This window comes from Mytilus trossulus, chromosome 3, assembly GCF_036588685.1.
Source record: "Mytilus trossulus isolate FHL-02 chromosome 3, PNRI_Mtr1.1.1.hap1, whole genome shotgun sequence".
Taxonomy (NCBI): domain Eukaryota; kingdom Metazoa; phylum Mollusca; class Bivalvia; order Mytilida; family Mytilidae; genus Mytilus; species Mytilus trossulus.
This window is the reverse complement of record NC_086375.1, coordinates 35,131,528-35,186,165: the sequence shown is the minus strand read 5'-3', so window position 1 is coordinate 35,186,165 and position 54,638 is coordinate 35,131,528. Positions and strand designations below refer to the sequence as shown.

The window sequence follows — 54,638 nt, the reverse complement described above, 5'->3', positions numbered from 1 at the left end:
TACCTGTAATACATTGTAGGATTACAGTGAAATCAACATATAAAGATCACCCAAAACTGATCTTATGCAAGTGGTGCCCTTGAAATTGAAGTTCAGAATGCGTAGATTTTACAAAAGTGGCACCGGATAAAACTACTCTGAGGATATTTAAATTTTCAAATTTAAAGTTTTTTTCAAACAACGCTCATCTCCCCTTAACAATGATTGAATATGAAAAGAATGTGCAAAGAAAAAACATACATATACTGCGTTATATCTGTATAATAAAATCATATATGAATAAAAACTGAACACTTTAGGTATGAAATGAAAAAAAATTGACACTGCAAGAGCATTATGTATTCACAACCAAAAATAAAAGATTGTCAAAAAAATCATTGGAATATAAACAAAACAAGTCAATATTATGCCCTGGGTAAAAAGGTAAGAGAAAAAAAAATATATATATAATGTCAGATACAGGTATAACAAAAGAAGTCAATATTATGCACTGGGTAAAAAGGTAAGAGAAAAAAAAATAAAATATAATGTCAGATACAGGTATAACAAAAGAAGTCAATATTATGCATTAAGTAGAAAAAAAGACGAAAAAAACCAATTGTATAATGTCAGATACAGGTACAATGTATAACAAAACAAGTCAATATTATGCACTAAGTAAAATAAGAAGTAGAAAACAATTGTATAATGTAAGATATTGGTAACAAAAATATGTAAATAAACTATATATCATGAGACTAACATTTTAATCATATTAATATTCTATAACCTTATCATTTTAATAATATTTTATAACAACCAACCCATAACTAGTTATAAACATATTTATTGAGTATATGTGCTTATTTTGAGTAAAGAAACATAAAAATATTTCATTGGGACTATAACAATGGATTATTAATAACAACATATTGCAAAAAATGTGAGTATAGGTGGTAATATTTCAGTCAAACAATATTATTTAAGCATGAAAGTTACTGGACCTGTTTTTTTAGTCAATAATACTGAGGAGAAAGCCAAAAAAATGTCTTTAAAAAACAATGATCAAAAATATATATCTAATTCAATAGATTAAAAACAATTGAGTTTTTCAAATTACTTATGAGGAAAATTGTCAACATTATGAAAGGTGTAAAATCTTTCAAAGAAATTTGTATGTTCTAAGGGAAATAATTCTTTCAGCATTTATGCAATCTGATAACAACAAAAAAATTGAAAAAAGAGAATAAAAACAACATAATTTTTGTGGATCAATAATTTGTAGACATATATGCCACAAATAGCATGTCTTTACATTCACTGTTTCATTCAAGACTCCAATAGTACATGCCAGCGACAAACTTGATCCCCTTTATTTTCCCTCATATCTGTCCAATGAGAGAGTTCCTCTTCTCCACTGCTGTTCAATCCTGTCCAAAAAATAAGAATTCATAAATTGTGATAAAAGCAGAAGCAACACACTCTCTTCATACATAATATTACATCAAAGTCCTGTTTGTGTGTGTATGTGTGTGTGTATTCTTTCATAGTTAAGACTAACATGTAAACTTTGTTCATTTGACTTAGGGTGCTATTTGAGACCAATCGTTTTTGGCACAACTTTTTGGAAATTTGGTTCCTCAATGCTCTTGAACTTTGTACTTGTTTGGCTTTATTACTATTTTGATCTGAGCGTCACTGATGAGTCTTATGTAAACGAAACGCGCTTCTGGCGTATTAAATTATAATCCTGGTACCTAATAAGGCCAGGGTTTTTTAATTTGTTGTCATATTTTAATCTCATTCGTTTTTATATGTATAGGAAAACAAATAATCTGTTGAGAGAATTACTGTCTTGAGGCCACTTGATCTTGTGATTTAAATATTGCTGACTTTTTTGAATATCCAAATGTTAGTTATTTTTAACTTGATAATTTTGGAAATTTTTAAATTATATAGAATCAACTCCATCTGGCACAGTTGGTCTTAAATGGATTTGGATTATTTTTAGGGCCTTTTTTATTTATAACTCTTCAAAATTTTCCGGCCTTATACATCCTTTGCTTTCAAATATTTGGCTTTTAGGGTTTATGATAACATAAACCCATCATAAACCTGAGAAATGAGCTTCATACACATGAAATAAATTTATGTCCTGTTTTCTTTTCTTATTTTTTGTAAAACAAACCTAATGAAAACCATCCAATCATCTCTTTTTTCTTCATACTACGTTTGTTATACACAGAAACCATCAAGGTCACCTCAGCCAACTGAAACAATGCCACCTGGAACATAAATGTCTCCTTAAACAATGGATTGGGCTGTCCTCTTCTAACAGATGTCTTACTTCTTGTGATTTCCTGACCAGTGGGGGACATTAAGGTTAGTTTGGCATAAGTATCTGAAATTAGAAATCATGTATTATTTAAACTATTGTGAATATTTTTACTGGAAAAATATGATTCTTTGTTGTTCACTGCAATAAAGATATTTGTTTTATTAACGTTTTATCTAAAGTACTGTCTTGAAATTATGCTTTTAAACTTGTTGTTTATTGGTGTTTTTTTTTTTTGTCATGATAAAAAATTGTCTCAAATCTAATTCACCAGCATCTTCCCTAGCCAGTTCCCTTCTCTCTACACTTGGCAGATTTAGCCAACATTTGTGAGTATAATGCTGTGCCATCTATAAGTAGAATAAAGTCACACCCATTCTGACTACGGGTACATCATTCTTTACCAGTGGCAGCACTAGAACTCTCTTCGGTGTGGAGGTGTCAAGATAGTTGCATCTTACAAATTTCGTATAGCAGGAATAAAAAAATTACATTTGTATTCCAACAAATGTACAAGAAACATAACCCAGAACTTCAATTAGTTGATTAAGAACTTTAAAATTGTCCCTAAACATTGTTCAATGTTTTAGGGATAAAGATGTGTTGCTCAATAGAATGTGACCATTGTTACTTTCAATTTCTAAATTTACATGTGCTCATCTTGAAGGAGCGTTTTGATTGGATGTAACCAGTTATGACTTCTTCCAATAGAAATCATTACCTTGTGTCTATGAAATTCTAGCTTAATTCACCAGGGGTGGAGAGGAGGGACTAGATTGTAACCCTTGGCTAGCAAAAATGAATCACCAGGTGGAACTGATCTTTAAGAAAGGTATGATCAAAAACTCACTACCCCATGCAAGTGTTTCATTAATTAACTGAACTTACAAGAGGACAAAAACCTTTCTTTATATGAAACTCTAAAACAACATGCAAAGATATAAAAAAATATTTAAAAATTAATGCAATATCTTCATATAAACAAAATTTATAAGCACTACTTGTAATTTTCCATGATTTTTACATGTGTGCTGACTTTTACAACCGGAATGAATGCATTAATTTTTAAAAATCTACAAGAAACTAACAAAAAAAGGATTAAATAAAATATAACAAGGTGTTTTTTTATAAGTTAGAGGAGGAAAAAATCCCCAACATCACCAAGAATCATTTACTTAACCTTTTATTTTTATGATAGCTGGAATATCAACAAATAGAATACATTTATATAACTATGACAACAATATTGAACTCAATGTCATTCATATTCATTAATGTATCTGTTGAGGAAGAATCAAAGCCATTATTTAAAACTGGTAAAATAAATAGCTGCAAGCCTATGGTAAATATGATATCTAGTAGACTCACTTAAAGGGAGATAATTCATATTTGACAATTAACCTAATACCTTTTAACATTACTAATCAACAGAAACTTATCTGAAGGTTATTAAAGCCCTACAATAAAAGCTTCTATCTGACCAAAGACATATTGTAGCATTAAATTAATGATAAGAAATGTTACAGGTTTCAGAAGTTTCTGAAAAAATGCTTCAAATACCAATACATACTTTCTTTTGATAGTACATTACATATTAGCTATGAATTTTTAATAAAAGTTATGTACATATTAGCTATGAATTTTTAATAAAAGTTAAGTGTATAGAAAGTTTACCTGGAGCTCTGTTCATGGCCATGTTTCTGAAGTTACTTCCTTTGATGACTTCAACAGTCAATCGACCAGTTGTTCCATTATAACCAAGACCCAACAACAATTCTGGCATACCGCCATGTTGCATGGACTGGGTAGAAGAAGCACTGTCACTCCTCGAAAGACTGGATACATCAAATTGGGACTCTCCACCCTAAAAAATACATTAAGGTTTTTATATTTTACAGATATATTCACAAATAATTTAGTCAGACTGAAGTTTTCAGCAAAAATTATTAAAATGGTGATACATGGATGTTTAACGTTCAGCAGGAAATTAATATGCATATTCAGGAGGAGACCATTTAAATGTGACATGAATATATAACCCTGCTTTGTACTAGACTAACATCCTGAGCCAGATTTTTAACATGCTAGTTTACAAGGTAACAGGAAGACATATCACCTTATCCAGAAAAATAATTTGGAGTCGGAGCCAGCAAGCTTTTGCTATCACTCCTTAATGCTGCATGCTTTAGGGTATCTTATATTTTTGATAATTGGATTTTTTTTATACCACTGTACAGGTCAACTAGCAACTATCAACTTGTCTAAATGTTACAATTCCTAACGCTATGCTAAGAAAATCTTGAAATTAACCTACAGTAGATTTCTGTATCTCAAGGTGTTAAAAAACAACATTTACATTATTTTTGGCTGAAACTGTCAACATCTTGACTAAGCACCTTACTTATGATTTGTAACTAAAATATAAACTTCGAAGTTTAAAATCTAATACCTACATAAATGTAATATGTAGTGCAAAAATTCTACTTATCAAGCTCTAACTTACACTAAGGTTACTCCTTGGTTCAAGAATGACAAAATGAGTGGAAGCACTATCAAGATTCAATGAGGCAAATCCTATAATACTTTCTCCTATCATTCTCTCTCTCCTCATCCTCTCTACACCATATAGACGAATACGTATTCCCATGCTATGGACTTCCTCTGAAATACAATGATAAGAAGGTTAAACATTTTAAAACTTCTTATTTCAAGAGTCTATGTATATAAGGATCTTCAAGATTTATATGATGTCACGATTTGGTGTGCTGATGTGAGAAACATGTACTAGAAACCACCAACCACACTTTTTTACAATTTTTAAACAATTTTAGGGACTAAAAAAATATATCTTTGTAAAATTTTATAGTTACAACATCAGGGTTGTTCCCCTTTATATATTTGAATATATTAAGGTTTCGCGATATAAAAATTAAGTACCTGGTACTGTTGACCAATAATAAATGTGATACAAAATTCTGGCAATAAAACAAATAATAAAAACATCAATAAGATTGTTGTTGTTGATTTTTTTAAGTAATAAAATAAATTAATGACCATAAATAGAAAGTGGACAAGTTTTTGTCAGTTTTGACATTTATCTTTCAAGAATTAGTTCCTTCAACATCAGGAACCTTTTATTATTTTCTTTAGATTTGAAGGAAAAGAATAGATACTCATTGTCCAACATTTTCGAAACAATTTAAAGGCATGATTAAATCTTTACATTTTTGTTAAAGTACATATACGTATTCAACATTTTAAAGAACATTTTACTATTAACAATAACCACAATAAACCTATTTCTCGTATCAAACATAAACTAAAAGAACTAGCCAAGGAATTTGTTTTTGTCCCGGCCGAAAAAGCTGCTAATAATATTATTATTGTTTGACGTAAATTTTACATTGATGTTCTGAAAAAGGAAATCACAAATTCACCAACATTCCAACTGACTCCATTTTCAGAAAACGAAATCTGTAACAAACATAAACTTTTAGCCACCGCTTTACAAGCAGAGCCAAATACAATGAAAGTCCCAACTATGTATTGGCTTCCAAAGCTACACAAAAACCCTTACAAATATAGATTTATTTCGTCTTCAAGCCATTGTTCAACTACTAAATTGTCTATTCTTCTTACCAGCACACTTGGTACAATTAAAAACCTTATAATAAATTGTTCAAATAAGGCCTTTGAAAATAGTGGAATAAATTACTTTTGAAGTGTCAAGAACTCGTTGGAAGTACTAGATAAATTGCATGCTTATATTGGTGATTTTGAATCTGTTCAAAGTTTTGATTTTTCTACCCTGTAATCTCTTTTAGGTCATTTTTTAGTAGCAATAAACAAAAAAACTATGTTAATTGGACATGCTTTGATACTATATATGGCCTTGAATTTTTACTAGATAACATTTTTGTTCGCTTCTCTTTTTGTATTGTTATGAGTTACAATTTATGACAAAAATAAGCAAAGACCCATCAAAACAACATCTGATAAACAAATTTAATAATACTTTTAGATATTTGGATGATATTTTGGCTCTCAATAATGACGACTTCAGTATGTATATTAATGAAATTTATCCTGCTGAACTTACTTTAAATAAAGCTAATACTATCAATGACCACTGCCCTTTCCTCGATCTTGATATCTATATCACTAACGGAAAGCTAAATACTAAAATTTATGATAAAAGGGATGATTTTTCATTTCCTATCGTTAATTATCCCTTTTTAGATGGTGACGTTCCCTTGTCACCATCTTACAGTGTTTATATATCTCAACTTGTACGATTCGCTCGTGTATGTAACAATGTTTTAGATTTTAACGAGAGAAATTTATGTATTACTGAAAAATTATTACACCAGGGTTTTCGATATCACAAACTAGTCAAAACATTTACTAAATTTTATCATCGGTATAAAGACATCATTCGTAAATATAGCTCAACTTGCAGACTTTTTATACGTTCAGGTATTTCACATCCAATTTTTTATGGAAATATTCTTTATAAAGCTCAAAGGTGTCAGTATTCACCTCAGAAACTTACAAAACCTTTGAATAGACTTATTAAGAAGGGATATAATTACGATACTGTTGTCAAGTCATTAAAGATTGCATATTTTGGCGTTAATATTGAGTCACTGATAAGGTCTTTGCGTTGGAACTAAACACATTTATTCTAAAAACAGTTGTTGGCATGACACGGGTTATGTTCTTCTCATATATGTTATGATGGTATGATACTAAACCCCTAACGGGAAGGATTGTGCCTGATGTTCATATGATGAAATCATAATCTTTCAGTCAATTTAATTGAAGTCTGGAGCTGGCATGTCAGTTAACTGCTAGTAGTCTGTTGTTATTTATGTATTATTGTCATTTTGTTTATTTTCTTTGGTTACATCTTCTGACATCAGACTCAGACTTCTCTTGAACTGAATTTTAATGTGCATATTGTTATGAGTTTACTTTTCTACATTGGTTAGAGGTATAGGGGGAGGGTTAAGATATCACAAACATGTTTAACCCCGCCGCATTTTTGCGCCTGTCCCAAGTCAGAAGCCTCTGGCCTTTGTTAGTCTTGTATTATTTTAATTTTAGTTTCTTGTGTACAATTTGGAAATTAGTATGGCGTTCATTATCACTGAACTAGTATATATTTGTTTAGGGGCCAGCTGAAGGACGCCTCCGGGTGCGGGAATTTCTCGCTACATTGAAGACCTGTTGGTGACCTTCTGCTGTTGTTTTTTTATTTGGTCGGGTTGTTGTCTCTTTGACACATTCCTCATTTCCATTCTCAATTTTACTGTATAAATTTGTTTTTTGTTCATTAATTTGTACATAATCCAGACCTTTAGTTTTCTTTTTTTAACTGTTTTACATTTGTCATTTCAGGGCCTTTAGCTGACTATGCAGTAAGGTTGGTTTTACTCATTGTTTAAGCCTTATAGTACCCTATAGCTGTTATTTCTGTGTATTGTCTCTTTTGGAGAGGAATCTCATTGGCAATCATACCACATCTTCTTATTTTATTTACTAGTGGACCAAAAATCACAGGCTTAGGAACTAAACAATACATATCATTTAGAAAGACATCTAGAGCTTAACATATGCCCCTTAACATCTAACCACCACCCAAACTGTATGTTCTTAGTTTAAGAATTATAAATCTAATAATGTTACTTGAAAGAATAAAACAATGTCATCACATTACCTTGTGGTATTTTACTGAAGACAAAACTCTCTTGGTATACAGGATTCTGGCCAGATTTGACTTTGGTTTTAAACTTCTGTTTCTTGGTAGGCAGTAATACAATCCTAACTTGAGCATGGCTTGCACCACCACGTTCAACACTAGGAATTTCCTGAGCTTGGTGAACAGTTATTGCCATTCTGCCACGTTTGGGGTCGTAAGAAAAGGTCATCTCTATACTGCCACATTTTGATATTAGAGGTGGTTCCTTCTGAAGGTCACTGACATCAAATAAATGTTCCTGGAATTGTAAAAAAAATATGGTGAATTAAAATAGATACATGTTAAATGTCATAAGACAGCAACCAAACAACATAAAATATCAAAAGACATTTAGAGGTCTCCATCAATACACAAAGTATTTAAAGAATATTTCAAGCTTTACATCAAAGGATCTAGCACTAACAACTAAATTGGCCTACTATTTAAAGGATAAAAGAATATGGTGAATTAAAAAAGATGAGAGAGCAACCTAACAACACGAAACATCAAACAACATTTTGAGGTCTCCATAAATAGACCATTCTACCATATGTAAAGCTTGAAATCAAGAGTCTTAGTCTATCATCAAAACCAATATGGAAAAATAAAATGCTGAATTCAAATAGATATGTGTTCTTCGTCAAGGACATGGACACAAAGAACTAAAGGAGATCTATTAACAGACAAGTTTCCATATGATATGTCAACCTCTTAATAGGAATAACAGCCTGGAGTCCAGTATCAACAAGCAAAATGAATGACTGGTGAAAGAAATAATTACTTTAACAACAGAACTTTTATAGATTTTTTTTTTCCTACAGGGAATTCCAAAGTGTTAATCTCTGCAAAAAAAGCTATATGATAAGTAAAGCATTAATTAAAACTTCAATTCTTTATTTGATGTCTTTATTTGTATACTGCATTTTATGAAATTACATTAATTGACATACATGTTGGTAAACAGTAGCAGAAATAAATACATGCAATAATTTCTGAAAGTGTTGTTTTCGTTCAAATTTTTTTTTTATGAATTCTTATAATCAGATCACTTTTATTGTAAACTGCATTATATGAAATTACATTAATTGACATACATGTTGGTAAACAGAAGCAGAAATGAATGCATGCAATGATTTCTGAACATTTTGTTTTTGTTAAAATAAAACTGGAGCATAGCATAAATGCAAAGAAGACTTCCTGTATCATTTGAACACAATGTGTAACATATTAGTCATCTAAATGCTAGTTCCTGTGATTAAAAAAATTAAAAAATTCTTTCGCCATTAACCAATTAATTAACTTACATAGCTAACTGCCATATGGATTTGATATTTTCCAACAGCAATTTTATATTCCTATGATTAGTATTGCTTTTTTTCCATGTTTTGTCCTAAATTCCATTATAGTGCATATAAATGTTTATAAATCCTTCACAATGCTATTCCAGACTGTAATATTGACATTTAACAATTTGTTGATTGACCTCACCGTACAGATCACTAATTAATTAATCAATACCAATTAGTGTAATTATTGTGACACATACTCTAACAGCTAGCTGTTGCACATATGTATTACAACAAGAATTACAAATTTCACTAGATAAAAGTACAACTAAACTGCCTTTTGAGACACTGAAAGATATTTATTCCGATGTATAAAAAGATGAGATGTGATGTGAATGAAAATGAGACAACTGTCCACCTAAAGACTTCATGACAGGAATGTAATGGCTTGCGGTCATTGTACATCCTTCAATGACGAGAATGTAATATTATATTGGAAGCGTAAATAATTCTAATAATATCATGTGTATGTTTGTTGGTGTTTTATTCGAGAGGAGCTGACAAATACAATATTTCAAAAAAGTAAAAATAATCAACTGTACATCACAGAAGATAAGTAAGCAAAACTTGTTGCTTAAAGGGAAGAAAAGCTGATGAAATATTACAGTATTTAGCCTATAAGTTTTTATTAATTATGCAAAAACAATAAGACCATTAATTTTTCATAGAAAATCTGAGAAATGTCCTGTTTCATTGGCAGTTCTCCTATAAGCAGTTAATTACATCTATGATTTGTTTACTACTAGTGTTTAGCGGTGAAGATACTTTAGAATTCATGCTGCAATAGCAGAAAAAAGATAATATTAGCAACAAAGCAATTTTGAGAATGCCTTAGACCACATATACCAACCTTCTAGGCAAGATGCATAATAAGTTTGAATTCAATAACAAAACATTTATCACAAGGACAGTTCATAAATAATTTGTTCTAATCACAATTTCAATGACTTTTAAATTGTTGCTTTGTGTTCTGACAAGAAACTTTTAATGCATACTGGTAATTTGAATATTTTTCTACAGTCATTTCTCAATTAATGATGCTGAAGGGAAATAAAAATAATGGTAATGTAAAGAATAACCAAGGTTATCTTTTATTCATATCATGTTTTCAATATTTTACACAGAACTTTCACTAACTAACAAATACATTTTAAAGTTTGTTTTCAGAACACATATTAATAGTTTCATAACCATCAAAGCAATATAAAACAAGAGGCTGTCAGAGTGACAAGAAAACCTGATTTTCCTGCATGAGAATAATGTTTGCAAATCTGGACCCCAAACAGGATTACGTAAAAAAAAATCAGATTCAGCGTTTCAAAGAACTCCATATATTCAATTTTTGTTGAAATCAAACAGTTTAATTTTTTACTACCATCTGAACCAACTTCATGAATTTGAAACCTGAATAAAAATCTAAAATCTAAATACATGTTATTAATGAACAATAGAAGTTTTAGTTTTTAAAGGAGTTGTCGCCATACTGGAATATTATTTTCAGTCATAAGAATTAAGGCTACAACAAATCTTTTAAATGTCAAAGTAGAGTAGTACTTTTAAGTATTCCTTTTTCTAGAGACCTTTTTGTTTAAAAAATTATGAACTATAGTGGGTTTAAATTTGCATGTAGCAAATCAAAAATTTATTGTATGTCATATTTATTGCCTATATATCAGAGTTCTCAGAATCTTTTTCCCCCCCTTGTGGTCCTTGAACAAATTTGCTGTTTCTCACAATTATTTCTATTGCAAAATACAAAAGTGTGGTGGTCCTAAGGACATGTTCGTAGTTAAAACCTTTGAATCACCACTTTTCCAAAAATCTTTCCAAATTAATAATAATAGATAATTTGTTTAAATCTTGCTTTAAGTCATGTGGATATTATTCTGCCAATACTCAAGATGACCTATAAATACAAATACTTTCTCCAGTATAATAATACCTACATCAGCATCCTGTGATGTGGTGTCCTGTAAATCGGTAGTAAATTCACTTCCAGATAATGATGGAGTTGGCTCTGTCTGGTATGCTTTATTGTCAAATATTAACTGTTGTTGTGAGCTTGTATCATCTGCCACAGCATTCCCAGTGGCATCCTTTCTTTTGTCTATAACCTCTGCATCACTAGAGTCTAACTGAGGATCAGCTAATGAGTCCTGGCTACTGACAAGAGTCTGGACTGTGATATAAAACAAAATTAAGTTGAACTACAAATTGGTCTGTTTTGACCACTAGCTGGCATTTATGCATCAAACGAAACAATCTTTTACGTACCAATAATGTATAATTATAGTGAACAACTTAGTCAGGAATCTGATGTTGAGTGGTTGATGTTTGTTGATGTGGTTCATAAGTGCTTGTCTTTTTTTAAAATAGATTATATTGATTAGACTGTTGGTTTTCCTTCTTGAGTGGTTTTTGGAGCTGTACTGGCTTGCTGTTCAGTGTGAGCCATGATTATTGTGATTTTACAGTTTAGTTTCCCTCTTACTTTTTTTCACAGAGTAGAACTATTTAAAAGGTTTATGCTGGACAATGTACAATAAATGCCAAGTGGTGAGAAAAAGCTCACACTGGTCCATTAAGCCAGTTTGTCTCTGACTTTACTTTGTTTATTTCTTTAAACTACAATTTCTAAGTATTTTAAACCTAAAAGTAAGAGAATTTTACTACAGTATTTGTATGATGTATGTTATATATCTCAAGATTCCCAAGAGCTGAAATCTAAATTCTATTAATATTTCTCTAAGGATTCACTGCCAATACAATTCTATTAAAACAGAAGAAATGGATTTTGTTCATTATAGTTTACTACCATTTTTGACATTTCATCAAATTCTGTTATTTCTAAGGCTTTCTGTAAAGGTGTTAAGAGTTGTGAAAGATTCAAAGATGATTGCTTTTATGATATCTGCGACTTCAAAATATTAGAAATTTAATACTACTCTTTAAGTCCTGCATTATTTATCAGCACTTAAATTCTAATCAGAATGCCTACACATATATATTAATCTAATATTCTACTAATAAAACAGTTGTAAAAGAATGAAATCTTCTGCCCTTTAGCAGGAAGTTTATAAATCTTAATCTTCAAATTGATGACACCCACAGACAGCTGTCAGAAAGCAGCTTTCAATAAACAACAATTTGAAACTCTAATTAGATCTTGAACTATTTTTGGTGTAAGATCTTATTCTTTATTTGACGCAGTTTCAATCATTTTAATTTCTGAACATTTGTAAATTTTTATGTTGGTCATGAGTAGGACAAATGTATGATCAGGACCTTGTTTGGATTTTTTTTTTAAATCGGGACCTCAGGATTTCATGATTTTAAGCCTGAGATTTCGGGGTCAGGACCCCTCCAACCCACCATTTATAAGAGGCAATTCAAGAGTGTGTGGAATGCCATTTTTCTTCAAACTAGTTCAATGTGTCTTTACAGGGAACCAAATAGATTTTAAAAATACAGAAACTGATAAAACTATCAGTCGTGAGGTAGACTAGTATATATAAAATGTCTTTATATAACAGGGAACCTGACTGATTAAAAAAACATGAATAGATATAACTATGAATCATGTGGTAGTATAAAATGTCTTAATATAAGGGAACCAGACTGCTTTTAAAAATACATGAACTGATAGAACTATGAATCAGGAAGTACAATGCAGTATAAAGTGTCTTTATAAAACAGGCAGCTTATACTATAGACTGCTTTTAAAAATACTGATGAACTGAGAGAACTATGAATCAGGAAATTATGTAATATTGTCTGCCATTTTCCTAAAATTCATCACTTCAAATCAATTTCGATTGTTGTTGGGCATTTCTCTATGTTAAATAAGATTATATTAACTCAGATTCACTACTCACTGATATTAGTTATTACAAAGTACATCTTATAATACATTGTACATATATATGTTAATGTAATTATATGACTTCTAATCAACCCAATAATTTTGACATTTTAAGTCCTATTCTTTCACTTTTCTAATGGATTTATCCCTATGGAAATAAAATTGCTATGCTGTAGCCAAATTCCTCCTGCCTTGAGGTATTAAATTGTGTGTCATTATGAGTCATTGTGGTACAATAGTCAAAATATGGTAAAAGTACCATTACTCCTATATTAGAGTCTTGTGTCTCCACCTAGGTCTTTGAGCATTTACAATGGACTATCTCCAACATTGTGGAGTTGAAGTGAAATCATGGCATAGATTACCTCAGCTATATTTGGCTAAACTTTTAGGAATTTTGGTTCTCAATGCCCTTCAACTTCATACTTTGTTTGGCCTTTTTAACTTTTTGGGATTCTAGCGTCACTGATGAGTCTTTTGAAGACAAAACGTGCGTCTGGCGTATATACTAAATTTATTCCTGGTATCTATGATGAGTTTATAGACCTTGCTTTTGTTGACCTTCAATCGCAAAATTTATTATGTTTCTCTCTACCTTCCTTAGTTTTTGCTCAAAACAAAAAAAAATCGGTAAAAAAGAAATGATCTTTCAATGATATTACTCTACTTAAGTCTTGGACAACACAACTTTTTTGGAGTGTGTTCCTTACTAAGCATTTTTGATATCTTAAGTGTTTTAAAGGAGTACACAGGTGATTTCAGCCATTAAGACTTATTTTGTAGATCTCATCTCTCTGATAATTTTCACTCTTCAAAATGACCATTCATCAATTATAATTTAAATGATGTTAAACAAAAACGCAAAAATTGGTAAAAACTGTTATTAATAGCAATAACTATATTGACATATTTAGACAGTAGCTAGATCTGAGCATTCTAAAAAATGTCTGTCTTTGTCAGACAAAAGACAACAATGGACCAAGACCAGCCCTTTTGATACAGTGAGCTATTAAGCAAGATGTATATCGTGCACTCTAGCTGACTCTATTTCAGGTAATCATTCAGTCAACAAAATGGCTATGAAACAATGCGAATAGAAGGTACCTGACAATTTTAAAATGGCATGTGCACTTAACCATTAAAATGGTAGAACACAAAAGTAAGGGTTAATATTACTACCAACCTTTACGACTACTACGTCGCCTGCCACTTTTACCACTTTTGCCACTCTTAATACTGTGTAGTGTGTCTGACCGTTTTATACTGTGTGCCTTATGAAACTTGTTTTGCATCTCATCATCGCTGTCACTTGACGATTCTTCATCCTCATAGGCAAAAGCACTTCCTGTAATATAAGTAAATAAATGTAATGACCACAAATAATATATTTTTTATGTATACAATGTACATCCAAACTATGCTGTTGTTGACAGTCCTATAACTACCTATATTCTTGATGTGAATTAGTATCAATATCATATTATTCAATAGAAAACAAAGGATATAGGGTATCCATCTAGGACACAACATCAGTTGATACACAGCAAAAAATGACAACACACAAAAAGCAAAGGAACAATGCCTTTATTGCTGTTCTTCATCTCAAAGTCACTATGAAGCCTAAAGTCTACTTGTACATGTTATATGTTTAAAACTTCTATATAAATTTTATCCAGTGTTTCAAACAGCTGAATAAATGAATACTGGATATTTCTCTAGGCAACTGTGTGTTACAGGCGATTTTACCCTAGATTTACCTGAATCAATCTAAAAAAAGTGGATCACACAAGTATGATTGCAATTGAAAGATTAATTCATAAGAGCAAAAGGAAATTTTGGGTACAAAATTATACATGTTAGCAAGAAAAGCAACATAAATATACACAAAGTGACAAAACAATAAATTTTCTCTTAATGTTGTCTATGTCTCTTTAAGATATGTTGGCTATGCCTTTTTATAGCAGACTTAACAACATGTCTTTTCCTTTCTCATTGTTGAAGGCTGTATTGTGACCTATAACTGATTGTATCTTTGTCTTCTGAACTCTGGTGAATAGTTGTCTCATTGGCAATCACATCAGATCTCTTTATTTTTATATTTATATAACTTAAAGGACAGATGTGGCCAAAAGGTCAATTGCAAAAGTTAAGGTAAAATTACAGGCTTATATAAATCTATTCTTCTAATTATTCCCAACAGATGGAATAATTCATTCAACTGAAAGCAATTTCAGGACAGATATTCCATATCCTTAGCAATCAAATAAAAGCTGATTGACTTTATTTGCTTATGCTTTTAATTACAACATGTTTTAAACAGAATTTTTTATTTCTCTTGAAACCAACCATGTTCATAACAATATAACATGCCATAATCATAGTTACCTGATTTTTCATTTTATTTTTTATCAATATTGAAGTCATTTTATAAAACATTAATTAAGAGTTTACATGGGACCACTGAAAACTTCATTTTAATGGTCCCTAAGGAAAAGTGTATTGATTTTAAAGTGTACAAGGCTTGACAATCTTTCACAAACATTGTTTTTTGCCGTAAACCTTTTAACCTTCAGATGGCTTGTGTAAATATAGTTTTCTGTAATTCTAGTATGGGTATTAAATAGTAAGCAGTATTAGAAGATCAATATACATTTATTTCTTTTTCAGATAGAAGAAAAGACAAACATTTTTATTTTATTTTCATCTGTTAAGTCCTTTTCAGCATTCTACTCTAAGCTTAAAATATATAATATAAGATTATAATATGTAAACAAATTAGAAAATAGTTTTCGCTTTTTCTGTTTTTCTGTCTGAATTCATGGGTTTCAGCTATTTTGTTTGGCATAAGGACCAATCTGCTTTCCTAAGTATGCTAAGACTTGGACCAACAGCAGAGGTTCAAGGACAATCTCATTAAAATGCAAGTCCTGTGTCCATCTTTTCCTTTCAAAATCTGAAACTAGGTCCTACTTTCTGTTTTGCAAATGATTACATCAGTCATTAAACTGTTTGCCCACTAAATGTTTAAGGTATGTACCATTACAACAAAACAAAATAATTTCAAAAGTTATAAAACAAGAAGTAGAACATAGCTTTTTCAGATCCTTATACTAAGTATTTAAGTATGGACACATACATTCATATCATGAGGAACATGTGTACTAAGTTTAAAGTTGATTGGACTTTGACTTCATCAAAAACTACCTTGATCAAAAACTTAAACCTGAAGCAGGACTGACGGACAAACAAAATTACGGAAGGTAGAACTGACAGACAAATTAAAGGACAGATGCAAAGGCTGGAAAACAAAATGCCCCTTGTTGGGGTAAACAAATCTTTCTTAGCTAACAAGTAATAGTGGGTCTCATTGGGGTCTAAGCGTGACGCGGGATTGCCGATTTTTCGTAAGCGTGAAACGTGAAAGTCAAATTATTTTGTTGTGAAAACAGGAAATGAGGTCTTGCGGGACCCGGGAAATGACAAAAAAATGAGAATTGGTTACGTACATAGTGTTAGCGGGATACGGGAATCTGACAAAACAGTAAGCGGGATCCGGGATAGGAACCCCCCAATGAGACCCCCGTAATATATTGAGTGACCATTTAATAATTTCAACTTTTTTAGAATCATGATCACAGTTTCAAACTTCAGCACAATGACATAAATGTCTCTCATAGAAAATTATCAACAGTAAGTGATTCTTTATCATTCTTGCATTATAGACCATTATGTGGTAAGAAGTAAACAAAGAAGTTATGAAAAAATCACACAAATCACATGCGTTAAAATGCATAAATTAAGTGTAAGAAAAAAACTTCTGATTTCTGAATAATTACACAATTTTTGGAATTATCCCCTATTTAGAAAATATTACCAATAACCCAATTCAAAATGTATAAAATTCATCCAATTTTCCAAAGGAAGAAAATTTACTTCAGGCTATCAATCTCTAAATACTGATTAATGAGATTAAATTTGGATTTCTTGGAATCTAATCTTATAACACCTGCTTTTCTCACATATCAGATTCAAAACTGTACATGTATGTATAATACCTATATATAACCATTTTGATTCTTTACCTAGAAGTAATGAATTATCCTTTCTTTTCCATTTATACATAATATGTTGTGTAACATTCCTATATGGCTGGTCAGTAAATATAGCTAATGAATAATTAATAAAATCAATTGGAATTAACTCTTACCGTTCTTGTCCGTAGAATCTTCCTTTTTTACTTCCTCGTATTTCAAATTTTTATTATTTTTAGGTGTTTTATGTTTGTCCACTTTTTTTTTAAATAATCCACAACAAGAAAATAGTTGTGACGTTCTTTCACCAGTATCAAAGCTTACTATCTTTCTAAACATCTCAATAATAGCATTTTTATTATCATTGATTATTCCAAGTACTTTTAAGACGATAATTCGAATTTATGTGCACCATGGGAATCATTATTCCAAAAAGGTATTATATTAACCCTGAATATCATACAGTTGTAACTAATAAACTGACAAAACCCGAAGGATATCAACAATCCACAGCCTTTTAACCTCGCTTATTCAGAAATCAAATTTATTTTCAAGATACTTGAACACATTAAGCTTTCATTTGTGACACTAGATAATATCTTTTTCCATTCACCTATTGCGTAAGATGCACATAATAAGGCTTTTGAATGTGATGCTAAAATGTTGTTTTTTTCCCACCTATAGTCATGCAAGATGCAGATAAAAAGGCTTACGAATGTGAAACTATAATGTCTTTCGTCGATCACCTTTAGCAATGCAAGATGCAGGTAATTCAACTTTCGAATGTGAAACTATTTTGTCTTTTTCCTTTCACCTAAAGCAATGCAAGATGCAGGTTCTTAGGCTTTCAAATGTAACGCTATAATGTCTTTTTCCTTTCACTTATAGATATGCAATATATAGATAATTAGGCTTTCGAATGTGACACTATAAAATTCTTTTTCCATTCACCTTTAGCAATACAAGATGCAGATAATTACAACTGTAACAAAACATAAGAAACTTTCTAACAATATCAATTATTAATACGATTCCGTTTGTCAATATATATGTCAAAAAACTATCATTTGTCGATTCATAATGTGATTCATAACTGTTTTACTCCAATGAGTTAAAATGATTCTTGAATAAAGATCATGTTTGTTCTATTGTAGCGACAGACATTAATTTTCATCAACTGAAGATCACAAATATTGTCAACCAATCAGAGACAAACAATTCAAAAGCTTTTGAAAAATTAGTCTCTCTGGAATCTCTTTTACTTACCTAGTACATTACTATAAATTTATTTAGTTCCATTTTTTATATTGAATGGAGGGCTGGGATTGGAGAAAGACTTTTAATGTTATTTGATTAGCATCCAGGGCTGATAAATATTTCATGCATATTCTGACCATAACTAGAAAGAGGGTGAGTGGTAAAGAGACCTGGAGATTTAATGGTAGAAAGAAGAATTTGATTGTTATTTTCATAACATCCAGGAGAATAATTTTCATGCATTTTCTGACCATAACTGGCTAGAACAAAGAGCGCGGGTGGTAATTTAACGAGTTTGATGGTTTAATCAAAAAGGAGAAGGTAATTGAATGTGATATACTCCACATCCAGGTGAATAATTTTCATACATATTCTGACCATGACTGGGAGAAATAGGGTGGGTGCATGTGGTAAAGGAGTTTGATGGTTTAATAGAAGAAAGGATTTGATTGACTGCAATTTACTTAAAATCCAGGAGAATTATTTATATATTCTGACCATGACTAGAAAAAGGGTGGGAGGAAAATGAGCTTGATCAGGTTTATTTGAAGAAAGGAGGAAGTAATTTACATGCATTGAAAGGATAATTTTCATGCAAATTCTGATCATGACTGGGAGAAATGGAATTAAAGATGGACTTTGGTGAGGAAAAGAATTTGTGTCAGATGTTCAGACTTTTTCTATTCATATAAGACTTCAACAGCTCATTTAAGGTCATTTTACATTTAAGGGGGCTCGCAGGTCTAAATTGAATTTTTTATTTAATATAGGATTTCGATATATTTTTCTATAAATGAACTTTATCTTATACTTAATAGAAAAATGAAATAAAAAAATGGGGTCACCGTTCTTTTACGCTCACAATCTGCCTCCAAAAGAAGCATGCATTTTTGTTAATGTCCTTTTTTTCTGTTGAACTAATAGGAGAAATATGGGTAATATCGAAATTAAAAAAGAACTAAATTACAGAAATCGCTAAAATTTTACGATTACCTAGTTTGTGTACAGCTTGTTCGAAAACAACTAAAAGAAATATAGGTCACCGATGAGTTAAAAAAGATATTTCAAATGTAATGCCAAAAAATAGCATTTTTGCAACAAAGGGAGATAATTTGGAGCTTTTTCAATGATATCTACATTTTCAAAGTCACTTGGGGCCAACACGAATTGACTTTTTGGAATGATTTTTGTGCAATATGATAAAGTAACAACTAGTTAAGGTAATTGATAAAATTTGTAATGAAAAAATAAATGTTTATTTTTTTTCTGAAAATCTTATACCCGCAGATTTTAGATTTCTTTTCTTTTAATTTGAGACCCAAATAATACCAATGCAAGTATAAGGTAAAAGTATGAGTCAGCCTTTTCCTGCTGGTTAGTCTGTAGTTCTCTATGTTGTGTTTCATTTTTTTGGCATGGCATTGTCAGATTGTTTTTTTTATTTATGAGTTTAAATATTGCTTTTGGTATTATTGTCTCTCTTCTGGTCAGGACTTGGGGGGGGGTCAACGAAGTAAATTGGGAATGTGTCCATAAGATACAGATGATGTGTATGCTTGCATATAACGTTACAAAGGAACATAACAGAAGAACTGTAAAAGTGACACTTTCCAAATTTGTACTTGATCTGTGTTTTGTGGTATATGTAATAAGCATTGCGTATACATTTCATAACATTAAGTTGAGGCAAACTAAAATAAGAGAACGCCACGGAAACTTATTTTGGGATGAACAGATAGACAAGGGTCAACCTTTCTGCCTCCTCCACTAAGACGGGGCACAAAATTACTACTAAATGGTACAAGAAAAGACAAACAACAATTTAGTTAGCCTTACTTGAAGAAGGCTTTCATGTCTGTTGTGCATTATTAACACTTTCGTAAACTTCATTACTAGTATCCATCAAATATTTATATTGTATTCTCACTAACACTTTAGTACCCCGTAACATTTTCCTTTTTATTTGCCATTCATGTATCAATCACAGATTGATCGTCACGTCTAATCTTATTGGTGAAGAAAGAGTGATATTTCAATGTATATTTACAGCCTTGAATTTAAAATAATCAAAACTGACAAGAAAATAATGAACACAGAAAGTTCAATAAAACATTCATTCGGCTGAAAGATAATCTTAAATTTGTAACAATCAATATCCTATCAAATTCAATCGGATGAGAATATTGCTGCAGGTATTTTGTATTGTTCCAGAGATAATGACATTTAAATAACAGAATAGATGTCATAGATCCTATAATTGTGTGTTGGATTGTTTATTGTTATTTGTTACATGTTTTCATCAATAGATTATGTACTTTTAATAGAAATAGAATACTTGATACACTAGCTAGTGGAATATTGACAATAAATGAATACATAAATTACATAATTATTATCTCCTACAGTGGTATTTATCCTTTAATAAACAAGATTTGACCTTTTAACCTTATTCTTATAAAAGAAAGTTGTTACAATAGGAGGATTCTAATGAACAATGCATAAATTTACATTTCTTTGTTTATTATATGATATAAATTATAAAAAAAATGTATTACTAATGTCTATCAAATAACTGTTAATTCAGAAACTTATGCAGATGGTTACTGATTAAATTGAGAGATCTAATAAAATTATACATTTGCAAAAATTTGAGAAGGAATAAAATTGAGAATGGAATTGAGGAATGTGTCAAAGTGACAACAACCTGACCATAGAGCAGACAACAGCCAAAGGCAACCAATGACAATGGGTCTTCACTACTGAAATTATAATGATGCCAGTTTTTTATTATTGCAAACTTAAAACATTTCCCCATCTATTAAAACTAGGCCATTATTTCTGAATTTACAGTTTATAATTATGCCTTAAAGACGAAACCCTGGATTTTAAAATGACCAAACACAGATCCCTTACTGGAATGATGGACTAGTAAAGAATAGCAGATGTGCAATATTGCTTTTAAATAAAAATGAAAAAAAAATAAAATTCTTTAGTATAATTGATTGGCTTGTCTTGTCTTAATCAATAAGACCTTGACCATCTACAAGTACAGCTGTTACTACATTGTATCTATTCCCACTGCTACAACTCCAACTCTTGACCTTATCCAAGCTTAACTTTAATAGTAGATTTTATCAAACACTAACATGACTAACAGTTATTCTAACATTATATATACATAATGTTAGAATAACTGTTATTCATATATATTATGCCTTTAATATTCATGCAAAAAAACAACATTACATCACAATCCATTTGTAAATTCAGAGAGTGATTTACAAGTTTATTATTTTATTTTATTGATTAAATGATTGGCATTTAATATCCATCACTACCATCAGCATAAATTTGATGCATATTGAAGACAATAACACGTAATTTCACTTCTTATAGTGTGTGCTCTAAAGAAGTGTGACATAACTGAACATGCCAAATATACATGTAGTACAAAAGACAACAGTCTAGATACTGCATGAAATGTCACCCTACCAGGAAATTCTATTTGGCTGCCTATGGTCACCCTTTATATGGTCACCCAACTTAGTGGATAAGTGGCAAGAACATTCTTAGTTTAAATTATGTTGGTTTGAACTAGTATTTGATGATCAAACCTGCATCCTATCACTTTTAAAGTAAGCATGTTTATTGCTCAATGACTGATGCAGCTCTGTTATTCATTTAGTTTGTTATTTATTCATACTACAAAATGTTCAGTGTGAGCATGAAGTAAAATCACTTAAATTCAATCTGTAATTATCAAGTCCATATGCCAACTTTAAGTGGAAATCTCTTTTACAGAATGCATATCATCGTTCACAATTTATCAATTCTCCTTGTAAATAAATTAAAGCATACATATTCAAAGATTTCAGTGTTTGGTTCATTAAATTCAAGTCTACTTATCACTTATGGTAATCCTTATAATAATGTGAAATCTTATCAAGATTTTCTATATTTGAAGCACCAGTCAGTTGTCGGCTTTTGTACAGAAGACAATCTTAGAATTTTCACTACAGACAACCACTTTGTAAGAAACCTCCAAACTTATTGATAAACAACTTAATCAAAATTCAGTACGGATTAGCTACATCTTTAGTTCTAATAAAAATTGCGTGAAACATACCTAGTTTGTCTTTACTTGATTTGTTTTTCTTTGGAGGCTGATCAATACATGGAAACCCTCCACACGTATGGAAGCATAACAGTTTGTTCAGGTACATAAAAAAGACGATCAAAACAAACAGAAATGCTCCTACGGCACCCAGGAAAGCTACTGCTTCTGTTGGTACTGAAATATAGAAAGGATTTATAATTATAAATCAATCCGAGTTCGTTTGCTTTAAGATTTTTTTAAATATTGGGGATAAAAATTTTACATCACAAAACTTGAAAATGTATTTCATTATATTATCGATATCATGATTATAGAAATACAATTCTTCCAAATTGGAAATATAGACAAACTGATACATGTATATATGTAAGTAAAAACAATTATTTCTTGATCAAGATTAATCTTTTTCTAAGAAATATCAGGAAATCTGATATAATATGATGTATTTCTGATAAAATGTTTCTTCTGGGTTGCAATTAGAGTCCTGTCAGTGTCTCTTTGATTTAATTTAAACTTCATGATTCAATATATAAAAGTCAGTTCATTTTTAATGTTTTACAAATGTTTTAAATAACAAGCATGCTAACAAATTGTTTTCTTTGAAAACATAAATCAATTAAAACATGTGAAATGACAGCAAATACAATAACAAAATAAATAACAAACACAATCTAAAGTCCAGTTACAAATGAAACAAATAAATTATGGGATATGGTTGGGTATTTTTTTTTTTGCTACATTTAATTTGCATAATTTGATTTGACTTTTTACTTTAACAGACCATAAAATATTTACAATGAAATTGAGAATGGAAATGGGGAATATATGTCAAAGAGACAACAACCCAACATAAAAAAAAACAACAGCAGAAGGTCACCAAATGTCTCAAATTCATTGTCATTATAAAGAGAACACATAGTTTTTGCTAAATAATCAATGATAATCATGATAAATATTTTCTACTAAGAAAATACATGTACTTTTATTTTTGCTTTCTTTCTGACATGTAAAAACATCTTGTGTACATACATACACATGATATAGTGTATATATTGTTAAGGTATTGGCAAGCACATCCAGATATGAGTCCAGAGAAAATCAACCATTGATTTTTAAATGTATGCACATTCTATCTTAAAACTAACAGTTTCCAAATAACGTTAGAAAGAACATTTTACCTAATAAATGCAAAACAGCTGAAAAAAAAATCTGCTAAAATTTCAACTGAACAACATATTACATTTTGTAGTTAACATACATGTGTTAAAAAAAAAAGATTTGGAGTATTTGATAACCATTCACCCAAATTTTCTAAATCTTTTAACAACAGTAAAAATGGTGTCATTCAAAGGAATATTACACCATAAAATAAAGTATGTTTGTTTGCCCTAACCCTATTCACTCAGAAAATATCTGCCTACTCAATTTTTTTTAATAACCATGTTTACCTAATGTGGAAAAGTGTGTTTATTTAATCAATTAGGCATGAAGACTAAAATCATTTGGAATTTCAATTTTTCTTTGTGAAAAAAAGAAAATGCCTTCCTACATTTTGTACCTTTCCACTGTACGTATCTACCTTTGTGTAGTGTTTGGGCAAACTGAAATATTTTAAGTGTTGTCTTGCCTCTTAAATCAATTCTACTGCAAAAAAGTTTTCAGAGACAAAATTTCATGATTACATGTACATGTATCTAGTACAATGTACTGTCATTCATGACTGTTATATTTTTTTCAATATGAATTTTTGCCTGTGAAAAGACTCTTTGATTCTACATGTTAAGGAAGACAATGTTCCATAGATTGATGAAATTTAGTCTGGATTTTTGTGAGATTAAACACTGAACAGGTTTTTTTAATGTAGTGGTTGGTTTTACTTAAGTTCATGTATTTTTCATGGAGATGATTTCATCACAAAATAAATTGTTTCACTGAGCGCAGCTGGATACAACCACAGAGGTTCAACCCTAAACAGTTGGGGCAAAAATGGACACAATATTCTTTTTTTTGTTTTTAGTTTTGAAAGTTATTTATATCATCATGTAATGTGTTTTCGTACTAATAACAATTTTCACTGCTTACAGTTTTCACTGTTGAGTTTTTATTCCGGTGTTTACTCAAATTTAAAAAGCATGTCCTGTAGATTGATTTAAGGTTTCTAGATTTTTTTTCAATGCTTACTACGATTTTTTACTGTTTCCGATTACTTTGCGATTTTTGTATGTCAAAAAAACGGCGTCATATGTTTTCGTATGAAATAAAAATTGGATCAGTACACGGACAGGAAATGACTACAAAATCCGGAAATTAATATTTTCTAAAGTCGTGGTTCTATTGATCGCTTGAATCATAAAAAAAGTAAATAAATACTTTTCAGTACTAAAAATTACTAGTAAATAGTTTTAGGTTGGTAAATTGTGTGCTGAAATTTTAAGATTTTGATTAATTTCAGATTGGCACCTGGTTTGTACAAAATACATTATTTTTTCTAAAATAAAATGCAGTTTTCAAAATTTAGGATTAAATATAAAAAGTCAAGACTGTTTCATCTTCATGAATCAAGGATGTATACAAAAAATTATAAATGAAATATTGAATAATTAGATTTTGAACAACCATTTTATATAAAAACCCTACTAATTTTAACTCGCTGGTTTGTAATTAAAACGGCCCAAAAAACACATGACAGTCATATGTCTTGAAGATCTGGTATCTGACTTGCAAAAACATATCTGGACTTTATTTTAACCCTTCAGAATTTTTTTCTATAGCTATTCTAGTGATGCATATTTTTGACATTAAATAAAAATGGCTAAATAGGTCAGTTTTATTTAATTTGTTTTAACGTCTTTAAAAAGCGACGTTGAATATGTTTTAAATATGTCAAGTTGTAGTGGTGTTGTTGTTCTAAATATAGAAACCGAAAAACACGCCACAATGTACGCGTATGCAGCCGAAACCGACGAAATGTGGTTGATACGAAAACATATGACATACGAAAACATATGACACGACGATATGTCTGGTGAACTCATCAATTTAATTCTTTTCTGTCCCTTCTGAATATAAAAAAAAATAACAAGGACTAGTCTACAACCCCTCAGACAATGGGGACATTACTGTATATCTGTATTTTTATTCCTTATAAATATTGTTAAATTGGGGTTGGATCCGCTTTAAATATGGGCCCAGATCGACTGGGGAAGGAATGACTTGGTACAGATCAACTTTAACGTCTTCTTGTCAGATTTACATGAAAGCTTAGCTGCGGAACCGTAGCTCTTAGGTCCTTATGTTATTTTTTGACTATTTGCGGACCTGAAAGCGTTGTGCATGGGCCCTCAAGCCTGTGGGCCAGGGTTATGATAGTGGGTCTTATTAATCGTTGATTTTTTTTTTTAATATGACAATACCATACAAATGTTTAACAGATTTAAGACCAGTAACTTAAATGTGTTATGATAAAATTAAAATTCATAAAACAGACATTTCTGAATTGCAGTACAAAACTACATGTTTATTCTGAAATTTTGGTACTGTGATGTTTACATTTTTTTGTATTACATGTAACTATTGCATGTTTTAATTACTTACGCGTCACCATGTTTTCGTCAATTTGTGATGTTAACGATATTCAACGGATTTGTCAACAATTGACTGTTGCTTGCATGCTTTTGGTTCGCACAAATCAAGAACACTTTTTTTGCCAAAATTGTAAATTCTCAGTGCAACTTAGAAAGTGGTCTTCCTGTTCTGTGGAAGGGATCGGATTCGGATTTCTTAATTCTGAAAATGACAGTGATCCCTAGCACATTTTGTTTATTGCTGTGTGAAAAGTCTTAAGAAATAATGAATTTTCAATCCCCACCAATATTTTGTAACAAAATTAGTAACTTTTGTCTGAAATGTGGAAAATCAAATCCTCTTTAAATTCCGTACTTGTTTCCCAATTACTTTTTAATGAAAACTTCCGGTTGATCCATGCAGACGAAGTCATGTTGCCGATAGTAAAATTGGCCACTTTACTCATCAAACAGTTTACAAGACCTGTTGTAAATAGCCTCAGTGAATCGGCAAAAAATTACCCTAAATTCCGTTCAATTATCGTACGCTTAGCACAAAGTAAGATTAATATAATAACTATATAAATTCAGTCTTTCAACAATGTCAATGACAACATACACAGGCACATTGCATCATGTGTTCACACAATGACACAGTGACTTGTAACTGATATATTTTATTTATATACCAGGGATCTCAAAGACCTGTTTTTTAACACATGCCCTACCATAATTTGTTAAATAATCTTCCGTCAACGGTCATCTTCAAATTAGACAAATGATCCACACGATTGTGAAATTATCTTCCGCCAAATCTTCCAGCTTACGAATGCTAATCACTTCTACAGGTAGTATGAGACACCTGACAGGACCATTCTTGTTTATGGCAGACGATTAATTGTATTAATTCATTACCTTTCTTTGAATGCTTAATCTCTAGCTTATTACTATTAGCTTAAAATGCCTGAGAGTAGTCATTACAATATGGTCTCAGGTCCGTTCGCACCCAATACACTTTTGCACCCTACACGTTCGTGCATCGCACGTTCGCACCCAAGGTATGTTCGCACCCAATTTAAAATAAATTCCAGTTGAATAATTAGAAAATCAAGATTGTTGTTTTTAATTGATTTTATGTAAATACTTCATGTATTTAGCTTGGTATGAGTAAAAACATTAAAGATTTTAAATAAAAAACACATTCAAATAATATAGTCCATCTGAAATCACAGTAATACTGTGATTTTCGATGGACTATATTATTTGGAATACCCCTTAGTCAATCTTGGACTAGAATAATTATGAGGTTTAAGGAAGGCGTCACAGAAAAAAAATAGAATAGCCTTAAGAAGTCATGGGTTAATTTGAAGAATACCGATGTAATGAGTCAAATTATTCACTTATTAGTGAATATGTAATGAAGCCAATCCTCAGTCTTATAAAGTCTGGATCTGGTGACAATTAAAATAACCATTCAACATAAACTAGCAGTATATAATACACATGAAACACAGAAGATGAATTCCACTTACAAAATGTTGTATATACATGTATACAATTTATTTCCAAGACTGGAGCTTGTCACCGAGCCTGTGACTTCCAAACTAATGCCTTTCTCAGCTGTGTTCAAACAGCATTAAAAACCTAAGCACAGCTGAAAGTCATTTTAACTTGTCATGAATAATTATTTTGAAAAAATTGAACCATTTCAACCAACTTTTCCATTTCTTCTGGTAGTCTATAAGATTTTTCAAAGCATGCTTTAAGTGTGAGACTCACAACATAATCAAAATATGAAATGTTATGAGTGATGAGACTCTGAGGTATTGAAAAAGGCTAAAAAAAAACACCTTGCATACAATGTATATATACAGATTATAACCACGAAAGGACGAAATGGAGTATATTTATTACCTGATTACTGTAAATTCAAAAATTATTGCATTTATTATTACGATTTTGACATATTAGACTAAACTTGCTAAAAGGGGATTTTAATGTTTGTGATATTGAAAAACTTATCCTGTTTAATTCATATAAAAAAATTCCAAAATATGATTTAAAATTATTACCATTACATGTATAATCTTGTCACATTTTTCACAATAATAAAAAATTATCAATAATTTTTTAATTTAATTTAACTATTTTAGGTTTTCTGTAAATGATCATTGATAAACAGGTCATATATATTAACTTGAAAATGTTGTTCGCCCAAAATATCCCCCATAGTTGTCAAACATGTCATGGGGATCTCCCTCTTTGAAGGTTTCAAAGGTTGGAAGGTACATGTATGTGCTCATCTGGTCCGTAACATATATTAACTCTTTAATCATTATTTCGAAGAAGATAAACTTATTTTCCATTCTATATTGACTGTAAAGCTCTAAGGTAATGTTTTTAATTGCATTTAATCTATTTTTTCAGAGTATCATTTAAGTGATTTTACCTCACAAAGTAAACTATTTGGTTTTGGTAAACCAATACGAGTGAAACCATTGTCTGAAGATGAAGCTATAAATTTAGGTACTAGACTACTTGGAGAAACATTAGTCTATGGAGTCTCTGCAGGAATTCTGTTTTTTGAATACAACAGGTCATCTAAAAATGACCAGATCAAGGAAGAAAATAGGAAGTTTGAAATAACTACACTTCAAAGAAAAATACATGATTATGGAATGACAACAGAACAGCAGGAAACTGAAATTAAAGAACTTAAAAGAAAAATGTTTGATTTAGAGGAAAAAAATAGGAGTTTAGCAAGCAAATTATTTTCGTCTCTGAAATCAAGTTAATATATGATGTAAAATACTGCTTTTATACGAAGATAATACTAAATGTGTCTACAATTTTTTATAGTATGAGTGTCTATACAAAATGGAATAAAATATCAACATCACATTTCTAAATAAGTTATGGAATCTCTGTATGCATTTCATTATTTGAATATATAGCAAAATATAATATGGTTACGGAAGAAGAGAGAGAAGTTTTGAAATAGCACCGCTTCAAAGACAAATTTTATGCAAGAATATGGAACTATAACAGAACGGCAAGAAACAGAAATTAAAGAAATGAGAATAAAACTATTTGATTAAGATGAAAGTAATCTGAGTTTAGAAAGTACAATGTCAATGTGTGATACAATAAAACTTAATGATGTAGTAGTTGGGGGTCTTTATTAATTGATAATAATTATTGAATAAAATATTTGAAAATTAGCATCACATGACTGTGAGAATTGATACTTAGAAAATATATTTTTTGTAATCAGATCACATTTTTGTTGAATTCAGATGGTATTTTTGTATAAGGGGAATGAGTGATGTAAATTTGACATTTGTTTTATGAGACTAGAAAGTTATATTGATGGCTGCAATTTTGGGAGAATATAACATTTTGTTAATCAGAATCTATAACATACACATTCAATATAATTAAAATTAAATTTCCTCACTCACTCATTTTTTATGCTTGCTCGCTGCGAGTGAGAAGATTTAATTTTAATTAGATTGTACTCATATTATAAAAGACTTAGACATAAAGAAGTATTTTTAACAGAGGGTTTTAAGAGTACATGTCATATAAAAGTGCTTTTTATGTGATTAAAAAAAAATATATGTCTAGAAATGCTTGTTGAACAAAATTATGCAAGTCCTTGGTAGTTTATACAGCTCTTCATACATGTTATATATGTGTTTCATCATGTTCATGCTAATATAACTTTTCATCATTCCTGGTAGCACATTTTTGTTAGATACATCCAATTTTTTTTATTTAATTCATGGCTTTTAAACTGTTTGATTACTTTAATGTCACTTTTTAATGTATGTATGTATGTATTGAAATCTTTCTGCATTTTCTGTCAAATTGTTAGTCTGACATAAAGTATTAAGCTTTGAACCTCAATATTTTTTTCTTCATCAAGAGATAATTCGAATTGTATGAAATGTGGAGTATTAATTTGTATGAAATGTAGAGTCTGAAATTGTATGAAATGTTGAGTTTGAACTTGTATAAAGTCCTGGTGACTTCTTTTTATACTTATGAAGGAGCATCAATGAGTTATCAGTCACTAATCACCTTCTATCTAGTATTGGAAGGGGAGATAACTCTGAGCTCATATTCTTTAATAAGTGATACTGAAATATTTATACAAATGCATTGATCATATATCTTGATGTCATGTATGTGGGGTTAAAACTTTTGTATTATCACTTGTTATGATTGCTATTTACTAAGTTTAATATGTAATTTTTAGAACTGATATTGAAACAAATATTTAGTCTTTATTACCTATTTACCATCTTTTTTACATAATCATCACTGTGAATCCACTTACACTGACTGACAGTGTAATGCAGATTGTAATCAGTGTCCTGCAATTGCAAACAATAATTACAGCAAGTGACATTAAGATGTACCTGAAAAACTTGAAAAAATATGCCATATTTGTTCTGTAATTAAAGTGCTATAAGCCTATAACTGCAGATTTTTTTTTGTAACTTGTTCTATCTTTAATATTATCATCACACAAATATGTAGGCACAATTTGTTTGAAAAAAAATCATCTTCAAAGATTTAAAGGGGCCACTTGTGAAAAATTTGGTACAGTATTGCAAATAGAAATTGTACATTAACCAATTGAAATAGAAACATTAGACGTAAAGAGTCCATGAACACCCTTGTCACTTCTTTTGAATCTGTGTTTCTTTCAATTAAGTTTGCATTTCTGGAACAGCAAGGAGGTGTCAGACCACCAATTACTCCCTCTAATTTAGAACGTATGTAAAAGTAGGCCTACTCGGACAAAAAATGTGCATTTTATATCATTGTTTATTTAAACTAACCAACAAATCTGCAGAACTGAAACTTTTGGTAAAAGAGAAATATATTTAGACCATTTTGAGCCAAAATTCACTTGTCTATGACTTTGCATGAACAATGCAGGATTAATGCACTACATAGTACACTTATTTAAGATTTCCAAAAAACAGGAAGTTATTTTGGTAGTACCTGTGTTTTCAAGATCAGAAATTTCTTATAAGACTTAAACATTGGTTGAAAATTGGCATGTAGCAAGGTGATACATGTACAATTCAGGATATATCTGGTTTCCATGAAGTTAAACTTAAGCTAAAATATTTAGAAAGCTGTGAAAATTGCAAAATTTGGTTGAACAGATCTTTAAGTGGTGGTCTTACACCTAAGGAATACATTTTATCATCAAAATACTGTACCAATCTCAATAATGTGTCCACACTCACATTTGATGTGCATTCATTTATACAACTTTCCAATATTGATATACAATCATGATTCATATTCATAATCTTTATTCAGGGTACACAATTATTGTTTTATAAGAAACATTACAATTCTTATTGAACTTTTACATATTAAGCTATTTCAAACGTAAATGGGCATTTTATATGTTTCTAATTTGTTTGTTTTTGTAAATTATGTTTTGGATGAATCTGTTCACTGTATGCAACAATTTATGTCGTGTGCACAATATGTAATATTTTAAAAACTGATTTTTGGAAAATGTAAGTAAATTAGTCTCATTGTGTACCCAACATTCACTGCTATTACAAGGGGTAATTGATAATTAACACATAATAATAAAACTTAATCAAAGTTGAAGCCTGTAGAAATATATAAAATATATGTTAAAGGTTAAGATGCTTCAGATATCAACCTTTTCAAGCTTTCCAATAACAAAAGTCTGTTTTGTACCAGCTGTGTTTTTATAATAAGAACCTTCTGAAATGTTTTGTGTGCTTTGTGTAAAAACTGCATATTTTAATAAAAAGAATTTATAAATTGTCATTTTTTTAGCATATTTACATTTTGTCATGTTTGTTATCAAAATGAATTAGAGTATAATTAGCCTTTCGACTAAAGGAAGTAATGAACACAGATATCAACAATATTTTAACAAAAAATATGGATCTTAAATGGATTTTTTACCTATTTCAAAGCTGTTATGTTAACTTGATCACATTTTCATCATATAGTTATCAAAGGTACCAGGATTGCAATTTAGTACGCCAGATGCGTGTTTCATCTACATAAGACTCATCAGTGACGCTATATATTTAAAATGCTAAACAAGTACAAAGTTGAAGAGCATTGAGGATCCAAAATTCCAAAAAGTTGTGCCAAATACGGCTTAGGTAATCTATGTCTGGGATAAGAAAATCCTTAGTTTTTCGAAAAATTCAAAGTTTTGTAAACAGGAAATTAATAAAAAAAAATCAAATGGCCACTAGCTTTATTTATGTAATTTACATATCCACATAACTGGTGGATTGCTTGGCCCTTATGATATTACCAGCATGGTACTAGTAGTTAGTTAATGACATAAAAAATACTGATATTTGTTGTAAAGATTTGATGTTTTATAATTTTGGAAATGTCTCCCTCACACAAAGCCCTAACTCCTTGCCTGACTTGGACTATTTTTTAGCTCACCTGGCCTTAAAGGCTAAGAAAGCTTTTCCCATCAGTTTGCATCCGTCGTCATCTGTCGTTGTCCATTGTTGTTAACTTTTACAAAAATCTTCTCCTCTGTAACTACTGGGCCAAATTAAGCCAAACTTGGCTACAAACATCATTGATAATCTAGTTTAAAAATTGTGTTTTTTGACGCGGCCAACCACCCAAGATGGCCGCCATGGCTAAAAATAGAACACAGGGGTAAAATGCAGTTTTTGGCTTATACTCAAAAACCAAAGCATTTAGAGCAAGTCTGACAGCGGTAAAATTGTTTATCAGGTCAAGATCTATCTGCCCTGAAATTTTCAGATGAATCAGACAACCCTTTGTTGGGTTGCTGCCCCTAAATTGGTAATTTTAAGGAAATGTTACTGTTTTTGGTTATTATCTTGAATATTATTATAGATGGAGATAAACTTTAAACAGCAATAATGTTCAGCAAAGTAAGATTTACAAATAAGTCAACATGACCAAAATGGTCAGTTGACCCCTTTAGGAGTTATTGCCCTTTATAGTAAATTTTTAACCATTTTACGTAAATCTCCATGATCTTTTACATAAATCTTCTCCTCTGAAACTATTGGGCCAAATTAATCCAAACTTTGCCACAAACATCATTGATAATCTAGTTTAAAAATTGTTTTTTGACCCGGCCAACCAACCAAGATGGCCGCCATGGCTAAAAATAGAACATGGAGGTTAAATGCAGTTTTTGGTTATTACTCAAAAACCAAAGCATTTAGAGCAAATCTGACAAGAGGTAAAATTGTTTATCTGGTCAAGATCTAGCTGCCCTGAAATTTTAAGATGAATGGGACAACCCGTTATTGGTTTGCTGCCCCTGAATTGGTAATTTTAAGGAAATTTTGCTGTTTTGGATATTATCTTGAATATTATTATGGATAGAGATAAACTGTAAACAGCAAAAATGTTCAGCAAAGTAAGATTTACAAATAAGTCAATAAGACCAAAATGGTCAGATGACCCCTTTAGGAGTTATTGCCCTTTATAGTCAATTTTTAACCATTTTTCATAAATCTCCATGATCTTTTTCAAAAATCTTCTCCTCTGAAACTACCAGGCCAAATTAATCCAAGCTTGGCCACAATCATCATTGATGTATCTTGTTAAAAAATTGTGTTTTTTGACCCGGCCAACTAACCAAGATGGCAGCCATGGCTAAAAATAGAACATGGAGGTTAAATGCAGTTTTTGGTTATTACTCAAAAACCAAAGCATTCAGAGCAAATCTGACAAGGGGTAAAATTGTTTATCTGGTCAAGATCTGTCTGCCCTGAAATTTAAGGATGAACGGGACAACCCGTTGTTGGGTTGCTGCCCCTGAATTGGTAATTTTAAGGAAATTTTGCTGTTTTTATACGACCGCAAATTTTGAAAAATTTTTCGTCGTATATTGCTATCACGTTGGCGTCGTCGTCTGCGTCGTTGTCATCGTTGTCATCGTCGTTGTCGTCGTCGTCGTCCGAATACTTTTAGTTTTCGCACTCTAACTTTAGTAAAAGTGAATAGAAATCTATGAAATTTAAACACAAGGTATATGACCATAAAAGGAAGGCTGGTATTGATTTTGGGAGTTTTGGTCCCAACATTTTAGGAAATAGGGGCCAAAAAGGGCCCAAATAAGCATTTTCTTGGTTTTCGCACTATAACTTTAGTTTAAGTTAATAGAAATCTATGAAATTTTGACACAAGGTTTATGACCACAAAAGAAAGGTTGGGATTGATTTTGGGAGTTTTGGTTTCAACAGTTTAGGAATTAGGGGCCAAAAAAGGGCCCAAATAAGCATTATTCTTGGTTTTCGCACAATAACTTTAGTTTAAGTAAATTGAAATCAATGAAATTTGAACACAATGTTTATGACCACAAAAGGAAGATTGGTATTGATTTTGGGAGTTTAGGTCCCAATTGTTTAGGAATTAGGGGCCAAAAAGGGACCCAAATAAGCATTTTTCTTGGTTTTCGCAACATAACTTTAGTTTAAGTAAATAGAAATCTATGAAATTTAAACACAAGGTTTATGACCATAAAAGGAAGGTTGGTATTGATTTTGGGAGTTTTGGTCCCAACAGTTTAGGAAAAAGGGGCCCAAAGGGTCCAAAATTAAACTTTGTTTGATTTCATCAAAATTGAATAATTGGGGTTCTATGATATGCCGAATCTAAATGTGTATGTAGATTCTTAACTTTTGGTCATGTTTTCAAATTGGACTACATTAAGGTCCAAAGGGTCCAAAATTAAACTTAGTTTGATTTTGACAAAAAATGAATCGGTTGGGTTCTTTGATATGTTGAATCTAAAAATGTACTTAGATTCTTGAATATTGGCCCAGTTTTCAAGTTGGTCCAAATCTGGGTCCAAAATTAAACTTTATTTGATTTCATCAAAAATTGAATAAATGGGGTTCTTTGATATGCCAAATCTAACTGTGTATGTAGATTCTTCATTTTTGGTCCCGTTTTCAAATTGGCCTACATTAAGGTCTAAAGGGTCCATAATTAAACTAAGTTTGATTTTAACAAAAATTAAATTCTTGGGCCTCTTCGATATGCTGAATCTAAACATGTACTTAGATTTTTGATTATGGGCCCAGTTTTCAAGTTGGTCCAAATCAGGATCTAAAATTATTATATTAAGTATTGTGCAATAACAAGTCTTTTCAATTGCACAGTATTGTGCAATGGCAAGAAATATCTAATTTCACAATATTGTGAAAAATGCATTTTTTTTTTTAATTAGAGTTATCTTTCTTTGTCCAGAATAGTAAGCAAGAAATATCTTATTGCAAGATTTTTTTTTAATTAGAGTTATCTTTCTTTGTCCAGAATCAACTTAAATCTTTGTTATATACAATATACAATGTATATTCACTTTTTACTACCAACTGATAAATTTAAATAATCTTTACCATTCAGTGATAACAAGCAGTTTTTTTACATCTTAATATTTTATGATGTATTTAAATGAGTAGTTATTGTTGCAAACTCCATTAGAAAATTTTAATTGAGATTAGTTTTAGAATAAGGGAAAGGGGGATGTGATTAAAAAATTGGGTTCAATTTTTCTCATTTGAAATTTCATAAATAAAAAGAAAATTTCTTCAAACATTTTTTTGAGAGGATTAATATTCAACAGCATAGTGAATTGCTCTAAGAGAAAACAAAAATTTTAAGTTCATTAGAACACATTCATTCTGTGTCAGAAACCTATGCTGTGTCAACTTTTTAATCACAATCCAAATTTAGAGCTGAATCCAGCTTGAATGTTGTGTCCATACTTGCCCCAACTGTTCAGGGTTCAACCTCTGCGGTCGTATAAAGCTACGCCCTGCGGAGCATCTGGTTGGATATTATCTTGAATATTATTATGGATAGAGATAAACTGTAAACAGCAAAAATGTTCAGCAAAGTAAAATCTACAAATAAGTCAACAAGACAAAAATGGTCAGTTGACCCCTTTAGGAGTTATTGCCCTATATAGTCAATTTTTAACCATTTTTCGTAAATCTTAGTTAACTTTTACAAAAATCTTCTCCTCTGAAACAACTGGGCCAAATTGTACCAAACATAGCCAGAATAATTATTAGGCTTTCTAGTTTAAAAATTGTGTTTTGTGACCGGGCAAACAAACCAAGATGGCGGCTACGGCTAAAAATAGAACATAGGGGTAAAATGCAGTTTTTGGCTTATAACTCAAAAACCAAAGCATTTAGAGCAAATCTGACAAGAAGTAAAATTGTTCATCTGGTCAAGATCTATCTGCCCTGAAATATTTAGATAAATCGGACAACTCGTTGTTAGGTTGCTGCCCCTAAATTGGTTATTTTAAGGAAATTTTGCTGTTTTGGGTTATTATCTTGAATATTATTATAGATAGAGATAAACTGTAAACAGCAATAATGTACAGCAATTTAAGACTCAAAAATAAGTCAAAATGCCCAAAATGGTCAATTGAGCCCCTAAGAAGTTATTGTCCTTTATAATCAATTTTAAACAATTTTCATAAAATTTGTAAATTTTTACTAACATTTTCCACTGAAACTACACGGACAAGTTCATTATAGATAGAGATAATTGTAAGCAGCAAGAATGTTAGTCCCCAAAGGCATCACCAGCCAAATAGCCAGTGATTTGGTACTAGCCGACTAGCATGAAAGTGAAAGTGAAAGAAAGGAAATTGTGTTATTGAAATTGATTGACAAAATGCGCATCTGGTGCTTCCAGTTCAATTGATGTAATTGCAATGTACAAAATACTTTATATGGCAACCAACTTTTGCATAGAATAGAACTACAGCCTAGTTTAAGCTGTCCAAATCTATTTCAAAAGTATCATGATAAAAAGTAATTATCTATATAAAATTACAAATGAGATTTTTGCATGCAATCAAAATGAAGACAAGGAAGTGTCAATATTTTCAAGAATTCATACATAAAATGGGTTATGTCTGTCCGTGTATATTCAAAGAAATTTGCCCTGAAAGAAAGAAGATGATGTTTACTTATGGATTTGTTTTCTTTCAACTGATGATTATGGCTACAGCTAACTGCAGTCCAAAACTTGGTATGTTGGTTGTTTAACTTTTAAGGTGTTGTATTTTAAGACCGTATCAGTTGTTCGAATATTTGATATATATATATAGTCAAAATGTCTATATTTTAGCTGATACATCAATCACTTCACGCTTAGGAACACAGTTTTCTTAAACCAAAGGCTGAAAGGGAACTTGTTGACTTGTTGAAAAGAAAATTTCTGTCCTTGTTTACCAGTTGCAGTCAAAATGTGTGTCCTTCATGGCAGTAACATAACCTGTTGTTCATGTTACTTATCTTAATTACTGCCCTACAGACACCATGTATATGTGTTCTCTTCTTAATTATGCATTAAAACTGACTGTATGCAATCAAAAACCAATAGTCAATTTATGTATTTGAGTGTTTTATATAAACTATACATTGAATAATAGCATTACTTCAAGTTGTTCAGTCTTTTGTTTCCTATGTTGTCATTTGTGATCTTTTTTTTTCTGTTTGTCTTTTTGACCAAGTTGTTGTCAGTTTATTGTATCAATAAATTCAGAACTTTATTGTAAACATGACTGATGAGTTTGAATGTCCCTTAGATATCTTTCGCCTGTCTTTTCCAAATGATTGTCAATAAATTCAGAACTTTATTGTAAACATTTTTTATGCAGATAATGCAGTAGTTGAAGACCTTTTGACAATGCTTGTTAAATATAAAGGATCAGGTAAGTTTTTTAAACGATTTTTGTTTTTAAAATGAGATGACTTTCAATAAAGAGGGGGATGCACATTAATTGGTAAATTTTATGCATTTAAGGAATAAAAAACATACGTCTAACGCTTTTCTGCTATTTAATCACATTTCATATCCTATTCAATATTTTAAATATTATACAACACGATTTAAACGATAAATTTTATCTTAATAAAAAGCCTTTAGTTCCACAAGGCTAAGAAGGAAAGTGAAATTAATACACAGACGGGATCTAGATTGCTGTTGTTGGTCTTTTCAAACAATTATACCATACTTTTCATAGATTTTTAGGAAATATTTGGCGTTAATGCTCTTGAGCTTTTTTTTTTATCACAACAGTCTGGTTTATTGGTTAGCCTTATTCATTCATACCGTAGACATATAATTTGCTTATTACATGTGTTTTGTTTATATAGATTAGACCGTTGGTTTTCCCGTTTGAATGGTTTTACACTAGTAATTTTGGGGCCCTTTATAGCTTGTTGTTCGGTGTGAGCCAAGGCTCCGTGTTGAAGGCCGTACTTTAACCTATAATGGTTTAATTTTTAAATTGTTATTTGGATGGAGAGTTGTCTCATTGGCACTCACACCACATCTTCCTATATCTAATTAGGAAAAAAACTCGCCTATCTTCTTATTTCAAATATTTTGGCCACGAGCATCAATGAAGAGACATGTATTGTCGAAATGCGCATCTGGTGCAAGAAATTAATACATCAATCTGTATACATGATAATAGTCTCCGAAGATATCAAAAATGTTATTTCACAAAACCAGTGTTAAAGAACTCTGGTGTTCAATCTTGATTTCTATATTCCAGTAGAATATAGAAACACCAGAAATTGGAGAGATATTCCTGCATTTACTGCATCCTTATCAAATGAAAAGAATATTAATGCCAACGAAATTGTAAAGTTTGACAAAGTTTGGACTAACAATGGAAATCACTATGATCCTAACACGGGAATTTTCAAAGCTCCAAGAGAAGGGTTGTACCATGTATCCACTACACTCATGTCAGTGTCTGGGAAAACTGTTTATGCTCACATTCGGCAGAATGAGACAAGGACAGTTGGTCTGTTTCCTGGTACCGGATATAGTGAAGCTACTGCTAACATTGTGTTACATCTAAAGAAAGGCGACAAAGTTACAGTGAGAGGTTCTGGTAACCATCCCTATCTATACAGCAGTTCTGCCCACTACAGTATGCTCTCAGCCTATCTTATAGCGTAGTGAATGCACACAAAAATATTCAATTTTACTTTTCATTAAACAAAAAACAAAAACAAAATATTTTAGTTTGCTTCAAAATCATTTGAAATGATATTTTTTGGCCTATCCACAGTAGTAACAACTTCGAAACTGACATGGTTTATTGTGTTGTCCGTTTTCAGCGGTCCTGATGGAAATTAATCTTTAAAAAATCCTACTCGCGCTCAAATATACAAGCGTTCATGTCATACAGCATAGCAGCGATACCTTTGCTTGTGGACTATTATTTTCTGGAGGTATCATCAAGTCAGTAGTTAGTACTTTTGTAGTAGCAGTGTTTATAGCAAACCTTTCTTAAATTGTGACATTTATAAAGTGTTGTTTTCATTTTTTGCACAGAAACATGTATATTGTTGAATAAAAAGTAAAATAAAAAAAATACTTAACTCAGAGGAGAATTCAACGCGTAAAGTCCCTAATCAAATGGCAAAATTAAACGCATAAAAACGAATAGAAATCAACTGTCATATTCCTGACTTGGTACAGACAATATCTGATGATAGAAAATGGTGGATTTAACCTGGTTTTATAGCTAGCTAAACCTCTCACTTGAATGATAGTCGCATCAAATTGCATTATATTGACAACGATGCTTTAACAAAATAAACAGACATAGTAGGTTAAAATGTCGAAATTAGGGTAGCAATAAGATAATGAAATGAAGTCTAATTGCTAGTTAGACAACTGTGAAAAAGAGTGCAAATGAACCACTATATCAATTAATATTTGGTAATTCTTATAAATTTACTGTTTACAAAAGTATGAATTATTCATCATAAATACCACAGGCGAAATTTTGCATTTGCATCAAACGCGCGTTTCGTCTACAAAAGACTCATCATTGACGCTTGAATAAAAAAAGCAAAAAAGGCAAACAAAAAGTACGAAATTGAAGGGCAATGAGGACCAAAGATCCCTAAAAGTTTTGACGAATACAGCTAATGTTATCTTTTCCTAAGATAGAAAAGCCTTAGTATTTAAAAATTCAAAGCGTATAGATCACCGCACTGTTTTCAACACTGAGAATCAAAAATACCTTTTTACTGTTGATTCTTTGTCATTTGATGGATACAAATTATGATGCCTAGTGTTGTTTTACCTATTTAATTTTATTCTGTGGTTAGTCACTACTTCGGTGTTGACATGTATATCAATTAATATTTGGTAATTCTTATAAATTTACTGTTTACAAAAGTATGAATTATTCTAAATACTAAGAATGTTCTTATTCCAGGCAGATAACTTTAACCGTATTTGGCAGAATTGTTTGGAATTTTGGGTCATCAATGCTAGTCAACTTTGTTTGGTTTTCTTTACTATATATATATATATTGATCTGAGCGTCACTGATGAGTCTCATCATTATCTAGACAAAACGTATTGAATTATTAGCCTGGTACCTCAAATAACTATTAGCATGTCGTAATGCTCTATTGTCAGTATTGTTAATTTGTGTACTTCTCTGTTCTTAATGTTCTTCCATTTATTTGTATTTACGTCATGTTATGTTATCATTTTAATGTTATATTCAACATTGCCATTAAAGCGGGAGGGTGGCTAGCCACAAAACCAGGTTCAACCCACCATTGTTCTTAAAATGACCTGTATTAAGTCAGGAAAAATGACAATTGTTTTCTCATAGCTCGTTTCTCTGTGTATTGCATTGTCGTTCGTATTTTTGTTGCACGTAAACGTTTCTGTCGTTTCCTTGTTTTTCATCTTATATTTGACTTGTTTCCCTCAGTTTTAATTTGTAACCCGGATTTGTCTTCTCTCAATTGATTGACGAATTTCAAACAGGGTATACTACTGTTGCCTTTATTTGCCTTTATTTAGCAGCACAAATCACGAATCTAAACGATCTTACAGACACAAATTCCCGTCTCGTAATAACGTGAGTATAAACAAGTTTGTAAAATAAATTGCCCTCTCTGATTGGTATTATATTGTTTCGTGTATAACCTAATATAATTTTCTTCAATATTGTAAAGTTACCAATATCTGGTTTACTGTTTACGAAAATTTGCTTTGACAATTATCTTGACTTACATCTAGAAATCTACAGTGAGGGTTAGTTGAAAACAAAACTTGACGACCAAAGAGATGATTTCACCTTTGGAACTTTCCATTTCTATGTAGCAACATTTCAGCAGTACCTGCATACTGAGTATGCATGCACAACAAATGGAAGTTTTCAACTACCTTGGCTGGCTCTACAGCCATTGCACGGTCGGTTTGCATGTATGCGTGTTATATACTTAATGATTTCGTTGATAGAAGGGCTTTTGCTCACAAGGAAGCTAGTGAAACCAAGTGTTCTTAGTGGTGAAGATGAAATCATCCCTTCGTAAGTTTTACGGACGCCATCAAGAGTTGGTTTATCGTTATTGAACAAACATTTCTCAGATGATAGCGGTTATGTTTTGAACTACCCTATTTTTCCAATATGAGAAATCATATGACATGACGAATTAGACTTATTACGGGTTATACTAACATGAAAAACACGACAGGTACGCAGTAGCAGGAACAGGAGCAGGAGCAGCCTAGCCTTTCAGATAACCACAGATCACTTTCAGTTTTTAGTGGGGTTCGCATTTCTCAGTCTTAAGTTTTCTACGGGTTTCGGGTTTTTTTTGTGTGTACTACTAGTATCGTTTGTTTGTTGGTATTTTTCTGTTTTAGCCATGGCGTTGTCTGTTTATTTTCAACAGAGTTTAAATGTGCCTCTGTTATCTTTTGACTCTCTATTAGGAAACAAAGACACCCTGAAATTTCATTACATATCTTTAAAAGTGTCTCTAAAGTAAGTGTTTTCAAATTTCATAAATTTATTCAGAAGAATAATAAACACAGCACATATGAACTTACGGAATCTCATAAACTCCAAAGGAGTGATCCCGGTCGGGTCGACTGGGTACTTTAGCATCTACTGTTATCCACACATCATCCGCAATGCCACTCATAATCATAATGTTACATGATTATTAATATTATCCGATGAAACACAGCTGTTGACTGTTACTTCCTTCAAAAATGTATCCCTAAATTACCAAAACATTATCTAAAACTATATCTTTGAATATATTTCAAATTGAAACTTTTATAAACAATCTACGATATTTCTTATAATTTTATGCTATTGCTTTTGGTTTCATGTTTTTTATTCAGACCTTTATACAGTGTACGTTTTCACAAGTAAAAACACTGATAAATTAGTTTTGGATCGAACATTGTCTTGAATTGTTTTCTAAAATCCAATTTTTTACCTGTAATTTAAACATTTGTCCTTTTAGGTCTTCTGTTATCAATCCGTACTCCTGTACTTCTTTTTGAAGTTTTCCTATTTCATCCTTTCTCTTTTCTTCCTTTAACTTTTCATTTTTTAAAGACCGGTTGTATTCATAAGACAGAAATAATATAGATACTCCATAAACTAGAAATTCCCCAAGCAGTGTGGTTCCTAAATTCATTGCTTCATCTGTAGACAATGGTTCTATTGGTGTTTGTCTACCAAAGCCAAGTAATTTCCTTTGTGATGTGAAATCCATTGAATGATACTCTGAAAATGATCCAATAGAATTATGAAGAAAACTCTCAAATAATTAAGTGCAAGATTTTAAGGATCCTTTGTTGTTTACTTGGAAAAAAGATTCTTATGACATCTATCAAAAATAATATTTCAGTCTAAAATTGTTTTTCATATATTTTAAATATCAATTGAATATATTTCCTGTCAATACAAATTTTCACTACAACAGCCATTTTATTGGATAGCTATTTAGTTCTCTGCAAAACATAAAAACATTTACTCTTGCTTATTGTTTTCAGAGAGATAATTGAATCATATAAAACAAAAGAAGATTGGTATGATAGCCAATGAGACCATTCTCCACAAGAGACCAAATGGCACAAAAATTTACAAATTAACAACTATGTTACTCATTTAAAAAAAATATGTTGATTGGATGGAGCAGGGGATTATTTTTTTATAAGAATTGTATGTTCATAAAACTTTGTTATGCTTTTTCCACTTTAATGCATTAGAGTATTGAAAATTCATATTTTAATTACACTTTATAAGAACTGATATATGATTTTTTCTTATTATCTTTTGACTATTTTTTTTTATCAAAAGATGTGGTCTCTATTGTGTGTTTCTAAACAATACAGCTGCAAAATTACAACAATACAATATTTGATAGTTTTAATTTTTTGAAGTACAGAAATTTATCACTATTTTGTGCATTTTTCCTCTGAATTTTTTTTGTGATAACTTTTCATATCATGCTACTCGCTTGAGATGGAAAGTTATCGCTAAAAACTAAGCAGGCATGTGGCGTTGCTAACGAAATTGACAAGGTCGTCATAGGTAAAATAGCGATAAACAGATTATCATAGGTCATCTCAACTCGATTGCCTTTCTCGCTATCGCCGTCCCAGCTCAACTGAGAAAATTAATCTCGTTGAGATGATCAACGATAATCTATAAGTATATACGGTACATATTGTCCGTGTTTGATAATATTCATATCTGTTTTAACAGCTTTCTAACGTAAGTATTTTTGTTGTATTCTAAGATATATTATCTCTGCAGAGACATATACATGTATTGTCAAAATTCCTTTTTTTGTACGAACAAATTTGCTAAATAATGTAATTGCATTTTTTTCAACATAACTGTCTGTTATGAATGATAGCATAATCAGTGTAACCTATGTTATCCGACATACATTTGTGGACCAGGAAAAAAATGTTGGATTAAGCAGGGTCACGGAGTAGTCAGGTTTTTTTTTCTGCAAGGATACGCATTTGGGACCATAGAAAATGTGTCGGTTAAAGCAGGATGCTGGAATACCTACGACAGGTTTCGGATTAGGCAAGTTACACTGTACCACAAATCTAAGTCAACTGTCACTTTTTGTTTCATTTTTGCTCCAATCATTTCTAAAAAGTGTGGATGCAAAAAGTTGATATCAATAACGACAAAAATCAGTTAATGCCACCTCGTTTGTTTTGTGGTAGTACACTTGCCTCGATTGCGTGTATTTGAGTTATGATCGTTCCCCGTAGAGTCAATAGTGTTCAAAAGCACCAGGATTATAATTTAGTACGCCAGACGCGCGTTTCGTCTACATAAGACTCATCAGTGACGCTTATATCAAAATATTTATAAAGCCAAACAAGTAAAAAGTTGAAAGCATTGAGGATCCAAAATTCCAAAAAATTGTGCCAAATACGGCTAAGGTAATCTATGTCTGGGATAAGAAAATCCTTAGTTTTTCGAAAAATTTAAAGTTTGGTAAACAGGAAATTTGTAAACAAAAAGACCACATTATTGATATTCATGTCAACAGCGAAGTGTTGACTACTTGGTTGGTGATACCCTCGGGGATGAAACGTCAGTGGTGCAGATAGTTATCAAAAGTACCAGTCAAACTATTAACTTAGAAATTGGCATTTGCTGCTGATCTTCTAAAGCTGTGAGCAAATAAAGGCAACAGTAGTATAAAGCTCTTCAAAAGTCACAAATCTTTTAAGAGGAAACTTATTGGGGTTAAAAAACTAAAACCGAGGGAATTACATTAAAAAAAACGGAACAACAAAAAAAAAAACCCACCTAAAGTGCAACAAAAACAAAACGGCAACATACATATATCGACCTATTTGAAAACAACTGCCATATTCATGACTTGGTACGGGACATTTTAAGAAAAAAAAATAGAGTTGAACCTAGTTTAATGGTTAGCCAAACCTTCCACTTTTATGGCAATGTTACAAGATGCATACTTTATATGACATGATTAGCAATAACTGATTAGCCTAGAGTCAAAATAAGATCAGTTCTGATATTGTGAAATGTCTTTCAGCGGACAGGTACGTTGTTTAATAGCCAGAATCATTCTAAATTTACTTTTTTAAACAGCCCGTATACATTACTGAGAGACAGTGGTCTAAAAGAACAACATAAGAACTAACTGCATAAATCATTTGTAAAAGGTTTAGTGAATAGTAACTTGTCTCTTAGGTTAACATACAACATATTTTCACTAGTTACCAATTTTGACATTCACCTTATGTTATCATCTTTATCTGAGCAGATCTTAAGAAACAGAAAATAAAAAGGTAAAGAAAATGTAGTCTTTTTTCAATTTCGTATTGTTTAGACAGTTTCCATGCAGTTATTATAGATCTGTTCAGTCTATGTGTAGTAGTTGCTGTTGATCTACCAGCATCAACATCATACGCAATTGGCTGGAAAGCTTCTGAATACTAACTAAATTCACCTCCCCTTCACTGCTTTTAGATTTTCTAAATTGTCCTTTAACCAGAAAACCCATTGGTTTCTACCTTTTTTGTCCCAAGTTGCTTAATGCTTTGAACCTAACCCCCTTCCCAACCCAATTATCATCCCTTTGTAATATTGAAACTTGTGGTATAATTTCAGAGAGATTTATACACATTTTGGACCATAACCCACAAAATCAATCGAAACCTTCTACCTGTCAGAGCAATTGAAATATTATACATAAGTTGATGTCCTGAAAGTAAAAAAAAATATGCTTGTTTTGTGCCCCTTTTGGGTCCCTAATTCGAAAACGGTAGGAACCTTTAACCCCAAAATCAATACCAACCTTCCTTTTAAGAAATAACACTTTTTCAATAAATTTCATAGAGATCCATTCACTTTAACTAAAGTTTTTTTTCCGGACACCAAATGTGTCTTCGGACGACTACGCAGACGACGACATCATATCATTATACGAACGCAAAATGTGTTTGCGGTCGTATAAAAACCCCGAGAAAATTTCAAAATGAAAAGTTTATAATTAATAGCTTAAATACATCAATATGAATGTAAGAACATATAACGAAATATTCAGACATCTTATCCTATTAATAATTTTAAAAGAATTGATAATATATATTCCTTGGCCTATTGACAGGAAAAGGCACATCTATGACGTACACATACATCTGTGAAAATATTTTCCTTCATTATTTTTTATTGGGCTGAAATAGTTAATTGGGATAGTTTAATCCCAAAAGAACTGATATTTTGCACAAATAAACGACTATATACACTCTTGCCCTTTATTAATTTTTAGAAAGTGAAATTAGACGTTCTATTTATAAACTTTAAAATAAGTAAACGTAAATAAATAGCTATTACATAATTCTTACTTTGTGCGATCAAAACAATAACTGAACCAAATTTTGGATGATGCGCTGCTGAAACAGTAAGTCTGTGTACAACTGGTCTTGAAGACAGTCTGATAAATAAACTAACCAATTTAACAATTGGTAATACCATATTTTCGTTGTCTGCATTGGGATGGAACGTATTTAATCTCCGTGAAGTTCAATTTGTTATTCCGGTTTTAAACGGAAACGTATGATAATAAACGATTTAATGTCGTCTACTGTTGAATTGATGATTTAAAAGTAATACGGCAGTCAAATGGATAGAAAAATATAATTTAAATAAACCTGGTACATCGGATTTAGTCAGATTTAGCCTTAAATGGATTTTGATATTTTTTAAGGTCATGTTTGATCATAAAGTTCCTCATCGTTTCAGTTCTTATAAATCCTTGGCTTTCAAATATTTGATTTGAACTTTTCTGATTAAGGTAAATCCAGAAAAGCGCTTCGAACACATGCAATTTATATAACGTGCTGTTTAAATGTATATGGTACCATAATTGTTATTACTAGCACGAGTTGAATATTTTTGTAACCAAAATTTCTTAACTCATAAGTCTGAACTATTAGTACCACATCAGTTGACGTTTTATATACATTTACATTTTATGCACCATCATCATAGTCGTCAATTACCAGGGTACTTAACCACGAAATCGTGATACTGTGGATTTATTTATTTTCGTGGGTACCAATTTTCGTGAATGAAGAAAAATTCGCGTTTCGTGGACATTTAATTTCGTGTTTTTGATGAAATCTACATACAAGCCTTTAGAAAATTTATCAATACTTTTTTTTTATTTCGCCTTCTAGCACAATAAATAACAACATATACTAGTAAGTATAAAAAAAATATAAAAACGGGACGTTTAGTCCCGCTGCAATTGTTTGCACCTGTCCTAGGTAAGGAATCTGATGTTCGGTAGTTGTCATTTGTTTATGTGGTTCATAAGTGTTTCTCGTTTTTTGTTTCTTATATTCATCAGACCGTTGTTTTTTTTTTTCGTTTGAAATATTTACGATAGTGGGTTTTTTTGGGGGGGGATGCTGACTATCTTACTGTTTGGTGTAAGCCAATGCTCCGTGTTGAAGACCTACCTTGGTCTATAATGGTTTACCTTTATAGATTGTAACTTGGATGGAGAGTTGTCTAATTGGCACTCATACTACATCTTCCTATATTTTAAAAAGGTAGGCAATTTTGATTTTTTTTCAAATTAATCATGAGAAAATTGCCTCGGTTGAAGGCATTGCGACCTTAATGGCAAATGAAAGCTATTATAAATAAAATATTATTTTATTGTAAATCATTTCCCAATACATTGTACCAGCTTAATTGTAAAGTATGTAATAATATCCAAAATGATAGTTAAATGATGTGTTTTGCATTAGTTTTAATGTACATTTGTTACAGTAGCCCAGTATCTATGATGAGTTTATCCCAAACATAAGTTTTACATAAAATGAAGTTTCGAAAGGGATAACAAATATGACTTCTTATGGATGTGATGAGTATCCAACGACTTGTTCATAAATGGAACAACATGAAGAGATGTGCTAGACCAAGGTGTAAGATTGAAAAAATTCACAGCATATCCACCGAGCTTAAAAAAAAAGCCATATCAAAGTTATTGTAACTGAAAATATAGTTGATTTGATGGATATCTATGATGCAGGGAAATTAAAAATGACTACATCAACAACATCTATTGAAATTCCTTATGATTGGTAGATATATTACATAACATTAACCGAAACATGTCTTATATGTGGTTGTAATTCGTCTTAAATGTGAAAATGGTTGAAATTAGTATGAAAGATTTAAAACATCAACCACTGAATCATTTCTTAAATTTCTTATGACGATTTCTAAAATAGCATATCCAGGCTGAAGCACTGACTGTTTTAGTTTAAATATTCCTTCCGTATCTTCGCCGCCGCCTTTGAAAATCGAGTTTATAATTGTGCTATATATACACGTGGAAAAAAGTATTGCAACACCTTGATTTTTTTAAACTTGCAAAATCAGCCTCTTTTTTTGGATATATATGTGTATAATATTATTGAAACATAGTTTATGATAAAATTGGCATTGAAACAAACACAAAATGTTTGAAAAAAAAAGATTTATATAACCGCAATTTTAATAACGAAATGAAATGTTTTTTGTAAAAATAAAATGTATTTTACAACTTTAACTGTAGTCAAACTTTACAATGTCAGACGTTTCAAGATTAATCTTCAGATAACTGTGCACATCATGGTTGATCGTTATACGCCAAAGATTTAGCACTTTGTGCGCAGCCTTCATTCAAACGGATAACCGCATCTAAACGTCTTCTGATTCCTGCCATAAATTGACTAATTTGTTGCTAAGGGAGCAGCAACCATTTCTGATGAAGGGCATTGTTGATTTGATGATGTTTTTTTGAACTGGGTTGTCCTTTCGCTCACTTTCTGCCCAATAGTGTCCCAAATGTGCTCGATATGGTTCAAATCCGGGCTACGATCGGGCCAAGGAAGATGAACCGAATATCATTTGAACATTGGATCTTTCTCCAAAATGCTAATTTCCAAGTTTGGCGAGCTCTGCACTACATTGGATACGGAAAACTGTGCGTGTGTTCGTTAGCAAAGGTCTCCCAAATGGTCTTATCGCACGATAAAAGGCTGCTCCTGTATGGCCACCACTCTCTTTTTAGGATTGTTTTGTATGCAATGGGTTTCCTTCTGACCAACCTTCATTATACTTTATTTTCCCTAGCAAATGGTATATGGGGTCTTCATTATCTCGGAAGGTCTTTAACAGTATTTATTGCCTGATTTTTATTCTCGAAACGACTTATAGTGGAATGGTGATGACCCACAATACGTACAGTTGTTACAGCGACATCCCTGCTTCTCTTATGTTGATAACCTGCCATCTTGCTGCAGTTAAGAGTTGTCAATGACCCATTATAAGGTGTCAATCACATAACTTTAAAAAAGAATGTTATTTAAAGTGTGAAAACAATGAGGATAAAAACATCTGTTTTGCTGTTTTCGGGTACAGTAGCTGCATGTGTAGATAAAAAATCATCGAGTCGATATTTATTGATTAAACTCAGTTGATATTTAAATAATGTTTAACTAGTTCTATTTTTTTCAAATTGTATCACAAAAAAAAAAAAAAGTGTTTTTTTTATTTCAATTTCAATTTGGTGTTGCAATACTTTTTTCCATGTGTATATTTAACACGTTTTCGTTGGGATAATAACATTTTTGAAAAGCGTTTGCTCTCGATGAAAAGCTTCGTCAAAGAATCACCACCTGTTACTTCGGTGTTTTCAAAGATGAGATGATCTAAGACGACGTTTGTGAAGCACAAACTTGAGTAAATGGTTATGAAGCTCATAGAGAATGGGTTCATTTCTAGAAATTTGTGAAACAGATAATCCAAATAAAAGGAAGCAGTTCCAATAAACTAAATGTATTTTTTGTTAAGAATTACAGTTAATATTTGGTTCAGGCTTTATAGTAATAACTTGTGTTTGACTTGGTAAAATATTTGTAGTCGGATAAACTAGCTTGGTGACATGTTCGCATTCAAGTGTCGTAGATATTGGGCACAAGGGTGGTGACAAGATTTGTTTACAGACATTTTTATCGGACGATTTGGGTGTTGGTTTGTCCAGATTAGATATTTTCATGTGCTGCTTTTAGAATCGTCTTTAATGTTTGTTAAATATTTTAATTTTACTCTTTTTGTACTTGAGTCGTCCAGATTGTGTCCTTATATGCTAAGCTTAAAACGGTTTGATTCTGTCAAGGATTTTTTTTTTTTTGTATCTTAAATAGTTGATTTATTTGCATTTATTAGATTCAATAGGTACCAGGATTATAATTAAGTACGCCAGACGCGCGTTTCGTCTACATAAGATTCATCAGTGACGCTCATATCAACATATTTATAAAGCCAAAAAAGTACAAAGTTGAAGAGCAACGAGGAACCAAAAATCCCAAAGTTGTGCCAAATACGACTCAGTTAATCTATGCCTGGGGTAAGAAAATCCTTAGTTTTTCGAAAAATTCTAAGTTTTGTATACAGGAAATTTATAAAAATGACTACATTATTGATGTCCATGTCATCACTGAATTGTTGACTACTGGGCTGGTGATACCATCGGGGACGAAACGTACACCGACAGTGGCATCGACCCAGTGGTGTAAATATTTATCAAAAGTATCAGAATTATAATACGCCAAATGCGCGTTTCAGCTACATAAGACTCATCAGTGACGCTCATATCAAAATATTTTCAATGGGAAGCTTTACTATGAAATGAGTTTAAGGAGTTTCGATTGATCACGCGGAAGTGCTGAAGGAATTTATCTAGTTACATTAAAATTTGAAAAGGACTGCAAAATTGTTACCAGTTTATAATTAAGAGAGTGTTGTAAAATTTGATTAAAATAAGTATGAAGCAATGCAGGTAGTAAAACATGACTGCTTGGTATTTCATTCCGCTGCTTATTCAATTAATCTAATATATCTAATTATCTAATTATCTAATTATAAAAATGGTTAGAGATCTACTATTTATATGTCATTGAGTACTTTGAACCATCATGTACTTGCATATTGTAGAGTTGTGGTGTGTTTCCTTTGTATTTTTAAGGTTAATGTGTATTTATTCTTGATATAACCGCGTATACGTGCCACACCTTTCTCTACATTTAGACCAGGTTGTGTGCGAAAATTTTGTGTTTCACTTTCAAACATTCCTTAGGGCAGAATCAATATATACCGTTATTTACACATCCGACCATACTTGTTACCGGAACTTTTGATATATTGATCTAGGAACTATATACATGTGAAATATGAAAAACATAGTCCTTTGGATTCATTCACACATTTACATATTATTCAAAATGATCAATCAAAACGTATTCTACAAAGGATAACCATTCCCTCAACTTTTATTGGCTACATAACTTACCAAAATCGAGTCTATAGAGATTGATATTTGCACCATGCGTAGGCATTTCTGTTTGTTTTATATATTTACTATTCATCGAAAAAAATTACACTATCAACACAATGGTGACACGTGTGCTTACACTTAAGTAGCGCCTGAAATAAACTTCAGCTTTTGGTGGGGTTCTGTTGCCTATTTTTTTTTTAATTTTATATGTTGTGTTGTGTGTTCTATTGTATGTCTGTTTGAATTTTGCTTTTTTAGACATGACGTTGTTGGCTTCTTTTTGAGTTTTTATTTCCTCTGGTATCTTTTTCCTCTTTTTACAGTATGTTCTTTTTGACCGGGACCGATTTGTAGGTGTTGCATGTAAATAAAAGGAACAGTAGTATACCGCTGTACGAAACTCATAAATCGATAGAAAAAAAACAGATCCGGGTTACAAACTATAATTGAGGGACACGCATTAAATATAAGAGGAGAACAACGACACAACATTGAAATGTTTTAGGAATTTTGGTCCTCAATGCTCTTCAACTTTGTACTTTATTTGGCCTTTTCAACTTTTTTGGATTCGAGCGCCACTGATGAGTCTTTTGTAGACAAAACGCACGTCTGGCGTATATACTAAATTTGGTCCTGCTATATGTCATGAGTTTATGTCTAACACACACAGAAACGAGCTAAGCATTAGACAAAATCCGATGAGAATATCAAATATAACATCACAACTAAATACATGAATTTGGGATAGAAAAGTACCGTGACACGTCTTATAGTAATGTGAATTCATACTGAAATATAAGAGGAAACAGAAGATACAACAGAAATACAACGTTTAAATGTAACACACACAGAAACGAACTATAATATAACAATGTATCTGAAATCTTTTGCCAAGAAGACTTTTTAAACCGCCATAAACTTGCAGATATAAGGGATATTTTTTGCTCCATGTTAAAAGCCTCATTGTGACTTTGAAATACATAATGGCCAGCATCAAAAGTACGTGCTGTTCCTTTGCTTATTGTGGTTTTTACTGTCCATTTACTGATTTTGTATCATTGTTGGTGACGCCATATCAATGGTTTTTTTTTTTATCACTTATCATAAAAACTAACAAAAATACTCAATTATTTCCTCTCATTTAATACGATAAGTTTTTTTTTGGTATTTTTTTAAAAGAGGGGCGAAAGCTACCTAAGGGACATTCAAACCCATAGATCACAGATCAACTGACAACGCCATGGCTATAATAAAAAAGACAAACAGACAAACAATTGTACAGAAGACACAACACCAAAAACAAAAAAACTAAGCAACAAGAACCCAAACAATAACTGGGAATGATGTCGTGTGCTCTGGAATGGTAAACAGGTCCTGCTCCACATGTGGCACCCGTATTAGTGGCGTTTGCAAAATTTATGAATGAATGATTTCAAATTCACTATACAGACATCTTGGTTTAATAGCTTCAATGGGAACAGCAACATTCTATCAAGGAAAAAATTATAGGAAATACAAGCCCGAGCATATTGTATCAATTAGTAGACATATACTCCATATACAGGTACTGCTAGAATGTTAATACATAAAAAGGGAATGTTTACAATTGGGAAATCATTTCGTTGGATATAATGTTTTGCTTTTAATCGACTTGCTTTAAATTGTGTTTCTATACAATGTGAACATAAGGTTAATTTACTTTGAGTCCAAGCTTATTTATGAAATTTCAATTGCAAATATTGTAAAAAGGATTTAAGGTAATTAAAAGAAAATAATAGGAAAAAACCTTTAAAGCCTGAGATAACTTACAATACATTATTCATTCAATGTCTAACTTCAGTTATTATCATGTAACATAGCATTTCTGAACGAAAAACATACAAGACAAATATAATTTACTTATGATAACTAACAAATATAAAAAAGAAGATGTGGTATGATTGCCAATGAGACAACTATCCACAAAAGACCAAAATAACACAAACATTAACAATTATATAAAGTTCTTATGAAAAACTACTTAATATTTCGACTATCACTAAAGACTCGAAGAATGCACACAGTTGTCTTTAAAATGCTTAAAAGAAATGACAAAATACGTAAAAAGTGCTGCTTACTAAATATAAAAAAATGCATGTAATATCAGGTATGTGAACACGGTTGAGGTACCAAGAAAGATCTTATATATTTGATTGAGGCAGCACAAATATGGAATTTCCTTCCCAATGGAATTCGAATTATGGCTTCTTTTGATTTAATTAGGAAGTAAATAAATTCCTGGTATGCGGGGAAAATGTAATTACGGTTCAAGTTGTTTTTATCCAATGCTACCTTATAGCTGAATTTTTCTCCTTTGCTTGCATTTTGCTCTGCTTTTTTGCGTTATTATAAACTGCTGCTTTAAATGCCAGTGTTTAATTAATAAATCATTTCATTTTTTTTTAGATTTTATAACATTTTTCATATTTTCAGTGATTGCTGGTTTTCATACTAAGTGTACGTGGACAAGGCCCTGGAGGTTCAGAATTCAAGAATTCTTCGCATTCATTTTATTTGCATGTCTTTTATTTTTGTTTGTATTTGTATGAAGCTCCATGAAAAAAGTTCTTTATTGCTCAGAATTCGAATTGTTTACATATGAGCCGTCTTTGAATAAAGTTCCTTACTAACTAACAATTTATAGTAAGTGTTTATCCGCATCACATTTTGTGTCGTAACAATGTATGGTTATTTGGACATACGATTTTCATTACTGTACATTTATGTTCGCATGTCTCTTTTTAAGTAAATGCATTAAGGTGGATAATGGGATCCAGTCTTTTTTATTATCTATTTAGTGTAATGCTTATCCTTTCTCGTGTTCCCTAAGATTGATACGTTTACGGACCCCGAACTTTTTCACAGGTAACTTCTGCTACATGTCAATGTGATAATAATAACGAATAAGTTTAATTTTTTATTTCTTCAATTTGTTAATTCCAAAATTGTAGGCAAAAAAAAAATATACACAAATTATGAGCATAATTCAAGCGTTTGGCTAACCGAAAATAACTTGATTATAAAGGTTAATACTTCTGTTCCACCTCAATGCAGGTATACGCATGGTATTACCAGTAGCAAATTTTGTTCGACAATAAGATTTTACTTATCCACTAGAGAATTACAAC

The 54,638-nt window shown here is 31.3% G+C and overlaps 4 protein-coding genes across 7 annotated transcripts; 2 read left to right on the top strand and 2 right to left on the bottom strand.

Annotated features, from left to right (window-relative positions):
• Positions 1 to 515: 515 nt before the first annotated feature.
• On the bottom strand, positions 516 to 26,451 carry LOC134711329 (synaptotagmin-14-like). 3 transcript variants are annotated; one of them, XM_063571870.1, is made up of 10 exons: positions 26,262 to 26,451; positions 22,677 to 22,841; positions 14,446 to 14,607; positions 11,347 to 11,579; positions 8,034 to 8,313; positions 4,818 to 4,975; positions 3,989 to 4,178; positions 3,495 to 3,512; positions 2,168 to 2,380; positions 528 to 1,409 (listed from the first exon to the last, which is right to left on the bottom strand). In XM_063571870.1, exons 1-10 carry the CDS (start codon positions 26,269 to 26,271, stop codon positions 1,309 to 1,311), a joined length of 1,530 nt encoding a protein of 509 aa, XP_063427940.1. In that variant the 5' UTR covers positions 26,272 to 26,451; the 3' UTR covers positions 528 to 1,308. The 3 variants fall into 3 exon arrangements, with proteins under 3 accessions (XP_063427941.1, XP_063427940.1, XP_063427942.1); XM_063571871.1 differs by lacking the exons at positions 22,677 to 22,841; positions 26,262 to 26,451 and adding an exon at positions 17,470 to 17,702 and having other exon boundaries at positions 516 to 1,409; XM_063571872.1 differs by lacking the exon at positions 3,495 to 3,512 and having other exon boundaries at positions 543 to 1,409; positions 26,262 to 26,439.
• A 184-nt stretch (positions 26,452 to 26,635) lies between these two features.
• On the top strand, positions 26,636 to 32,019 carry LOC134711326 (putative OPA3-like protein CG43998). The gene is made up of 2 exons (XM_063571865.1): positions 26,636 to 26,789; positions 28,658 to 32,019. Exons 1-2 carry the CDS (start codon positions 26,663 to 26,665, stop codon positions 29,023 to 29,025), a joined length of 495 nt encoding a protein of 164 aa, XP_063427935.1. The 5' UTR covers positions 26,636 to 26,662; the 3' UTR covers positions 29,026 to 32,019.
• A 5,161-nt stretch (positions 32,020 to 37,180) lies between these two features.
• On the top strand, positions 37,181 to 39,259 carry LOC134711324 (complement C1q-like protein 3). The gene is made up of 3 exons (XM_063571862.1): positions 37,181 to 37,312; positions 37,944 to 37,997; positions 38,847 to 39,259. Exons 1-3 carry the CDS (start codon positions 37,186 to 37,188, stop codon positions 39,257 to 39,259), a joined length of 594 nt encoding a protein of 197 aa, XP_063427932.1. The 5' UTR covers positions 37,181 to 37,185.
• A 2,852-nt stretch (positions 39,260 to 42,111) lies between these two features.
• LOC134711325 (uncharacterized) lies at positions 42,112 to 46,711 on the bottom strand. Of its 2 annotated transcripts, XM_063571864.1 has the most exons (3): positions 46,484 to 46,711; positions 42,568 to 42,860; positions 42,112 to 42,342 (listed from the first exon to the last, which is right to left on the bottom strand). In XM_063571864.1, the coding sequence occupies exons 1-3, from the start codon at positions 46,611 to 46,613 to the stop codon at positions 42,292 to 42,294; spliced, it is 474 nt and encodes a 157-aa protein (XP_063427934.1). In that variant the 5' UTR covers positions 46,614 to 46,711; the 3' UTR covers positions 42,112 to 42,291. The 2 variants fall into 2 exon arrangements, with proteins under 2 accessions (XP_063427934.1, XP_063427933.1); XM_063571863.1 differs by having other exon boundaries at positions 42,112 to 42,860.
• Positions 46,712 to 54,638: the final 7,927 nt, after the last annotated feature.

Coding starts and splice junctions, on each gene's coding strand:
- LOC134711329 (XM_063571870.1), bottom strand. Junction 4,976..8,033: donor CTTCAGTAAAATACCACAAG/GTAATGTGATGA, acceptor ATTGTATTTCAG/AGGAAGTCCATAGCATGGGA. Junction 4,179..4,817: donor AACCAAGGAGTAACCTTAGT/GTAAGTTAGAGC, acceptor TGTATTTTTTAG/GGTGGAGAGTCCCAATTTGA.
- LOC134711326 (XM_063571865.1), top strand. CDS start 26,663: ATGTTGCCGATAGTAAAATTGGCCACTTTACTCATCAAACAGTTTACA. Junction 26,790..28,657: donor TATCGTACGCTTAGCACAAA/GTAAGATTAATA, acceptor CTATTTTTTCAG/AGTATCATTTAAGTGATTTT.
- LOC134711324 (XM_063571862.1), top strand. CDS start 37,186: ATGGGTTATGTCTGTCCGTGTATATTCAAAGAAATTTGCCCTGAAAGA. Junction 37,313..37,943: donor TAACTGCAGTCCAAAACTTG/GTATGTTGGTTG, acceptor TTTTTTATGCAG/ATAATGCAGTAGTTGAAGAC. Junction 37,998..38,846: donor TGTTAAATATAAAGGATCAG/GTAAGTTTTTTA, acceptor TCTATATTCCAG/TAGAATATAGAAACACCAGA.
- LOC134711325 (XM_063571863.1), bottom strand. CDS start 46,613: ATGGTATTACCAATTGTTAAATTGGTTAGTTTATTTATCAGACTGTCT. Junction 42,861..46,483: donor TATTGTTTTGATCGCACAAA/GTAAGAATTATG, acceptor GATCATTTTCAG/AGTATCATTCAATGGATTTC.